The sequence below is a fragment of the Puma concolor genome, chromosome D4 (genome assembly GCF_028749965.1).
Source record: "Puma concolor isolate L17-30 chromosome D4, mPumCon1.1.hap2, whole genome shotgun sequence".
Classification (NCBI taxonomy): domain Eukaryota; kingdom Metazoa; phylum Chordata; class Mammalia; order Carnivora; family Felidae; genus Puma; species Puma concolor.
In genome coordinates, this window is record NC_141679.1 from 59,600,144 (window position 1) to 59,670,899 (window position 70,756).

General features: G+C 47.5%; 2 protein-coding genes and 1 long non-coding RNA gene across 5 annotated transcripts; 1 reads left to right on the plus strand and 2 right to left on the minus strand.

Moving 5' to 3' along the window:
* The first annotated feature begins 32,662 nt into the window (after positions 1 to 32,662).
* On the plus strand, positions 32,663 to 44,512 carry GRHPR (glyoxylate and hydroxypyruvate reductase). Its single transcript, XM_086683523.1, has 9 exons — positions 32,663 to 32,820; positions 34,396 to 34,526; positions 35,440 to 35,512; positions 36,057 to 36,173; positions 37,905 to 37,993; positions 39,075 to 39,179; positions 39,966 to 40,101; positions 41,718 to 41,848; positions 44,172 to 44,512. The coding sequence occupies exons 1-9, from the start codon at positions 32,738 to 32,740 to the stop codon at positions 44,291 to 44,293; spliced, it is 987 nt and encodes a 328-aa protein (XP_086539649.1). The 5' UTR covers positions 32,663 to 32,737; the 3' UTR covers positions 44,294 to 44,512.
* On the minus strand, positions 41,199 to 44,255 carry LOC147574916 (uncharacterized). Its single transcript, XR_015242844.1, has 2 exons — positions 44,147 to 44,255; positions 41,199 to 42,981 (listed from the first exon to the last, which is right to left on the minus strand). It is a non-coding gene; the product is annotated as an uncharacterized LOC147574916 (long non-coding RNA).
* Positions 44,513 to 45,411: 899 nt separating the features above from the next.
* Positions 45,412 to 59,826, minus strand: ZBTB5 (zinc finger and BTB domain containing 5). Of its 3 annotated transcripts, XR_015242842.1 has the most exons (3): positions 59,614 to 59,826; positions 47,669 to 49,834; positions 45,412 to 46,091 (listed from the first exon to the last, which is right to left on the minus strand). XR_015242842.1 is itself a non-coding variant. In XM_086683521.1 (2 exons), the coding sequence occupies exon 2, from the start codon at positions 49,828 to 49,830 to the stop codon at positions 47,797 to 47,799; it is 2,034 nt and encodes a 677-aa protein (XP_086539647.1). In that variant the 5' UTR covers positions 49,831 to 49,834; positions 59,614 to 59,826; the 3' UTR covers positions 45,412 to 47,796. The 3 variants fall into 3 exon arrangements, 2 of the variants coding, with proteins under 2 accessions (XP_086539647.1, XP_086539648.1); XM_086683521.1 differs by having other exon boundaries at positions 45,412 to 49,834; XM_086683522.1 differs by lacking the exon at positions 59,614 to 59,826 and adding an exon at positions 58,229 to 58,959 and having other exon boundaries at positions 45,412 to 49,834.
* Between the last annotated feature and the right edge of the window lie 10,930 nt (positions 59,827 to 70,756).

A 70,756-nucleotide genomic window follows, 5' to 3' on the forward strand; every position in this document is an offset into this window, starting at 1 on the left:
GTGTCTATTCTCAGAGCAAGTACTGGCTGTTGAAACCACTTGCAAGAGTCCTTTTCCATCCCTGGGCCCTGGTTTCCCATCTGTAAGACTAGAGGGTTGGACTAGAACAGTGTTTGGCAAATGATGTCACTCGGTCTAAAAACCAAAAAGGTATCAGTGAGATCCTTCTTACATGTACTTTTAAATAAACAAGAAATACACAAAGCACACCTGTATCATTCTTCCTGCCCTGCAGTGACCCACCTTTAAGAAATGGTATGTACTGAGCAGAGGGGGCAGCAAGAGAGGTGCCAGCTGGCAGGTGTGAGGGTGATGTTAGATGTGTGTATCCAGGCCGGGCAGCCATCACAGGGCTGCTGCTGATTGCTGGTCTCTGTTCAGTGTCTTGTCTTGTAATCTCAACATGTATCTGTGACCTTGCTCCATGTTCATTGTCTGTAAAATGCACTATAAAATTTAATTCCTGCGGTTTGTGGCTGAGCAGAGGAGCTTTTAAAAGAAAGGTATGTGCATTCTAGCTCATGAGCTCTTTGTTATCATTTTTAAAGACTTCATTTTCTTGGAGAAGTTTTAGATTCGTTTTACTTTTAGATTCCACTTAGCAAAATTGAGAGGAAGGTACAGAGAGTTCCCATATACTCCCTTTCCAACAAGATGAACAGCCTCTCTCAGTATCAATACCCTGCACCAGAATGATACATTTTTAACCAAGGATGAGCCTCCACTGACACATCATTATTACCTAAAGTCCACTGTTTGCATTAGGGTTCGTTCTTGGTGTTGCACATTCTGTGTGTTTGGACAAATGTATAATGACATGCATCTACCATTAGAGTATCATACAGAGTTATCTTCATTGCCTTAAAAATCCTCTGTGCTCCGCCTATTCATCCCTCCTGACCTGCCCCCCCACCCCCACAACCACTCATCTCTCTACTGCCTCCAGAGTTCTGCCTTTACCACAATGTCATATTGTTGGAATCATACACTGTGTAGCTTTTTCAGATTGGCTTCTTTCACTTAGTGATATGCACCAAACTTTCCTCCTTGTCTTGATAGCTAATTTCTTTTTAGTGCCGAACACTATACCATTGTCTGGATGCACCACAGTTTACTTATCCATTCACCCACTCAAGGACATCTGTCTGGCTTGCTGTCCGGTTTGGGCAATTCTGAACAAAGCTGCTATAGACATCCATGTGCAGCATTTTGTGTGGAGGTAGGTTTTCAACTCCTTTGGGTAAATACCAAGGAGCTCGAATGCAGGATTGTATGGTAAGAGTATGTTTAGATTTGCAAGCAACTGCCAAACTGTCTTCCAAAGGGCCTGCACCATTTTCCATTCCCGCCAGCAGTGTATGAGGCTTCCTGTTGCCACATCCTCACCAGCATTTGTTGTGGTCAGTGTTCCAGATTTGGGCCGTTTTAATAGGTGTGTGGTGGTATCTCGTTGTTGTTGTTGTTGTTGTTTAATTTTTTTTAACGTTTATTTATTTTTGAGACAGAGAGAGACAGAGCATGAATGGGAGAGGGTCAGGGAGAGAGGGAGACACAGAATCTGAAACGGGCTCCGGGCTCTGAGCTGTCAGCACAGAGCCCGACATGGGGCTCGAACTCACGGATCGTGAGATCATGACCTGAGCCGAAGTCGGACACTTAACCGACTGAGCCACCCAGGCTCCCCTCTTGTTGTTTTAACTTGCATTTCCCTGATGACCTATGATGTGGAGCATCTTTCCATATGCTTATTTGCCATCTGTCTGTCTTCTTTGTTGAGGCATCTGTGAAGGTCTTTGGGCCATTTTTTAATTGGATTGTTTTTTTTCTTATTGTTAAGTTTAAAGATTTTGAAGAGTTCTTTGTATATTTTGGATACAAGTCCTTTATCAGATATGTCTTTTGCAAATCGTTTCTCCCAGTCAGTGGCTGGTCTTGTCGTTTTAAAGAGCTCCATGGATCAAATAAGTGGACTCCAAGCACCCTTTGAGCTCTAATGGCCTAGAGAAGAGGTGGGGAAGGGCGTGCCTACTTTCTCTTCCCCAGCTGGGTTCAGAGGTCAAGAGTCCTTGCAAACTGGAATGGGCAGGTTTGGAATGGAATGGTACCTCAAAGGCCACTGCTGGTGATGGCCTCATTCATGCATTGCAGAGGCTTTGGGGATAGAACTGGCAATGTCCTAGTTACTGACTTCTCCTGTCTAGTCTCCTGGAAGAGGTCTTTCTGACTCTTTGTAGTGGATGTGTGATTTTGTTTGCAAGTTTGCTTGGGAGAACCACTCCTCCCCACCTCCATGAAGCTGTCAGTCATGATGGCTCCATCCTCCAACCCTGGCCCCCTGAGGCAGATGATCTCAAGATCACTCTGCTGTGACCTCAGCACAGTGATCAGTTCAGGAGTGGGCATGTGACCTCAAGTAACCAATTAGAATCCTTTCCTGGGATTGTTCTATAGTCCCTGGGACAAAGCAGGAGGGAGGCGGTGGGGTTCCTCCAAGAGACTGGGAGAGAGAGAGACAAGGCCCTGCACCACTGTCTGAACCCCCACATCAAGTCTTGCCTGGTTGCACACAGACTTCTACTTTTGGGAGCCAGTGAATTCCTTGATAGTCTTGAGTGAGTTAGACATCTCTCACTTTCAGGCAAGAGTCTTTGAAAACCCACTCAGGTTTGTACTGTGTAACTGAAGAACTGCGTTCTTCAGCTGAATGTAGTAATGATGCTCAGTCATCACCTCCTCTCGGAAGCCCTCCTTGATTTCCCCAGGCAGAGTCAGTCACTCCCTCTTTAATACTTCCCAAGTATCTTGTAAAAAAGATACACTGTGGAGCTGATCCCTCTATATTTTACATAATTTTACATAATATACATCTGCCTGTCTTCGGCATAGGGACTAGATCTGATTTATCTCTGTTGACTCAGTGACCAAACCAAGAAAGTGCTTAGGCATTTATTAAGTGAATTATATCCAAATCTCACTGTAACAAACAACTGGAATATCGCATCTAGTTAAGAGAAAATTCCCCTTGTAACTCTCACAGAAAAGTACTGTAGATTAGGAGTTGACAAACTTTTCTGCGTAAAGAGCCAAATTGTAAATATTTTAGGCTTTGCAGGCCACATAGTCTGTCACAACCACTCAACTCTGCTGTTGTAGCACAAAAGTGCCACAGACAGTGTGTAAATGAATGAACTTGACTCTGTTTCAATAAAACTGTGTCTATAGACACTGTCATTTTATATAACATTTGTGTGTCACAAAATATTCTTCTTCTTTTGATTTTTTCCAATCATTTCAAAATGTGAGAAACCATTCTTAGCCCGCAAGCCATACAGAAATAAGTAGCTGGCAGGGTTTGGCCCAAGGCCTCACTTTGCCGATTCCTGGCGTAGACCGTTCCTGGGCATCTCCATCCGCAGGGAACACTAGGAGAGAGCTGGCGTCTCCCTGACCATGCGTCCTAGAGCTGGAATCGTGGTCGCCTTCCCTCACTATGTAGACTGGAGATTTGGAGCAACCTCTGTGTGATTCCCAGGCTGGCAGCATGCCAGGGCAAGAGGGGCCTCGGGTGACCAGACGGCACCACCTCCTTACTATAAACCCAGGGAACGGAGCCCACTTAAGCCTGCCAACCGGCCCAAGGACAAACGCCCGTGTGGGTCTGGGTCCTGGAGGGCTAGGTCTGCTATCCTCTGGGAGGCTTCCCCAAACCACCCAGAAGGGGCAAGAGGAGCTTTATTTCTTAAAGCCATAATCCTCCCTGTACTGGTTTCACAGTCACACCCCCTCATGTGTGTGGCTCTCGGCTGCACCCGCCTCCCCTCATCCCAAATTCTGCCAAGCTGTGACAGTGTGACAGTGGCCCTCCCCACTCACCAGTGAGGCTCCGGCCTCTGCTGCCTGCTGTGGACTTCACACTCCAGGTCCTTCCCACAAGCCTTGCTCTTGGAGCCAAGAAGGCACCTTTGTACAGGGTCTGTTTCGGAGGCCCAGATGGCTCCAAACGTGTCTTCTACATCTGCAGAAGATAACAGACGTGCATTTAAAAAAAAAAAAAAAAAGAGGAATAAATACATATTTAATGATTTAGTTTAAGTAGCTGGGCAAATACTCATTTTCTTAAAATGTTAATACATAATTAACTGATAATAAAATTAATTGGGTAAAACATTCTAGAAATAATGCAGTACTTATTACATGAGGGAATATAACTCTGTCGAAAGAGGTTTAATTGTGCCAGAGACTGACAAGTCTGCAAAAGCAGAAGAAAGAAGGGGCTTTGTCCAGCCGCTGGAGGAGGCTCTGGGGGCAAGGCTCCCGGCCCCCCCCCCCCCCCCCCCCCCCCCCCCCCCGCTGCTGCAGGGGCTGAAAGTGAAGACTGCCTCCTGTAACGCAGCAACTTGACAGGGGATTCAGAGAGCACCCTGGTGTCCGCCCCAGCCTGGCCGGCATCCCTTTGCCACCACCAACTCCAAAACAAGAAAGAAAGAGAAGAAAAAACCCACCATATACATCTTTTTGTTAGATTATAGAAGAGAAAACTTGCAGAGACCTCATGAACTCATCCCTTCCACCGAAAAGTGCCAGACCCCGGACTGGAAAGGGAGGGGAGGCTGCCTGGCTGTTTCTCCTCTAGGAGGTCTGGGGTGTTTAGGGGAAGAAGATCTGGGCACAACATTCCGTGACCAGATGCAGAAAGAAGTGAGCTCGTGGGGTGGGTGGGAGGGGGAGGGCTAGCAGAGGAGGGTGGGTGGGGGGATCTTGGACTGGCTGGGACAAGTGGGCTTTCAGAGTGCTGGTAAGGGAGGAACGGGGCAAAGTCTACGAGGAAACAGCTAGGGTTTGGTCTGGCTGAAGCAGGACCCAGGAAGGGCATGGTGACAAGGGAGGCTGGGGGGCAGGCTGTGAGAGGGGGTCTCAGGTGCAGAAGAAAGCAGCCCGGCTCTGGCTACCATGCCCGGACAGCCTGCCGTGGCTCTGGATCCCACTGCAGGCCCTGCGTTTTATTATTCATCTCTCTTGTGAATTCAGGTGGGGAAAGGTCTGCTGAGAGTCATGCCAGAATTCACAGGAGAAAGATTCTGTAATTTCTTTTAGCTCTGTGACTCTGGACAAAGTATTCAGTATTAATGCAGTTGACCATGACGTCTTCTGTGTGCGCGACTGACAGACCAAATTACCTTTCCTTATCTCCTGGGGAGAAAAAAGGACCATTTATTTGACATATTTCATAATCATTTCACCTGCTTGCCCCCTACAGAGAGCGCCGGTGACCCGGCTCCCTCCCTCCCGCACAATGCAGGAAGCATGTCGGCTAATAAAGCCCAGTTTCTAAAGAATGTTTTTAATCTTGAAACAGTGAGCGTGATTTTCAATTGTATTTTTAATTCTCTATCTACTTTTTTAAAACCCACGTTTCCATTCTCTCTAATTCTCATCTTAGTTCATCAGAGTCGGGAAGAAACTTGGACATCACAGGACCCTATCTTCTTGGCATTTGCCACGTGGAGAAGGTCGTGGGGAGCAAGCTCAGGATTCAGGCACAAGGGCTCTGTGCCCTTGGTGCCCACTTGGACACAATTCTCTAGGCGGTGGCTTGGAAATCCCCAGTTTGGGCAACTAGAAGGCCCCAAACACATTTTTTTTTTTTAATTGTGGTGAAATACACATAACAGAAAATTTACCATCTTAACTATTTTTAGGTGTGTAGTTAGTTCAGTGGCGTTAAGTTACTTTCATAGTGTTGTACAACCATCACCACCATCCGTCTCCAGAACTCTTTCCATCTTGCAAAATTGAAACTCTGTACCCATTAAATAATAATTCTCCAATAACCCTCCTCCCACAGCCCTGGCAACTGCCATTCCATTTTCTGTGTTTATGAATTTACCTACTCTAGGGACTTCATATAACCGGAATCATATAGTATTTACCTTTTTGTGACTGGTTTATTTCACTTAGCATGTTCTCAAGGTCCATCCATGTTATATAGTTTGTGTCAGAATTTTTTTTAAGGCTTACTTTTTAAGGCTGAACAATATTCTTTGTGCGCATATACCACACTTAGTTTATCCATTCATCCATTGAGGAACGCTTGGGTTAAGTCCCTATTTTGGCTATTGTGAATAAAGTTGCTATGAATAGAAACATCTCTTGAAGTCCCTGCTTTCAACTCTTTGGGGTATATACTCAAGAAGTGGGATTGCTGAATCATGTGGTAATTCTGTTTTCAATTTTTTGAGCAGAAGCAATATTTACTCACCACCTCTCTGGCCTTCTTCCACTCTTCGGTCTGGAGGTCAAGGGAGGCAGCCCATGAAAGTTTGAGAAATCAGCCCTCACTCAGTTTCCTGGGCCCGCCAGGCACCTTAGGGCTTGTCCAACAGAAGGGAAAACCAACTGTGGGGTGGTTTGCACCCACTTGCCAGATTGTGTACATGGCCTCTCAAGGCTTCCTTTGTGGATTTTAAGTCAGTGTTTCCTAGGGCTACTGAGACCCTGGCTCTGGACCCTGCCTTGGGAGTTGGCAAAGGCTACATTCACACATCACATAGAATAATGAGCACCAGGGACCTTTCACGCAGGGTGCCATTTAATACTCACCTTAACCTTGGGGTGTAGTTATGATCATTATCCCATTTTACAGATGAGAGCACTGATAGGTTAAATAAGGGCCCAAGTCCCCAGTTAGAAAATGGCAAGGCTCACACTCAAGCCCAGCTCTGGCCACATTCTTTCCGCTCCCTCCAGCTGCCTCTAGTGGTGTTGAGGTGCATTAGTGAGAAGTACAAATTTCATGCTGTAGAAAGGGCAGGGATGGGGGGAGACTAAGTCTGTCCAAGGAACTTGGAGGCCACATTTTAGCAGGACCTTGAAGAGGAGGTTGATGTGGGAAGGTGGAGAAGGTGGAGAGAACTGTGGGGAGAATTCCTTGGATGGACACAAAGAAAAGTGATAGATCTTAAGTATGGTGGGGATTTATTTTTAATGCTAAGTGAATAGATTTTAAGGTTACATCAATGGATTTGAAAGGTTTACAAAATGGATAATTTTCTATGAAAGTAAATATTTACAAGATTGACTCAGAAAGAGGTAGAAAGCATAAAGATGCCATTGAAGAAACTGGAAAAGTTTCACTTTCTGCATTGTATATTTCTGTAATATTTGAACTATATAATGAAAATATGTTACTTTGGAACCTGAAAAATATATAAAAATTAAATAAATATACTATATTGGAAAATATGTATGATATATTATTAAGTACAGAAAGCAGATTGCAAATTGGTATATGTGGAGAATGGCCCCATTTATGTAAATAAATGTGAGAATGGGAGTGCATATTTGAAAGGATATACACCAAATTCTATCAATATTCATCCCTGGTAGAAGTAAAATTATGTAGGACTTTCTTTTTCTATTATTTACATTTTACCACTAAGGGAAAAATAATTAATTGGAAGAGGAAACCTAGATGACCTTGGATATTATGATACCTTTTTAGATACAACACCAAAAGCACAATCCATGAAAGAAAAAATTGACAAGCTGGACTTTATTAAAATCAAAAACTTCTGCTCTAGGGAAGACAATATCAAGAGACTTAGAGGACCAGCCACTGACTGGGGGAAACGATTTGCAAAAGACATATCTGATAAAGGACTTGTATCCAAAATATACAAAGAACTCTTCAAAATCTTTAAGCTTAACAATAAGAAAAAAACCAATCCAATTAAAAAATGGCCCAAAGACCTTCACAGATGCCTCAACAAAGAAGACAGATGACAAATAAGCATATGGAAAGATGCTCCACATCATAGGTCATCAGGGAAATGCAAGTTAAAACAACAAGAGGGGAGCCTGGGTGGCTCAGTCGGTTAAGTGTCCGACTTCGGCTCAGGTCATGATCTCACGATCCGTGAGTTCGAGCCCCATGTCGGGCTCTGTGCTGACAGCTCAGAGCCCAGAGCCCGTTTCAGATTCTGTGTCTCCCTCTCTCCCTGACCCTCCCCCATTCATGCTGTGTCTCTCTCTGTCTCAAAAATAAATAAACGTTAAAAAAAAATTAAAAAACAACAACAACAACAACAACAACAAGGAGATACCACCACACACCTATTAAAATGGCCCAAATCTGGAACACTGACCACAACAAATGCTGGTGAGGATGTGGCAACAGGAAGCCTCATACACTGCTGGCGGGAATGGAAAATGGTGCAGCCCCTTTGGAAGACAGTTTGGCAGTTGCTTGCAAATCTAAACATACTCTTACCATACAATCCTGCATTCGAGCTCCTTGGTATTTACCCAAAGGAGTTGAAAACCTACCTCCACACAAAATGCTGCACATGGATGTCTATAGCAGCTTTGTTCAGAATTGCCCAAACCGGACAGCAAGCCAGACAGATGTCCTTGAGTGGGTGAATGGATAAGTAAACTGTGGTGCATCCAGACAATGGTATAGTGTTCGGCACTAAAAAGAAATTAGCTATCAAGACAAGGAGGAAAGTTTGGTGCATATCACTAAGTGAAAGAAGCCAATCTGAAAAAGCTACACAGTGTATGATTCCAACAATATGACATTGTGGTAAAGGCAGAACTCTGGAGGCAGTAGAGAGATGAGTGGTTGTGGGGGTGGGGGGTGGAGGGTGGGTAGGGAGGGATGAACAGGCGGAGCTCAGAGGATTTTTAAGGCACTGAAGATAACTCTGTATGATACTCTAATGGTAGATGCATGTCATTATACATTTGTCCAAACGCACAGAATGTGCAACACCAAGAGCGAACCCTAATGTAAACTGTGGACTTTAGGTAATAATGATGTGTCAGTGGAGGCTCATCCTTGGTTGAAAGTGTACCATACTGGTGAATCATATAGATAATGAGGGAGGTTTGTATGTGTGGGGGCCAGAGGTATATGGGAACTCTCTACTGTCCTCTCAATTTTGTTGTAAACCTAAAACTTCAAAAAATAATAATAAGTCTTGGGGCGCCTGGGTGGCTCAGTCAGTTAAGCGTCCTACTTTTGATTTTGGCTCAGGTCATGATCTCGCCATTCTTGAGATCGAGCCCTGCATTGGGCTCTGCACTGACAGTGTGGAGCCTGCTTGAGATTCTCTCTCGTGCTCTCTCTCTCTCTCTCTCTCGTTTGCTCTCTCGCTCTCTCTCTCAAAATAAATAAACTTAAAGAAAAAAAAGGATTCTCAGGAACCTGGGTGGTTCAGTTGGTTTAGTGTCCAACTTAAGCTCAGGTCATGATCTCATGGTTAGTGAGTTTGAGCCCTGTATCGGGCTCTGCGTTGACAGTGCAGAGCCTGCTTCAGATCCTCTGTCTCCCTGTCTCTCTGCTCCTTCCCAGCTCACACTCTCTCTCTCTCAAAAATAAATAAACATTTATATATATATATATATATGATTCTCTCTCTGCCCCTCTCCCCCACTTGTGTTCTCTTTCTAAAATAAAAACTAATTTTTAAATAATAGCAATAAAGTCTTAAAAAATAATTTGAAAAAGGAGCAAAAGTAAAGCTTGTTAAAGCACTTCTCTTGCAAAAGGATGCAAGAAGTTCTCAGGATGAATCTTGTCAAAGTTTCATGTAACAGCTAATGCCTATGCTAGTTAACCTTTTCCAGAGCTCAGATAAAAACTAAAAGTTTTCCAATTAGTTTTACACACTTAGAATAACTCCAAACCAAGATTTGATTAAAAAAAAAAAAAAAGAACACAAGATAAAGTGCATTTATCTAAAATCAAGAATCAACATCATACTTACACTCAATGATAAACACTAAGCTCTAGTCTAAAGGGATTCAGATTCGAGTCAGAATTAAGACAAGGGTTGTCAGTTAGGAATCAGCAATACTAGCTGCTATAACAAACAAAAACCCAAATCTCAAAGGCTTAACACAATAACAGTTTATTACTAATTCACACAAAGACGATGAGGATTCCTGGTCAGCAGGCACCTCCCATGTTGCCTCCTGGGGACTGAAACTCTCTCTGCCTTCTGGCTCTGCCATTGCCTAACACCCCTGCTACAGCCTCTACTGGCAAACCAAAGAAAGACAGGAAAGAATCCTATGGAAGTTTGATGGGCCCAGCAGAGAAGCCCAATACATCACTTTCACCCACAATCCAATGGCTAGGACCCAGCCACGACACCCCTAACAGCAAGAAGGCCTGGGAGGTATAGTCTGCCCTGGAGAAAAAAGGAAACAGGTGATAAATACAGCTAAGAGTGCTTCATTCTTGCCTCCCCAATTTTTCTTTTTTTAATGCTTATTTAGTTTTGAGAGAGAGAGAGAGAGAGAACATGAGTGCACAAGGGAGCAGGGAAGGGGGAGAGAGAGAGAGAGAGAAAGAGAGAGAGAGAGAATCCCAAGCAACCACCCCACACTGTCAACACAGAGCCCGACATGGGGCTTGATCCCAAGAACCATGAGATCATGACCTAAGCTGAAATCAAGAATCAGATGCTTAATTGAATGAGCCACCCAGGTGCCCCTCCAAGACATTTTTTTTACAAGTCATGGGCACTTTCTGCACATTCTGATGTGTGACTACCACCTGAGCCCCAGTGATTATAAAGGCACCCCGATTTCAGAGATTTAAAATGTGAAAAACTTAGAAGTAATGAAATATATACTAGATGAAATTACAAGAAATGCTGTGTTTGTAATAGCTTATGGATGAGCACGGACTTTTCAGCAGTGACCCCAAAGGCAAAAAGCATAAAAGATAGGCTCAATTATATAAAAATGAAAAATCCCTCACATCAAAAAGAAAATTAAAAGCAGAAGGACCTACAGAGGGGTGGGGAGGGATATTTGTAATATGTGTGATAAAGAATTAGTAGGCTTACTATTTTAAGAGCCCTTACAAATCAATAGTGAAAAAGATGAACACTCCAAGATAAAAACGGACAAAGAACTGTAACAGGAAATTAAAGAAGAACTAAAAAATGGCTAAATATAAAACTATTCGGTAGTCAAAGAAATGCAAATCAAAATTCCAGTATGATGGCTTTTTTTTTAACCACCAAATGGGCAAAGATCTGAAAATTGATAATGGTGTTTGCAAGATAAAGGTGTTTCAGCACTGTGGCTGAGATCTTAAATCCACAATGCCTGCTGACCCAGCAGTGCCACTTCTGGAATCTATTGGGGGGGGGGAGGGGCTTGGCATGAAGAGATCTTAAAGATATACATATGTATGAGGCTGCAAATCATGGGTTTTGTTTTTTTTTTTAGTTAGTTTTGTTGAAAGTTATACGTGCACATAATTTTAAAATTTGAAGAATTCTACATGGTTTATTATGGAAATTAGCAATTCCCTGCAGCCCCACCCCACCCCCCACTGCCAGCGTTCCCCCATCTCTTTCCCAGTCCCAGAAATGCTGCTTTCAGTTCTTTTGTTATTTACATTATTTTCTCTAAATAACATTTGTTTGTTACTTCTTGATTTTTCAGGTTTGGGCATTACCTAATGATTTCTCATCATGGAAAGGGAGGATTTGGTCTCTCTCCAACCCCCTGCCCTTACACACACACCCCACAAAACATGCACATACCTCTTCCTGCGTCCATCGTCAGCCTCCCAATACAGTGATTTGTAATTCTGATCAGATCAGTATTAGTTATTTGCCTAAGTATGACTGTGAATCTATGGTCATTTAATGAGCTGTAAAGGATACTATGTTTTTTCCTCTGGAATTAATAACTAACTTGTTCTTGTCATTGACTTAGTTTGCTAATATATCTCACCAGTTTAACCACAAACTCTTTCTTTCAAAATGTTGGACAAATGTTGGACTCCATCGTGTTCTGGCTTCCACTGATGTTTTTTGAAAAATCCAATGCCGGGGCGCCTGGGTGGCGCAGTCGGTTGAGCGTCCGACTTCAGCCAGGTCACGATCTCGCGGTCCGTGAGTTCGAGCCCCGCGTCAGGCTCTGGGCTGATGGCTCAGAGCCTGGAGCCTGTTTCCGATTCTGTGTCTCCCTCTCTCTCTGCCCCTCCCCCGTTCATGCTCTGTCTCTCTCTGTCCCAAAAATAAATAAATGTTGAAAAAAAAAATTTAAAAAAAAAAAAAGAAAAATCCAATGCCATTTTGAGCCATAATCCTTTGCCTACAATCTACTTGTTCTCTGCAAACACATAGGATCTTTCCTCTGTCCCCCCACCCCCAATTAACCCCAGTTCCCAGCTCTGAGACAACTGGCATGCCTGGTTCCCGGGCCACTTCCTGGTCTGTGGTACAAATCAGCTTCTTTTTCAAGTTTGGGATTTGGTTTCTTGGGCCTGTTAAATCCATCTACTTTCCAACTTCCGAAGTGCTGTGGCTGATGATCCCTCTATTGTTCTCTTCCTCACGGGTTTTTTCCTTTTTAAATCATTCTACCAGAGTTTGGGGAAGAAAGAAGATTACGCCAAGGGTAGGCCTTTGGAGGCCTCCTTTGTGTGGAGGGTCCCCCATACACAGTGCCCTCAAGACCAGCTGTTGTTCAGCCAGAGGCAAATACCCTCAGAGCAAATTAATGACCTAAGTGTCCAACCTAAGAAACAATATAAGCAAGGAGATGCTAAAAAACAAAATGGAATCAACAAAATAAAAACCAAAAATGCAATAGAGACCAACAAAGGCAAGAGTCGATTCTCTGCATTGAGCAGACAGACACATCTTGGGAAAGACTGATCAAAGAAAAGAAACAGAAGTAACATCATAAATGAAAAGAATAACATGACTATAGTTAAAGAGGAGGTTTAAAAGATAAGATAAAGACAGCCAAATATCTGAAGATTTTGTCTTTTCATGTAGCTATATTCTCAAATAAGATTATAATTTTTTTTTAATTTTTTTAAGTTTATTTATTTTTGAGACAGAGACAGACAGACCATGAACGGGACAGAGAGAGAGGAAGACACAGACTCTGAAACAGGCTCCAGGCTCTGAGCTGTCAGCACAGAGCCCAACGCGGGGCTCGAACTCACGGACCGTGAGATCATGACCTGGGCTGAAGTCGGACACTTAACCGACTGAGCCACCCAGGCGTCCCTCAAATAAGATTATAATTAAATTAAAAAAGATAAAAGAATACTATCAAAGACTTTATGCCAACAAATTTGAAATCTTAGTAGAAATAAACTGCCACCAAAATTGGAAAAAAATATTCTCAATAGTCTTAAAACTATGAAAGAAATTGAAACGATAATTAAAAACTTCCCTGCAAAGAAAACTCAAGGCCCAGAAGGTTTTATAGGTGAATTCTACCAACACTTCAAGGAATAGATAATCCCAATCATATATGAATTCTTTCACAGAATAGAAAAATAAGGAATACTCCCAAATTTATTCTTTGAGGCCAGTATAATCTTCATACCAAAATTAGACAACTAAAGCATGAGAAAGGAAAATTACAGGCCAATGTAACTCATGAATGTAGATGTAGTAATCCTAAATAACATATTATTAAAATAAGGCAACTGTGTATAAAAAAGATAACATACCATAACCAAGTTGAGTTTATCCCAGGGATACAAAACTAGGTTAATATTAGAACATCTATAAAGGTAATGTACCTTTATAAATTATATAAATATATAAAGGTAATAGCTTAAAGAAGAAAAACCATACGACCATCTAAATAGATGCAGAAAGGTATTTGGTGAAAGTATATACAGGTATATTTGGGAGATATTGTGGATTTGGTTCCAGACCACCACAATAAAGCCAATATCACAATAAAATGAGTCAAATTAATTCTTTGGTTTTCCAGTGCATATAAAAGTTGTGCTTACACTACACTGTAGTCTACTAAGTATGCAGTAACATTACATCTAAAAAGATAATGCATATAACTTAATTTAAAAATACTTTATTTCTGGGGTGCCTGGGTGGCTCAGTCTGTTAAGTGTCTGACTTCGGCTCAGGTCATGATCTCTCAATTCATGGGTCCAAATCCCGCATTGGGCTTTGTGCTGATGCTTCGAAACCTGGAGCCTGCTTCAGATTCTGTCTCATCTCCACTTGCACACTGTCCCCCTCTCCCTCTCTCTCTCTCTCTCTCAAATACAAATAAATATTTTTTAAAATTTTTAAATAAAAATACTTTATTGCTAAAAATGCTAACCATCATCTGAACTTTCAGTAAGTCATTATCACTGATCACAGATCACTATAACAAATAAAATAGTAATAGAAAAGTTTGAAATATTGCAAGAATTACCAAAATGTGACACAAAGACACAAAGTGAGCAGATGCTGTTGGAAAATGGCACCAATAGACTTGCTTGACACAAGGTTGGGACAAACCTTCAATTTCTATGAAACACGGTATCTGTGAACTGCAATAAAGCTGTGTATTGCAATAGAGCAATGAAACAAGGTATGCCCGTACTGACTGATGATAAACCTCTAAGCAGATTTAAATAGAAGAAAATTTCCTTAATGTAAAAAAAAAAGTAAAGGAAATATTACTTGATATGTAAACAATAGAAACATTTCCTTTTTAAATATTTTATAATATTTTATTTCTAGGTAATCTCTACACCCAACGTGGGGCTCAAACCCGCAACCCTGAGATCAAGAGTCACATCCTCTACTGACTGAGCCAGTCAGGTACCCTGAAACATTTCCTTTAAAATCAGGAAAAGATAAGGATGCTCACTGTTACCTTTTTAATTCAACCTTGTATTTTTAAATTTATTTTTCTCAAATAAATTAATATATTTAATGGCAGAAGTTTTAAAATAAATTAATAAAATTTTAAAAATAAATCAATGGTATTATACATTTGAAAAGAAAGAGAGAAACTCATTATTTGTAAATGTTAGGATTGTCTATCTAGAAAACCCAAAGGAAGCTATAGACCAATTGCTAGCTAGCAACATCACCAGATATAAAATCAATGGGCAAAAGTCAGTGACATTCCATGTTATTGAAGAGAAACACAGATGGTAAGTAAACTTAGGAAAATATGTTCAACCTTCATAGCCATCTGGGAAATTCAGATTTAAACAAAAATACAGCATTTTGTACTTACCAGGTTAGCAAGTATTTTTAAAAATCTGACACCACCAAATAGTGGAGAAGAGATGGAGTAACCAGAACACCCACACATCGGTGGCGAGAGTCACTGGTATGACCACCGTGGGGAGCCAATGGCACCACCTGGCTAAGTTAAGTCAAAGATGCCCTGGATCCAGCGATTCTATACAAAGTACCTGTATTCTATGCCAGGTACATGCTCCCGAAGATCTTCCGAGTGCACACAAAGAGATATTTATAAGAATGCTTATGCCAATATTGTTTATAATGACAGAAAAAGAAATCTTAAATGTTTACTAACAAGAGAATAAATGAAATTGGTGCATTCATAAAAATGAAAACTGTAAGACTGAGTAAATAAGCAAGATATAGAAGGATATGATTCTACTGAAAATTGCAACATTCACCTCTCTGACTTTATTTTTCTCCTTTGCACCTCTGATCCTACCATATTATAGAATTCACCTATAATTCATAAATTTTGCTTACTGTTTGGGGTACCCCACGGGAATATACACACCATGAGAACAGTGATCTTGTCTGTTCTGTTGACTGATACTCCCAGGGCTTTGAGTGGTACCTAACATACAGCAGGTGCTCAATAAATATTTGTTGAGTGAACTTGTTGAATGGATGCTAGATGGTAGGAAACCACATATTCAAAGTTTAAAAGCATGCAAAACAATACAACTTAACATTTGTGGATAAACACTCAATTCTGGTTTGGTTTTCCTCGTGACAGAGGTGGGGCACTGGATCAGGAAAGGAGGAACCTTCAAGTGTCCCTGTGAGGTTTTATCTTCTAAGCTGGGCTATGGAGATGGGAGTGTTTGTTATATGATGAGCAACAGTTTTTGCATGATGGAAAAATTTCACATTACAACTTTTTTTTTTTTTTAGTAATAGGAACAACAAACACCTGCAGTGGGTATTAGAGTTTCTAAGGGTTTTCCCACATGATCTCATGGGTCAAGTATGTAGAAGGGGCTTCCTATAAGCCAGCTCAGAGCAGGCTGGGGCCTGGGACTGGGGGTCTTCCAGATCTGCCTGGGGGAAACCCCAGCCTGAGAGGGAGGAAGGGGCCGCCCAGCACCACCTCCCCTGCATGAGATGGGGAAGAGTGAGTGAGAACGGGGTGTTTTGTCTTGCACTGTCCTCACCTGGGAGCTGGGGACTGCCTCAGCAAAGGGGCTTTGCGTTCTCACCCCCGAGGCTGGAGGCTTGATGTGGGGTGTCTCTACGGGAGAAGAAATAACAGCCCTGTATTGTCTCCTTCAGCGCTGTTGTAAGGACCAAAAATCAAGCAAAGAAAACCGCCCTGACAGTTAGAGACCAGAATCTCTGTGCAGTTTCCCATTTTCTCCTTCAATATGAAACCTTTGAATGTAAACATCATCCTGTGGTCTTCAAAATGATCATTTTTATTGGCCGAAGGATCATGAAGGACTCAAGTGTATTTACTAGATCATCCCCCTACTGTTCTAAATTGAGTGTGTTTACCTTTTCTTGAACTACAAACAACCCTGTGAGTAGCACCCTTACGTGTTCAAATTTTGCTTTGCTTTTTAAGAATTATTTCATTAGGATAAATAACTAGTCAAAGTGCGTAAGGGGCCCTTATGGTTCTGGGTGTGTTTTGTCAAAGTGCTGTTTCCCAAATGGTTGGCCCTGGTGACACGTAGGTGCGTATAGAATCACTACGTCTTATGCCAAGAAGGGTCTACTCCGGCTACCGCATCGTTCGAAATGCACCAAATTTGAAAGACGGCGGAGCAGTTTGGGGGCAGCTGCCTGTGGCAGACGCAGAGATGCAGATCTTTGTGGAGACCCCGACGGGCAGGACCATGGCCCTCAAGGTTGAGCGCAGGGCCACCACTGAGGATGTCAAAGCCAACGTCCAAGGCAAAGAGGGCATCCCGCCTGACCAGCAGCATCTGATTTTTGTGGACAGACAACTGGAAGATGGCCGCGCTCTGGCAGACTGCGCTACCCACAAAGAGTCCACCCTGCGCTTGGCGCGCCTGTGGGGTGGCATCGTCTCCGTCGTCAACATCATCTCTGGCGTCACCGTCATCTCTGCCAGCTGGCCCAGAAATGCAACTGCGACAAGAGGATCTGTCACAGGTCTTATGCTCACCTGCACCCCCGCGCTATCTACTGCCTCAGGAAGTGCAGCCACACCCACAACCTGCCGGCCCCCACCTCCCAGAAGAAGGTCAAACTCCATCCTCTCTTCCTTGGCTGGCAAGGTGGTCTCCTGCATGAGTCCCAAGGCCCTGGCGCCTCAGTTTCCCTTTCGTTGAAAAACAACAGCAACAAATGCACCAAGTTCGAGGCTGGTCCTGACAAAAGATGAAAGGAGGCATGGATATTTGTTTGCCGGTTTAAAAAATGACCCACTTGGCAATATTGTAGATCTAGTTGACAGCTCGCTTAGCTGGACAGCTTCAAAATTATTTGTTTCTTGACGTACGTTTTGAAAGGTGGGAGAATTCAGACAAAATGAGCCTTTGTTTGTAGTCAACATTTCATAAGGTATTTGCTTTGCACATTTAAAATGCTTGCGTGGGGCACCTGGGTGGCTCCGTTGGTTAAGCGTCTAATTCTCGATGGCGGCTCAGGTCAGGATCTCACGGTTGTGAGATCGAGCCCCATGTCAGGTGCTGCCCTGACTGGGGAGACTGCTTGAGAGTCTCTCTCTCTCTGCGCACCCCCTTCCCTGCCCCACACACTCCCTCTTTCTCTAAAATTAAATGAAGATGCTTACAAAATGCTCCCACACTGTGCTAGTTTTGCCACATCATCTCCACCATTTGGGCACTTTTATTTTAATTGTTTCTCCCTGAAACAAATAAATGTTCTTCTAACTACCAAATCTGCAGCTCCGGGCCTGTCAGACCCGTTTGTAAGGCAGGGAAGGAAGAGGCAATGCAATGTACGTGCCCCTCCTGGAACCAGCTAATAGCCATATGCTCCACTTACTAAGAATTTGCTCTCTGCCAGGCACTTTCTTGTGTTATCTCAGTTAACCTTTGATTCTCTTAGATTGGTACAATTTCCCCACTTTACACATGAGGAAACAAAGACACAGTTCCTAGGGATATAGACATTATGGATGTAGCAGGTAGACTGAGAACAAGGATAGGACTGATGTTAAGAGGCAAGGGTCCTGCTCCCAGCTCTGTCCCCACCTCTAGCTTATCATTCAATCCTTCTGGACCTTGTCTCTGCCCAGGGGGAGGCTGAGGGCCAGGGATGGGCACTATCATTCGGGTTCTTCACATCCCATAGCTGGGTCCCCTGGACCCCTGGGAGGACAAGTACTGCCTTTTCTTTCTCCGAATGGCACACGAGGGCAGTCACGATCTCCAGGCTCAGCCAAGCATGGACAGGCCACCCCGATCAGCCCGCAGTGGGTTGGCACATGCTGTGTTTACAGGGTTTTCATTGCTCACTCAGGAACTCCAAAATTCAAGTTTGCCCTTTTCTTCATTCTCCAAACAGGTTTTGAACATGGACTGAACTCTGATGGCGCTGGCCTTGGGGCCAAGGAGCCCGCTGCACTCCGCCTTGTGACACCAGCGAGGGGCTTGGGTAGGTCACTTCTTCGGCCTCTGACCGCAGTTTCCTCATCTGTAAAATGACTGGCTCAGAGGGTTGTTGTGAGGCTTAAGTGAGGCGAAGGGTGTGACTGAGGCCCCGCAAGAGGCGCTCCGGGTGCTCTCTGGCTATGACTCATGTGCATGCTGGGGAGTTGGCCTGACACTGACACCCAAAACAGACCGGCGGGGGGGAAAAAGTGTTAGACAGGGAGGGGAGGGGGTAAACTTTCCCTGAGCGTCGTCGGGCGCGGTTCTGGAAGGTGCTGGAAGGGCTAGTGTTTGCACCAAAAGAAACTCAAGTTCTGTTGAGTGATCCAGCTGCTGTCTGCAGCCGGAACTTCCATTTAGAACCTGGACGGGAGACTTAGGGAGACTCCACACGCCCAGAGGGGATGCCCCCAGCACACCTTGGGGGACTCTGCCCACCCTCTCTGTCCAATGACAGACGCACTTCACTCATTCGTTTGATAAATATGTATCGTGCATCTGATATGTGCAGGCATTGCTCTTGGTACTAGGGATATGTCAGTGAACAAACAAATCCCATGCTCTCAGAGCTTACATGCTGGTGGAGAATAGAGGGAAACTGGACGATAAACAAAAACTAAAGATATCAGATTGGGGGTGAGTGCGAAGGGGATAAATAAGGCAGGATGAGGGGCATAGGAAATGGTTGGTGGGATACGGTCAGGGAAGTCTGCAAAGGGCTGATCTGAGAGTGCGATCTGTAGGAAGTGAGGGTGCAGACTTTGGGGATGGGGAAGAGAGTGCCAGGCAGGGGTCCAGCAGGAGCAGGAGCCCTCTTGACAGCGTATAAGGCATCAAGGACTCCAGGGAAGTGGGAGAAGTGAGGGAGTGCAGGCAGAGGCAATTGTGTGGGCTGTGTGGACTGGGGTGGGGCTCCGGTGTGACCCCCAGGGACACAGGAACCCTGGGCGGCTTCTCAGAGGAGTGCCACCATACTCCGGCTGCCTGTAAGAGGCCCCAGGCAGGGTCAGGTGGTCAGGAAGCCACCGCAGAGATGATGGAATTTGGACCAGGGTGGACGCAGTGGAGGCGATCCTACGTGGGCATAAAGGTAGAGCCAGAGTTTGTTGAGCCAGAATCTGCCCCCCAAACCCCTCCTGGGGATGCAAGTTCCCCAGTGGCCTCACCAACTACCACCCAGGAGTCTCCTCATTCCGCAGGTGATTGCAGAAATAAGACTCTAAAGACTTGCCCCCTCCCCTCCCAATAAAACTAAATGTAATCACTGGAAGAAAAGCTCCACCCCCCAGGGCGCTGCTCCCTCCGGTGGAGGCAGAAGATTAGACGAGATTTGCAGGACTGGGTTGACTTCCAGTTTAGACGCTTTCCATAAATTAATTACAGAGGCAAAGCGGAGAGGGAGGCCCTGGGGCAGCTCCTCTCTGCTTCCCAGACAGCTGGGCTGCTGCCTGCGGCTGGGAGCTGCTGGAACTCCTGATTTCAGGCCAAAGGTTCCTGCTGTCAGCCCTGCAGGTTAAGCATCTTAGTCTCCAGGAAGGACACAGAACACTGGGGCTTTGGTCTTTCTCCTGAGGGCAGTGGGGAGCCATGGAAGGTGGCAGGCAGAGAAGGGACAGGACCAGATTTGCTTTCCAGAGGATACCCTCTGGCAACTCCGAGAAATTTAAGTGGAGGAAGGAAGGCTGGAGACCAGGAGGTCCAGGTGGGACTCTGAGAGAGGCGGGGTGGGAAGGGAATGGGGGTCAACTAAAGGGGTAGGAGTTGCCACTAATACACATCCACCTTCCTGGGCTGTCCACAGTCAATCGTGGCTCTGCCCTTTGGGTGCCAACCTGACGCCCAGCTCGTCCAGGCCCTGGGCTCCTCTCAGGGTGTATGTAGCCTGCAGCCTCTTGGGCCCCAAGCCAGGCCAGTAACTCATTTCTGAACAGTTTTAACTGAATATGAGCATTCTACTTCTACTTCTCGTCCCAGATCAGGGTTTTCAGCCCAAACAGCAGCAGAGGAGATGGATTTCCAGAGGTGGTTTATGGGACTTCTGCTGAAATAGTTGAATGAACTCCACACACAGCCTGTAGGGAGCTGACTCATCCCTCCGAGCTCCATGTTCCTCCTCGTCATTTATTTATTTTTGAGACAGAGATAGAGAGCGAGCAGGGGAGGGGCAGAGAGAGAGGGGGACACAGAATCTGAAGCAGGCTCCAGGCTCTGAACTGTCAGCACAAAGCCTGATGTGGGGCTTGAACACATGAACCGCAAGATCATGACCTGAGCTGAAGTCAGACACTTAACCGACTGAGCTACCCAGGTGCCCCCCCCCCTTTTTTTAGATCTCCTTGGCCTGTCTTAAATCAGGGTTAGGGCCTTGGTGCCCATCCAGGTAGAACATGACAACCTTGGCCTTCCAGCAGTGTGCCTGAGCTCCTCCCTCAGGTCCTGCTCAAATCCTTTCCCTCAGCAGAATCTGCCTGTCCTGCTCTGCATCACAGAGCCGGGCCAGGCCAGGCCGCCCCCTCCTCCAGGAAGCTATACTCGGCCCAGATCTCCTTGGATGGTGCTGACTGACCGTGTGCAGGGAATAGAAGCCCAGCTCCCTTGCCTGGGGTTTCAACGACCCTGAGATGTAGCTTACACTCCAGAGACAAACTACCACCGGAGCCCTCCGCATTAGGACAGAAATGGCACCATTTACCTTCCTCCCCTCCTTTCTCCTGTGTCCCCCTCCTTTCCAGTCTCATTCTGGGAATACTTCCTGGATAAATCACTTGCACATGGTCCCATCCGCAGCTAAGAGCCTGCTTCTGGGGAACAGACGGAAAAAAGCCTCCACGCTTTTACTCCTGCTGTTTCCTTTTCTCAGACCATCCCCTCAGCAGCTGCTTCCTTACAAACTAGACCGATGCTGATGCTGGCCGGGTCCCACACAACCTCTCCTCCTGAAGGGAACCTTCCCAGTGGGGATGGCCCGGTTCTGAGGTCCCCAGGTGCCTGATGGCTAGCCCAGGCTCCTGGGAGGTGGCCCCCTCTCCATGCCTCCACCCCGCTGCGGCCACTGTCCCGCTGCATGTGGAATTGTGCTACCCCTAACCTCACAGCTTCCCTGGGCCTCTGTGGCTCCATCGGTTTGAAGGGGGCTCTGGCGTCTGGTCCTGTGTGAGCACTGCTGTTGTTCAGGTCCTGGAGCCCTGCTCTCCCCCTGCCCCCAACTCCTTGGCCAGAGCTGAGCTTGGCCATCAAGAAAGCTCATTTAAGAATGAACCGTCCTGGGGCGCCTGGGTGGCACAGTCGGTTAAGCGTCCGACTTCAGCCAGGTCACGATCTCGCGGTCCGGGAGTTCGAGCCCCACATCGGGCTCTGGGCTGATGGCTCAGAGCCTGGAGCCTGTTTCCGATTCTGTGTCTCCCTCTCTCTCTGCCCCTCCCCTGTTCATGCTCTGTCTCTCTCTGTCCCCCCAAAAAAATAAAGTAAATAAACGTTGAAAAAAAGAATGAACCGTCCTTCCCTGATCACAGAACCAAATACTCTGGCTGTTACAGCTCATTACGAAGTCCCAGCCATACCCTGAGAAGGATTAAGGAACTGGCTCTGGTAAAAAAAAAAAAAAAAAAAAAAAAAATCCCTAGCAGAAATAAGGCGCCCCCACCACAGGGAGCCCTAGAAATCAGACTACAGTAATCTTTGGTAACCTTCTCCTGTTCTGTTCCCACTAAAGCACATTCCTGGTGTCTGCACAGCAGCTGGCTTGGCCGACCTCTGGGTGACAGGCCGCCTGGCGGGCAGAGCAGTGGCCCGGGTGCTGGGCTGTGGACCCACAGGCAGCCGGGGGAGCCCTGTTAAGCTCAGGTCATCCTGTGGAGGGAACCTGAGTCTGGACAGCAAGAGGCCTGGGCAGGTCATTTCTCTGCCTGGAGATCGCGGGTGACCCAGGCAGGTCACTGTCCCCTGCTCACACTCAGTTTTCCCATGGGAGTGGTGTCTGTCCTCGCAGGGGTCCACTCACAGACAACACGTTTACTGAGTGGCCTCCCCAGCCGGGCGCTGGGCCTCACAAAGGCTTGGACCCCACCCTGTACTTGCCCTGGTGTAGCAGCTCCTGGTGCGTGGGGAAGATGCACAGGTAAGTGGTGAGGGTCAGAGGGAAAAGTGGGGTGTGTGTGGTGGGGGTGCTAACACAAAGCCAGAGGCTTGCAGCCAACATCCTGGGTCTTAGGGAGGGGGTCTAGGCAGAAGCAGAAGCTCCGAGAGATGCACAGAGGCCATGGATAAATCAATAGCTGGGGAAGTGACAGAAGGAGCCATTGGGGTTGGCCAGTGGGTTGGGTCAGGGCAGTCATGGGTGCTGTGGTCAAATGCTTTGGTGTCACTCTGTCCTGGGCTTGAGGCCCTGCTCAAACTTGGTGAACTTGGGTAAGTCCTTCTTTTCTCTGAGTCTCAGGGTTTTTTGGTTTTTGGTTTTCGGTTTTTGGTTTTTTTTTTTTTTTTTTTTTAGGAATAGTAACAGCGACCACTGTCAGGACTGTGTGGCAGAGACGATCCCATAGTGTGAAGCCTGACAGACCTGGGCTCAGTCCTGGGTGGAGGTGGCTCCCCCTTGCCCAAGTCTCCCAAGCCAGGGTGCCCTGCTTTCCAGAAGAGCCGGCCAAGGGGCTGAGAAAGGGAAACATGGCTTCCTGTGCCAGATGCAGGACTGCAGCAGAGCTGAAAGTCCAGAGGTGATCCAGGTCTGCTGGGACAACTGGGTGACCCCCCTACCCTTCCGTCTTCCCTGGTGAGTCTCCCAAAGGTCTTCTGAAAGCCTGTGGGGCAAGTCCTGCTAAACCTCCCTTCTTTCCTCAAACAGGCCCCAGCACTCTGCCTGCAGCTCAAACACTCACCCTATCCCTGGGGACATGCCTCACTGGGAAATAAAATTCAAACACATTTCCCAAAGGCCTGGGCTGGCCAAGGGGGACCAAGTAAACCCTCTGTTACCCTCTGTGGCTAGGGCTCAGGCCTGATGTTTGTAGCATCCATTTCCAGCAATCAGATGGGAGCCCAGGCAGGGGCCAGAATGAAAGCCACACTGAACCTAGCTTGGTGTGCATCATCACGGAAGTTCTTTTTCCTCTCTGAGTTTCAGGTTCCATATCTGTGTAATGGGTGAGTAAGAGATCTCTGAGCTTCTCTCCTAAGTCATTAAAACTATTGTGCTCTGTGGCCAGAGAGGTTCCAGGACCATGCAGCTGAACAGAGGGAGACTTCTGGGTCATGTGCTGTCAGGCCGCAAGAGAGTGGAGAGGAGCAAACATCTCTGGGTGTCTGGAACCCCAGCCCCTAGTTTCCTGCATGTGCTCCACCAACATGCCCCCCTCCAATCACAAATCAGGGAAAGGCATTCCCATCAGGGAGGAGATAATCAGATGATCTAAATTCAAATCCAGTTCTGCCCCTTACCCTTGAGCAAGTCACTTCTCTGATCTATGCCTCAGTTTCCTCATCTGTAAAATGGGGCATCCTAAAATCTACCTCATTGGCCTTTCCAGGGATTAAATGAACTTGTGTGTGGACCAAACATTCACTAAGTAACAGTTCCCTTTCCTTGGGGCCTCTTCCCCTCCTCCCATGTCATCATGTGGCCTCATCCTCCATTGCCTATGTCAGCGGCTTCTGCTTCTCTTCCCTTTTGCCACATGCCCATGCTTTCCAGCCTCCAGGCCTTTGCTCGTGGCATTTGTTCTATGAAAAGTGCCTTTTTTCCCTCTCTCTCTCTTCCACCATCCCAAATCTTCTTGCCTTCCTTGTTCAGCTCAAGTGCCATCTCCTCCAGGAAAGCTCTCCTCCTGTGCCAGCTGACTAGAACACAGATAGTATGGGCACCAGAAGGGGCAACTCCCTGCCCACAGTGGCCTCTACCTTCTCCTGGGTCGGAATCAAACGTGCAGAGCGTTGTTCTCCCCCACCCCGCAGTACACAAAAGTGACCACTAGGTGGTGATACTAGGACAGCGTCCCAGCGGGGATGAGCAGTGAGGGAGGCCACCCAGGCTCTGGGTGCATCATCTATTCATTTCCTCCACAAATATTTTCTGAGTACCTGGCATGAGCGAGACTGCAGGACAACAGCAGTAAACAAAGCAACCAGGTCCTTGCTCTCAAGAAGCTTATGTTCTAATGGCAGGAGGTAAGAGAAAAAACACAAAATAAGGAACTTTATAAAGCAAGAGAAACATGGGACAGAGGTGAAGGCTAAAGAGAACATGCTGGACCCCACTTGTGTTCAGGCCTCTGAGTGAGCTTTTCTTCACTGAATAGCAGGATCTGTAATCAGAGTGTCACTTAGGATCTCGGAGAGTGGCCAAGCTGGAAGCTGCCCCAGCCCCTTGCTAATCAAAGTGTGTTCCATGGAACAGCATCGGCATTATTTGGGCACTTGTAGGAAATGCATATCCTCAGGTCTCTCCCAAGTCTACTGAATTAGAATCTGCATTTTAACAAGATCCCGAGGTAACTTGTGCACATGTTAAAGTGAAAAGCTTTGCTCCAGTCCAGAGCTGTAGGGGTGACCCACAGCCATGGGCCAAATCTGGCCACCTACTCTCATACAAGAAGGGTCTTGTTAAAAAAAAAAAAAAATCCAAGAACACCTGGCTGGCTCAGAAGAGCGTGAAACTCTTGACCTTGGGTCCTGAGTTCAAGCCCCATGTGGATGTAGAGATTACTTAAATACATTTTTTAAAAATCTAAACAGTAATACTTTATGATGCATGAAAATTACATGTAATTCAAATTTAAATATCCATACATAGTTATTTTGTCTGTGGCTGTGTTCAGGCTATCATGGCAGAGCTAAGTAGAGCAGCAGAGACCATAGGGCCTACAAAGCCTAAAAGATATACTCTTGGGCTCTTTGCAGAAAAAGTTTCCCAATCCCTGCTCCAGTGCAACCTCCTCAAATGAGAAATCGGGGCTCAGAGACAGTATCTTGTCAAGGCCTCAGAGGAGCCCTGCTCATATTTCCACATGCCACTCGAGGCCCCGTTTGCACAGCATCTGGTTTGGGGAATTGAATTGCCCTCACCTTTTCTATGTTTGGAGTGATGGCCTGTTGGAAAGTTTTTTGTCTAAGATTTATGATGTACTCAAGACCTCGCAATGAGATTTCCATTTCAAATGAAGCCGGTATGGAGTCTAGAATGAGATGTGGGTACCCATAGGAGAACCGGGTGCCTTTTACTAGGGTGTGCATGACTGGTATTAGGCCTTTTCCTGAGAAAATGGGAACCCTAGGATCCTGAAAGGAGGAGAGGCTTTCAGGGGTCTCAGGGCAGGGAACAGGAAGCAGGCTTTCCTGCCCCTAGCCAACCGCCCCCCCCCCCCCCCCCGCCACTCCCGCCAAGTGAAGGATTCCTGTACCCTGTGGGGTGCTCTGAGGCTTTGAGCTGGATCGCAGCTGAGCACCTATATCGAGCGAGGGAGCGACCAAGTAGTTCCCTGCTATCTCCACCTGCTATTGGTGCTGGTAGGTGTGCAGGCCGTGAGAGGAGGCAGCAGAGAGCAGTGGTCAAGGCCTGGGCTATGTCTGGGGATGCAGTCCCAGTGGCTCTCCCCTGCTCAGCCCCAGCCATGGTTGCCACTGTCCTCAGGCTTGAGGGCAATCACAATACTTAGATTTAAATATCAGCTCAACCACTTACTCACTGTGATATCTTGGGCAGGTTTCTTAACCTTTCTGAGCCTCAGTTTCCTCATCTGCGAAGTGGGAGCGATAACAGCACCCACGACAGAAGTTGCTACGGAGATTAAAGGAGGTAAAACACAGGTAAGGGCCACAGACACACTGTTGCCCCACAGTGAATGTTAGCTCTAATAACATGTTGGAATAATATTACCCATCATTTGTTGAATGAACAGGGGGGCAGCACATAATTCCTAATCAGAGATTTAACCAGCATTTATGAGTACCTGCACTGTGCTCGGTACTCGTGGGCACTTTTCTTTTCTTTTTAATGTTTATTTATTTTTGAGAGAGAAACAGAGTGTGAGCAGGGGAGGGGCAGAGAGAGAGGGAGACACAGAACCCGAAACAGGCTCCCGGCTCTGAGCTGTCAGCACGGAGCCCGATGTGGGGCTCAAACTCACGAACCGTGAGATCCTGACTGAGCCAAAGTCAGATGCTTAACCAACTGAGCCACCCAGGCGCCCCTCGTGGGCACTTTTCTATAGGTTGCCTCTTGCAGCCCTTTACCACGGCCCAGGAGGCAGCCACACTCCCTGCCTCCCAGCAAGCAGCTGCTCCCCAGCTCTTCCATCTTCAGGTGTCTCTGGGTGCGTGCCCAGGCCGTCACTCTGTGCTTGAGTGGGGGAGGTGGAAGGGGCTAGGTGCAAGGCCAACCCTGGGGTGCTGCAGTGGGACCCCCCACCTGGCTGGACTCTAGCCAGGCCTGGGGGCAACAGAGGAGAAGAGAGTGAGGCAGGCCCCCAGGACAGTTGGTCAGGACTCAGGAGGGTTACTGGGTTGGCTCAGGTTCAAGGTTGAAGATTCCAGAAGGCAGGGTGGGGACAAGTCTTAGAGATGGGGTAGAAGCCAGATGGCCAGAAAAGATCCCAAGGGCCAAGCAGACCCATCAGCTAGGCTGACCTAATCCAGACCCCTGAGCCCCCTATACCTCCTGACCAAGGGCAGGAGGGGTCCAGGGCCCGGAGCAGGGGAGGGAGTTGTAGGGGACAAGTGCCATTGCTACGGGGGTGAAGCTGGAGAGGCAGCAGTGCCTGACACGGGCATGACTTGGGCCCATTTTCTTCCCCTAAGAGGTGAGGATCGAAGTCAACCCCATTCGGTCAACATTTCCTGCGTACTTCCCAGGCTCAGCCCTGGGCTTGGTGCATACCAACCGCCGTGACATCCAATGATCGGTCCCCCACTCTGGTTTGGAAACCAAGGACCAGACAGAAGTGCTTTGCCTGACACCGCCTGGCTAGTTTGTGGCCAAGGCGTATATTCCGAGCCAGCCCTGTTCTCAAAAAGCCTCAGAAATGAAACAGGGCACGAGCACCTAACTCTCTGCTTGTAAAGGGGCCCTGAGATGGCGTCCCCACTGTGTTATGCTACTCCTGCTTACAGTACACTGAAACAAATAACCGCACAACAGAGCCCCTTTACCGCCTTACGTGGACTGGTCACAGAAGACTAGCTAGAGAGCTGAACAGGACGGTTTAGAAACAGACTCCAATAGGCGCACATCCAGTATGTGATAGTGGGGGAAAGACGGATTGCTTCGTTAAGAGTGTCGAACAACCTCAGGGGCGCCTGGGTGGCCCAGTCAGTTAAGCATCCGACTTCGGCTCAGGTCGTGAGGTCGTGGGTTTGAGCATCCGGCTCTGCGCGGCCAGCTCAGAGCCCGGAGCCTGCTTCGGATTCTGTGTCTCCCTCTCTCTCTGCCCCTCCCCCACTCACGCCCTGTCTCTCTCTCAAAAATAAATAAAAACATTTAAAAAAATTAAAAGTGTTGAACAACGTGTCCAGTGTGCACGTTCAGCCCAGCAGCCTAGCTGAGGGCCCAGCCGACAGCCACCGTTGATGAGCCGACATATGAGCGACTCCAGCCCAACCACCATCTGACTCCATGAAAGAGCCTGAAATAAGAAACTCCAGCTGAGCCCAGCCAACGTCCAAAACCGTAAGAGATGATAATACGGTGACTGCTGTTGCTTTAAGCCACTGTTTGGAAATAATTCATGACGCAGCAATAGAAACCCAATACGCCACGTGTGACCAAATGTAGAAGCCATAGGAATAAAGAATTTGTGCATTAAAAATAATCAATAAAATCAGGGGCACCTGGGTGGCTCAGTCGGTTAAGTGTCCAGCTCTTGATCTCTGCTCAAGTCACGATCTCACGTTTTGTAAGATCGAGCCCCGCATCGGGCTCTGTGCCGACAGTGCAAAGTCCGCTTGGGATTCTTTCTTTCTCCCTCTCTTTCTGCCTCTCCCCTGCTCTTTCTCTCAGTCTCTCTCTCTCTCTCTCTCTCTCAAAATAAATAAATAAACTTAATAATAATAATAATAATAATAATAACAATTAACAAAATCAAAAGACTAACACAAACTGGGACAAAGACCGTATTTGCAACTCATATTCAGACAGAGGGCTAATTTCCTTATTGGACAATACAGTGCCTGTAAATCACTAAGGGAAAGATGCCCAGCTTATCTGCATAGGCAAAGGATACAAATAGTTTATAGAAAAGGAAATGACTTCAAATGTGTGGGAAAGTATCATTTTAAAAAATAACACCCTGGAGAGATAGGTGCTTTCATACATTGCTGGTAGGAGGATACATTGAACAACTGTGAAAAGCATTTTATTAGAATCTGTCAAAAGTTATAGTGCATCTGTTTTCTGACCCAGCAGTTTTGCTTCTAGGGGTTTATCCTACAGCTGGATTTATACATCCACAAGATGACATCTGCCAAAGGTTGTGCCTTGTGGCATTGTGACAGCGAAAGGTGGGAAACAACCCAACTGTCCTTTAATAGGGGATTCTTCATTGTTTATGGTTCACTCCCGCAGTGCAGTACTCTGCATCAATAAAAAGAATGAGGCTTGACGTGTGCTGATGTGGAATGATCACCAAGCTCCACTGTTTGGTAAAAAAACAGGTGATGCAAAGTGTTTGCACGTGCGACCATTTCTGTGAAAGCATACGCGTGTTCTCGTAAACATTAAACACCTCTGGAAAGATGTGACTGCTTCTGGGGAGAGGAGAGACAGCTCCGCCTTATACCTTTGTGTGCCTTTGGGAATTTGCATCTTGTGCATTTGTGATCTATTCCAAAATTAAAGAAAACATTCATTTAAAAATAGTGCTTGAGTAACTGGTTAACCATCTGAGGACATTCAGGTGAGCCCCTCCTCAGACCATATGCAAATGTTCCAGCACATTCCAAAGGGATTCAAGAGTTTTTTTAATGTTTATTTATTTTTGAGAGAGAGACAGAGTGCGAGCAGCAGAGGGGCCGGGAGAGAGGGAGACACAGAATCCAAAGCAGGCTCTGAGCTGTCAACACAGAGCCTGAACACAAGGGCTCGAACCCACAAACCAGGAGACATGACCCGAGCCGAAGTCAGACGCTTAACCGACTGAGCCACCCGGGTTCCCCCAAATGGATTCAAGATTTAAATGTAAAAGTGAAATCATAAAAGCCCTACAAAAACTCCTTTTCTTACTATCATTTTGAACTTCGGTGTGCTCTAAATCTCAGTCTCCCTGACAGAACTGTGGCCCTGCCTCTCTGTTGCCCAGGTGTCCCCTAGTCTACCAATCCCATGCTGGTGACTCTGAAACTATGGCTCCAGCCCCCACCTCTCCCTGACCTTCAGACTCCACCTCCCTCCTGGGCTCTTCCAAGGGAGCTCTCCTGAATGTAGCTACCTCTCTCTCCTCTCCCCAACCCTTACACCTCCTCCTGGATATCCATCAAAGTGACAGCCATCTCCAAGAGTCCCCCTAAGCCAATACCTTAGATGTAGCTCCCCACTTGCCCCCTTTACCTTCTGTTAGAGACTGAATGTTTGTGTCCCTCCACCCCCATTTATATTTTGAAATCCTCATGCTCAATGTGATGGTATTAGGAGGTGAGGCCTTTGGGAGGATTAGGCCATGAGAGTGGAGCCCTCATGAATGGGATCAGTGCCCTTTTAAGAAAGACCCCAGACAGCTCCATTGCCTCTCCCACCGAGTGAGGACGCGGCAAGAAGATGGCCATCTATGAATTAAGAAGCCCTCACCAGACAGTAAACCTGCCTGTGCCTTGACCTTGAGCTTCCAGCCTCTAGAACTGTATGAAATAAATGCCGATTAGGCCACCCAGTATATGGCATTTTGTTACAGCAGACCTAACAGATTAAGACACCCTCGCTACTCCCATCAGGCTGGCACAGTGGTTAAGAGCCTGGGTCTGGAGTTGGGATGCTGGGTCTTGAATCCAAGCCCGGCCTCCTAGTAGCTATATGACATTAAGCCAATGATTTCACCGTTCTTGCCTTCGGCTTCCTCATCTGTGAAGTGGGGAGAGTGACGGTATGCCGCACAGGGTGTTGCAACGTTTAAATTAGTGAGCTACCATGTCCAGTGACCGGAACTTAATAAGAACCCCACCGATATTAGCTACTTGTTACACAATTAGTTTTCCCCAGTGAAACCCTCTCCTGCTCAGATCCTTGCTCTCTCTGCCACTTCACTGGTTCCCCCCTCGGGGACCTTCAGCGGCTCTGTGTTCCGGCTCACACCCACCACCCACTAACACTGACTGTCAGCTGGGTGCTCTCCCTCGGGGGAGGGGGCCCGTTCAGGTGTCACGCCCCCTCCTTCCCCTGGTGCGCAGGCAGTGTCCCCGCCCGTCCTGGTGTGGAGGAGGAGCTGGGCTCAGGTGCCATCATTGATTAACAGGCTGTGCTGTCGCCCAGAGGGCCTGGTCTGCAGACAGAAAAACACCTTGTTGTGTCAATGTTTGAAGTGTTTTAGAAATTGTCCTTGGGGTGGCCTAGCAGTGCAGATAATGGTCTCTGGGGTAAGACATTCATTAATGTGTTACTTAGGGAGATGGTCAGGGATCCAGATGACGCAGGGGGCCAACTCTGGCCTTTCTGGTGATTTGCTGTGTGACCCCAAACTGGACATGTGACCTCTCTGTGCCTGTCTCTGTTTCCTATCTGGGCCCTGAGGAGGCAGAAATGGATTCAGGTAAAACTGGCGGGGAAGAGACTGCCAGGCGGGGCTTTTGTCCTCTGGGTGCTCCTAAGCCCGGCGCCCCCCTCCACTTGTCCTAAGTCTGGCTTCTGCAGCTACAGTTCTGACTAACTAACTACCAGCCTCAGGGCACCAGGGTGTGGGTTTCCCTGGACGTGTTACTATTTGTCAGGCACCCGCCACATGTGTTACATGCTGTGGTAACATTGGCACACGTGGTTCATCTCTTCCACGAGCCATGAGGTAGCACGACTATTAACCCCATCTCACAGACGAGGAAGCTGAAGCACACAGAAGTTTAATGACTTGTGGCTAGTGGGTGGCAGAGCTGGGATTTAAGCCTGGGCTTCAGAGCCTGAGCTCCTCACCTCTCCCCTCCACAGCCTCAGTACGCGATGGACGCCTAACACGGCCCAGGCGCCATGCAAACGGTGCTTGTTTAATGGTCACAGTAACCCTCAAAGGTAAGTGCTTGTTACCCCATTTTGTAGCTGAAGAAACTGAGGCTTAGAAAGATGATGTGAGCTGACCAAGAGGACTCAGCTTGCCAGTCAGCAGTTGTCCGGCCTGCCAGGTGGCCCATGACCAATTAAACTCCCCCTCACAACTGTGGATTTCCTATGGGGAAATGCACCAGGTTTTAAAGAGGCCATGCCTGGACTCACACTGCCCTGGTCCAGCCTCCTGGGTATAGAAGACACAGGCCTGGATCAGAGCTCACCTGTGACCAAAGCCCTTTGCCTGGAACAGTGTGACCATAATGGAAGAGACCTAGCAAGGACAGTCAGGCTCTGGGAATCAGGATGGTCCCTGACTGCATCTCCCTCTCCGGACAGACACACTCCGACAGCTATAGGCATCCTGACAGACATCCACACACACTCACACAGGACTCTCCCCTGGATGCCCCTTTACCCACCCCAACTCCCAACTCCAGACACACCTTCCAGTCCCTGGACCTCCGCCGCAGTGAATGCTCAGAGGGAGGCCCTGGGGACCAAGAACAAAGGCCCGCCAGAACAAGTCCCAGTTCCACCAGGGCTTGGTCACGCGCACACAGCTTCACGAGGCTCATACTTGGGGGCCCCACAGCTACACCCCATAAAAAGTCACACTGTCACTGCCACTCCCAGAACACGCACAGCCCCCACTGGCGGCCCACCGGGTCCCTTCCCCCACCCCTGCTCGCTGTGCAATCTCCCCCACCTCACCCCTCCTGAGTCCTTTACCCCCACTCCTCCTACCTCCCTGTATCTCCCTCCCCCTCCCGCCCAGCCCCCGCCCCGCCCCCTCCGAGGCCCCGCCCCGTCTCTCGTCAAGTCCCGCTTCCGTCCGGCGGTCCGGCGGTCCCGGTCAGCGTCGCGCGGCTGCTAAGTGGATGAAGCCAGTGAGACTCATGAAGGTGTTCGTCACCCGCAGGATCCCCCCCGAGGGCTGGGCCGCTCTCGCCCGCGCCGCAGAGTAAGAACCCCGCGCCCCCGCGTCACGCCGAGTCCCCGGGGCCGGGGCTGGGGGTGGTGTCTGGGAAGGGGCTGCGGAGCCCGGGACCACCCCCCCCCCCCCCCCGGATCTCCAGCACCCCGCACCCAGGGTGACTCAGCGTCTCTAGGCGCGCCCGGGCGGGCTTGGGGCGGCCTCCTGACCCCCCACTTGTATTTGGTGCGGAGGACCTGGGGTGGGGGGAGCAGGGGCCAGGGGGAGCTAGGACCCTGCGCTTGCCGGACTTCCCAAGCTGTGCCGGGCGAGGCCGGTCGTGGAGTTTGGGGAGGCTTAAAGAAAGTTCTCTACGGCCTAGCCTTGTCTGAGCCTGTTGCAGTGACGCTAGACCCTGCAATTCCCATGCACGTGCAGTGCGGGTGAAGGGAAAGGCCTGGGGAGAGGGGAGGCCGCCTGTGACGCAAGATACAGGCTGTTGAAACTTTACCCTACCAGGGTCAGGGACCTTAGCAGTCACTGGCCTGGTCTCTTTGGACAGTTGGCAGGGGCCTTTCCTGACCCTTAAATTGAAGATTGCATGCCAGTTTTTCAGGTGTTTCCTATGCATAAACTCAATCCTTGCACCACTGTGGAGTTGGTACTGTAATTCCTGTTTTACAGATAAGAAAACTGGGAGAGATAAGTGCCTCACCCAAGGTCACACTGCTCTGGTGCGGTGAGCTGGGATTTGAACTCAGCTCTGCCTTACTGTACTCCATCATACAGGTCTGCCCTGCCAGTGTCAGGCAGGGAGAAGGTGGGACCCAGTGACATGCGAAAATGAGATTTATTTATTTTGTTCAGTGCAACAAAAGCTTTGCTGGGGACCTGTCAAGGACCCAGCACTGAGCAGGAAGGGGGGAGGCAGAAGCAACAATGGTGGTAATGGCCGTAGACCGCACAGCTCAGCACTGGGTGCCATGCCCATGGAGAGGAGGGTGAAAGGTGGGCTATGCCGGGGCTTGGCCTGGCAGCAGGGTGTTCTGGGAGGTGCCAGCAGCCCTCCCGTGTCTTGCCATACTTGATGGCTGCACCGAATTAAATGGCAAGGACTGGGAGGCTGGGTAGCACCACTGGGAACACATCCACGGCCCACGAGCTGCCGTGGGAGTGTGCCCTAAAACCCCTCCGCGCTGCATCGCTTTGCTCTTGTCCTTCCTGGCAGAGTACAAGTAGGAGACTTTTCCGCTGCATGGATTCCCAGGACAGGACGTTCAAGCCTCACGTGGTGCAGGCCCACCCCACCCCCGCCTCGCCAAGAGGCCGGTGAGGGTGATAAAGCTCTTCCCTGCTTTGAGCTGAGAGCTGTCCCCGTGACTTTCTCCTTTCAGTCTAGGCTCTTGTCAGCCCTTGGTGGCCTCTACTCTGTGACAGCCCTTTACCCTCAGCCACCCTTTGGAGACAGTTCTGAGGGCGCCACGCACCTGACCCTGACTCTCCTCGGCCAGCCCCAGGCAGCCCGAGGCCAGAGCGAGCAGAAGGCTCTTTGAAAGGGAGCCGCAGCCCTGGGAGGCCTCTGGGGGCTCCCCTGCTTCTGAGAGGCCTTTTTTTGGTCTTCAGCTGCCAGGTGGAGCACTGGGACTCGGATGAGCCAATCCCCGACAAGGAGCTGGAGCGAGGTGTGGCCGGGGCCCACGGCCTACTCTGTCTCCTCACTGACCGCGTGGACAAGAGGCTCCTGGATGCCGCAGGTGTGTGCACTCTGGGGAGGATTCCAAGGGTGTGTTGGCCCCGCAGGGCACCCGATCTGCTGCGGCTGGCTTCCCACACAGGTCTGCAGCCACCTCTCTGAGTTCTGAAGGCATTCGCTGCTGTGCTAGGCCAGAGGGAACCGTTGTGTGTGGCTCCCTCTGGCCCAGGCATTGCTCCTCTCCTGGCTGGGACTCAGGGCCCTCATCCAGCCCTGCCACAGCCTTGCTTTACGCTCTCGAGAAAGGCCCTGTCCCTTCTGGGCTCATTTGTATCCTGTGGGAGGTACCGTCTCAGTGCCAAGCTCCAGCAGGTGCCCAGGATGTGTTAACCCCAGACACAGGTCTCAGCCCTGGGCCAGGTAAATGTCAGCCTATGTAGTTGTTTTGAGGAAAGGTTCAGACTCAGAGGCTGTTGGATGGGAGGAGGCCCTCACGAATCAGTGCTGAGTCAGTCCGTGCCCCAGCCTTTCCCTGCAGCTCTCTGGTGCCCTGCCCTGTGGAGAGGGTGTGAGAGGGTCACACCGCAGCCACTTCTCAGTGGATGCCTCAGAAGTGTCCACAGCAGGGCCCAGGTGTGGTCAGTGGAGACTGGAGGATTCATTGGAGGAACAGTCCAGTGGGTAAGAGTGGAGGCCTTCGTGTCAGAAGCCCCTGGGTAAACCCCGGCTCTGCCACGTGGCAGCTTGTGCCTGGGGCAGGCCGCTTCATGTCCCTGAGCCACCACTGAGCAGTCAAGGAGGATTGTCAAATTTGTTGGTAAGATTGTTCAGAATTTTAAGTAAGGAACCGAGATGTCAGCCTTTCCTCTTATCCTAAGAAAATAATAATAAGCAGATGGCCCTGTGATATCTCCAGTGTTGTGGCTTTGAATCCCGTGAGGAAAGATACAGATGATGCTTTTTCTGCACAACAGGAGCCAATCTCAAAGTCATCAGCACAATGTCCGTGGGCGTTGACCACCTGGCTTTGGATGAAATCAAGAAGCGGTAAACGCAGCTTGCACATTTGGCGGGGGCCGGGGTGAGGGCTGACCCCCAGAGCCGGAAGGGGAGCAGAATATTTATTTGCTCATATCCCTCCAACCCTTCGGTGGGGATATGAGGTGGCCGACGATAAAATCTGTGCACGGGAGCACGGGTCAGTTACAATAAGCCCGAATGGTCAGGAACAGCAGGTAACATCCGCGAGGTAGCACCCTTTCTTACTCAGCGTGGTTTTTGACCCTCACAACAACCCCTTGCAGTAGAAGAGGCTGGTATTCTTCCTTCTCTCTTGAGACGAGGAGATTCGGAAAGGCCAAGTAGTTATCTGCCCCAGACTCCGGGCCCTGATCTTCCATCTTCGTGTCCCTCCCCCAAGTGGGAGACCAGGGGAAGGAGGGCTGACCGTTCCTGAGGGCCCGTTTACAACTCAGAGCTTCCCGGTGGGCAGCACAGAAAGGGAGCAGAGCATCAATTTGGAGATGCCCCAGAGGTAGAAACTGGTGAAGGTGCTTGAGGCCTGTGTTGCCACCAGATCTTTGCTTCATAGTGGCATCCGTGTGGGCTACACCCCAGATGTCCTGACAGACGCCACGGCAGAACTCGCCGTCTCCCTGCTGCTCACCACCTGTCGCCGCTTGCCAGAAGCCATCGAGGAAGTGAGGAAGTGAGTGAACCCCTAAGGGGAAAGTTGGCTCTGCTCAGGAGCTGGTTCCTAAGCACCCAGTGTCACCCAGGCCCCGATGTGGTCCCCGCCCCCAGCCGTGTCCCATCTACCGGGGGGGAACAGACTCAGCCAACACCCTGAAGTACAGGGCCGAGCTGAAGAGAAATGTGGGGGAATCGTGGCACGGAAGGGAAATCGTGAGAGGGGCGGATAAGGGACGGACAGATCAGCTCTGCCTGGTTGGCGAGGAATAGGGGCAGGGGTGTGGATCAGAGGCTTCACCCAAGAAGTGGCATCCTCTTGAGCACTTAGAGGGACAGGTCCACCATCCTTGCTCGTGATGCAGGACTCCCAAAAGCTCTGAAGCTGGAGGTTATTTCATAAGCCTTTTGGTAGCAAAACCTGACTGGACATGACAGGAGGCTGTTAATGATTTTTATTTTTCTCACTCAGTGTAAACATTCATGTTTTTATTTTTTTTTTAATTTTTTTTAAGTTTATTTATTTTGAGAGAGAGAGAGCACAAGCAGTGGAGGGGCAGAGAGAGAGAGAGAAAATCCTAAGCAGGCTCCACACTGTCAGCGCAGGGCCGGACGCAGGGCTTGATCTCACGAACCATGAGATCACGACCTGAGCTGAAATCCAGGGTCAGACGCTTAACCGACTGAGCCACCCAGGCGCCACAACACTCATTTTGTTTTGCTGCAGATACACCGATGTGTTTGATCGTGAGCTGAGGGTGTTGTGTAGAATGTTGCACATGCACCAGACAGCCTTTCTGAAAACTGAAAGTTCAAAACCCTGGCCTGAAGGTTTCGGGTCAGGGACTTGTGTCTGCGTGTCCAGAGTTGGGGCAGGCATTCCAGCTGCAGGGAGGCCAGCAGGCATGCAGATGCAGGGCCCCAGGGGTGCAGCTGGGGCGGGGGCATCAGGGGGCTGAGGAGACACAGTGCTGCACGTCCCGCTCACATCCCGCTCACATCCTGCTCACCCTTCTATCCAGGGAGTCGGCATCTTATCAGAAGTGGCTCAAGGCAGGCGCCATCCCCCTGTCCACCCAGGGCAAGGGCAGGGAGCGGCTATGGCTTTACTTTGTGTTGCTTCCCTGGGGTGCTGAGAATTCTGGTTTTGGAATCCCAGCTCCCGAGTTTGCAACCTGCTGCTCCTACCTCTGCCCTGGCTGGATGACCTTGGGGTACCCTTTCTGGTCTCAGTTTCTCCACCTGAAAAATGGGACAAGGACTTCTAAGACCCCTTCCAGGCCTTGGATTCTGTGTCCCCAATGGCTTTATCTTTTTAAAAAATTTTTAATGTTTATTTATTTAGTTTTGAGAGAGAGAGCATGCACGCACACAAGTACACAAACAGGGGAGGGGCAGAGGGAGGGGAAGACACAGAATTGGAAGCAGGCTCCAGGCTCTGGGCTGTCAGCATAGAGCCCGATGTGGGGCTCGAACCCACGAACTGTGAGATCATGACCTGAGCTGAAGCTGGACGCTTAACCGACTGAGCCACCCAGGTGCCCCACCCCCAGTGGCTTTAAAGAAAGAGTCTTTTAGGCTGCTTATCCAAAGTGCTGAGTGGCTATGGGTGTAATTCATGCTACTGTGTGTCCTTTGACCTGGAGAGAAGGATCTTCTCCCCCTGGGGGTTCTGGGTCTGTGAGTTCGCAGTGAGCCCTCATCTTTGCCCAAGGCGGGGTCCTCTTACCCACCCCTCCTCTCCTCACAGCGGTGGCTGGACCTCGTGGAAGCCCCTGTGGATGTGTGGCTATGGACTCACGCAGAGCACTGTCGGCATCATCGGGCTGGGGCGCATAGGTGAGGTTCCCACCTACCCACTTGTCCACCCCAGCAACCTTGGCTTGGTTTCAGTCTTTGGCGCCCTGTGTCTAGAAGTTGACAGTTCTTTGGAAAGGGTGGCCATAACTGGCTGTTCCCAGTGCACTTTGCATTCAGAAGGAACATCTAATGAACAGACACAGCTTTGTAAAACACAGGCAAAAACAGAAAACAGAAGAAACAAAAACAGGAGTTTGTTAAGAACTCGCTAGGTGATAGAAGCAAGCTGTAAGCGTCAGGCTTCTGTACAATGACAGCTCCATGCAGAACAGATGAAGGTGACAATGACGACGACGGTGGGGTTGGGGCCTCTAGGAGGGTTTCTTGTGGGGCAGCTCGCGCTCCCCCAGGCCTGTCTGGAAGGCATTTGACTCATAAAGCTTTAACTCAGGAACCAGACGGTCCAGTGGGCCGAGCTTTACCTGTGAGTCTGCAGACGCGACAGAGCTGTTTTCTTCCAGTGGCTCCTGCTTGGAGAAATCAGGCATGAAGGCTTGTGCTCAGCCAGACAGGCAGCTGTCACTGGTTCTCTGGCATCTGCCTGGCACAGAGGTGAGGGTGAGGATGGAGTTGGAAGAACCCACCAACTTTGGGGCACTTTCTGATTCTGAAAATCCAGCAGCCCAAGTAGCAGCTCATGTAAAGATGTCTTAAAGATTTGGGGCGATTTGGCAGTTGGGCGGTGCCACCGAGAAGTCATAAGAGGTCTTGGGCTATGTTAACAGAAGCAGGGGTCCAGAGGAAGGGAGGGGACCGCTCAGTCAGGCCACTCCTGGGATGCCAGGTCCAGTGTTCAGGGAAGGTTAGCAGGGGACCAGGACCATGTGAGGATAGCATAAGCCAGCCACAGCCTCAGAGGAGCTGTGGGGCTGCCTCCAGATCTCTGTCCCCCTGGGGGCAGTGTGGGCTGGCTGGCGGCTGGTTCACGGGGTAGGACCAGTTCATGTGGGGAGCTGATGAAAGGGCCAACCTCCCAGGGGCTCCCTGGCCCTGGAGCTGCTGGGTGCTGCTCCTGTCCTCTCAGGGGTTGGGGACAAGCCAGGACACTCTTTGCCTCCAGGTCAGGCCATCGCTCGACGTCTGAAGCCATTTGGCATCCAGAAATTTCTATACACAGGGCGCCAGCCCAGGCCTCAGGAAGCAGCAGAATTCCAGGCCGAGTTTGGTAAGTATAGCCTTGATTTCCATAGGAGCCCTATCTGCACCCATCCGGGGTGGGGGGGGTGGGGGGTCTCTCTGTTCCTGTAGTGGCAGCATTTTGGGGGCAGAGTGTGGGAGCTCCAGGTGTGCCTAGGGCCTGCGGTGTCCCTCAGGTGCTATCTGATCTGCTTGCCTCTGGACACAGGCCCGGTGAGAGAGCACAGGGACTTATCCGGGCCACACAGTGAATTCTCTTCATGCCAGGATTCTCCAGGAACACTTTCAGAGTTCCTTGTCACCACTGGCCATGTCTGGGCCGAGCAGCAGGATGGTGACAGATGTAAGGAATTGCTGGGACTCTCACTCACAGTTTCATAATAAACTGGTGAGCCCCATCCCCCAGCCTGTGTGCGGTGGATGCAGCCCCTTGGCAGGTACATAGCTCAGTGAACAGAGGGCAGTTGGATTTTAGCCATTCCTCACCCCCCTTGGCACACTGGGCCCTGAAGGTGGTGAAAGCCAGAGGCATCCAGGTCCCACTGTGTGACCTTGACAAGCTCCTGCCCCTCTCTGGCCTCAGTTTCCCCATCTTTGAGACCAGGGGCTGGATGAATGCTGTAATACACCAGGATCCCACCAGTGGCTATCGACACTATACAGTTATCAGAGGTGTTCAGGTAGAGACGCCTTCAGGAAGCTTCTTGGGAGTTTCCAATTCTGGAGAAGGAAGCGAGGACCAGTTCTGGTCTCCCACCCTTCTGCCGTCTCCACCCTGGGACCCGGCATCTGATGGAGCCCTGCTCTCCCCCAGTGTCCACCCCCAAGCTGGCCGCCGAGTCTGATTTCATCATTGTGGCCTGCTCCTTAACGCCTGCAACCAAGGGACTCTGCAACAAGGACTTCTTCCAGCAGATGAAAAAGACAGCTGTGCTTGTCAACATCAGCAGGTATGCCGGGGCCGTCTAACCTCCCTGGGGCGCCGAGCGAGCCTGGAGAGGGGCTGCCCCTGCTGCTGTGATCCAAGGTTTTCCTCCCCGTAGGCTGTCGATGAGACCACAGGTGCGGCTTGCCACTCCATGAACCAACCCACCAGCCACTCAGAAGTAAGTAAAGGCCACAAGAGAGTGCCCCAGGCTGGGAGGAAGAACAGCATGCTGGTCGGAGCAGGCCTGGCATGCCTGGTTCCCAGCAGTACCCCGAGCCTTGCTCAGGGCTGGGCACAGGTGGTGTTGGTTCAGAGAGTGGAGGCCTGATAACGGCGAGGAACTAGGTACCCTTGGGCAGCCCGTGTTCTCTACCACAGAGAGTTGGACGTAACGATCTTAACAGCCCTTCAGAGGCTGATCGCCCACAACACGGAGCCTAGGTCTGCCCGTCTGAGGCAGTGACGGTTTGAACCTTTGTGCTTGGGAACGTAGACCCAGACCCAGTTTATCGTGGTTCGTCACGGTGTCCCCAGGGTGCCTTCAGGCCACTGGGCATGTGGGGGCAGACCTTCCCTCTCTGTCACTCCATCCCCTTCCCAGATGGTGCCCTTTGAACCTGCTTAAGTCAGGGGCGCCTGGGTGGCTCGGTCGGTCAAGCATCCGACTTCGGTTCAGGTCATGATCTCACAGTCCGTGAGTTTGAACCCCGCGTCGGGCTCTGTGCTGACCGCCTGGAGCCTGTTTCAGATTCCGTGTCTCCCTCTCTCTCTCTGCCCCTCCCCCGTTCATGCTCTGTCTCTCTCTGTCTCAAAAATAAATAAACGTTAAAAAAAAAAAAATTTTTTTTAAATGAACCCGCTTAAGTCAGTTTGGAGGCAGATAAAGGCAAAGGGAGGGCTTTCATGAGGCCCCCCTCAGGGCTCCCCACTCCAGAGGCCCCTGTAATTCTTAACGTTCAGCCACAAAGGAGGTGACCTGGAGGGGAGCGGGACCTGCAGGAACACAGGGCTCATGCTGATGGCTGACAGCGTCCCAGCTTCCATTCACTGAGCACCTGCACGTACCCAATACCACGCGGGAGGCTGCGTTCTTTCTTACTGCACGGACACTGCTTCGTGTGCAGTCTAAGCGTCTAGTCCACAATTTCTTTACTTCGGTGGCCCGGTCACGGGGGGAAGGCTGCCCGCAGGGGTGGACGTAGTGAGGAGTATCCTTGCATCTCTGCCCGCAGTAGGCATGTGCCCACCAGCATACTGCAGTGGTTCTCAGCGGGCGCTCCGGGGGCCAGCCAGATCACAAACACCTGGACGGGGCCCCGCAGGAACGCTGATACCGGGCCCTGTGCCTGCAGCGGTGGGTCAGCACGCACACCTGGGGATGGCTGGGCTCTCCCTGTCTTCTAGAGGAGTGTGACACGCTTGCCCGAGGTCACACGGCTGCAAAGTGATAGGCCTGGGCCTCTCAGTAGTACTGCAGAGACTTACTGTAAGGAAGTGTCTTGTCAGGCTTCCTCCTTTAAATGTCGGTGCCCACTGTGCCTGGTCAGTGGGAAAATGTGTCCTGCGGGTGGTTCTGCCATAAAGGAGGCCTGGGTGGAGGAAGCTCCGGGGCACCCACGTCACCACTGTCATTCGCAGGGGAGACGTGGTGAACCAGGACGACCTGTATCAGGCCTTGGCTGGCGGGCAGATTGCCGCTGCTGGACTGGATGTGACGACCCCAGAACCGCTGCCAACAAACCACCCTCTCCTGACTCTGAAGAACTGTGGTGAGAACGGCGATTTCCCGATGCGAAGTCACGTAGGACCCCAGGAGAGATAGGGGTGGTCTGGAGGTGCTGGGTGCAAAGCCGCCGTGAGCAGTACCGAGCGCAGAGGGACCCGCCGCGGACCACGTGTTTATGCTGCTGGTGACACTGGCACATAGTGACGAGGGGAGGGCTTCTTGGGCATGTGCATCTAGGTCTCTGTCCCTAAAGGAGTGAGTCTAGGTGGTGGGGTGGGGGGTGGACTCGTTGAAAAGAAGGGTGTGACTGCGTGTCTTCCATCCATAGCTTGCGTGGGTAAGACCCGTTACTATACACTGCCGTGACCAGTGCAAGGGTGAGAAACTGAAAGCGTAATTGCAATTCTGATATTTATAACTCGTGCCAGTCTCTCGGCTCCAAACCTACCCTTGGATATTCCACTTTCGTGATGCGGCGGCTGGGACGCCGCACACCCCGTTTCTGCTGGGCCCGCCAGCCGGGAGGTGGCAGGACCTGGCTTCCTCCTGCCTTCCCGCGTGTCTGTCTCTGCTAGCAGCACGTGGCAACGCTTCCTGGCCAGCGGCAGCCATCCTCGCGGTGGCCAGCGAATCTGGCTTGCAGTCTTCCCAGCATCGGCTTAGCCGCTGCGCTGCCTCAGAGACACAGGCCACAGAGGTTGAGTCGCAGGGCTAGAGGGGCCCTTCCTTCAGCGTCCTAAGTTTTACACACAGTCCCACCCTCTCCCTGTCACCCAGCCCAGGGAGGTCAAGGCTTCTGCAGGTTGCCGTCTGGGATACCTTAGTGCGGTGGTTCTTAAATCTCTACATTCCTCAGTTACCTGAAGGGACTGACCGAGCACAGGGTGCTGGGCCAAGGGCTTCTGCTCCAGGAGGTCTGGGGTGGGGCCTGAAAATACGCGCTTCTCATGTGCTCCCACACCAGTGCTGCTTTGAATGGAGGCTCAAAAGAGGAGTTAAGGATTTTTAAAAGTTACATTGCACGCACATCTAAAATGTGAAAGACACATGTGTGCGTTTTGATAAAAGTCCATCTTCTGGTTGTCCTTCATCTTAGTCAACTAGTGCATAAGCTCAGCCCGTGCAACATTCCTTTCCGAGCCTTTGAAAACTCGACAGGAGTCGGTGCAATGATCTCTAGAAACATAAAAGAGAAGATTTCAGCTGGGCTTTCTCCATGTCCGTCTCCTTGATTTTTGCTGACCATAGGGTTTTCTACACGTTCCATGATCTCTCCAGTCCTCTTGAAAAATCTGATCTCCACTTACATTAGCTTGAGTTAGATTCTGCTTTCTAAGAACCAAAATAATCCAATCCTGCATACCCGCTGAAGTCTTTAGAGATCTCATGTTACTTTTGTTCCTTAGCCTTGATTCTTCACCCTTCCCCATCTTGCTGCTTGTTTCTGTGTATCAGTATCTTTAGTTGTGGGTGTATATTAAAAAAAAAATGGGAACCACACTTTGAGAACTGCTGCCTCAGTGTTCTCTTTTTAGCCTCTCCAGTTCCCTTATACCTGGTTAACGTTCTTTATAGTAGGTTCTGTCCAGGTAGCTGGCGTGGATTCTGTCTCCAGACTAATACAGAACCGTGGGGTCTAAGCCAGTCCCTGTCCTTTATTTACATTCTGGAATGGGAACCCAAAGAGAAGGTTCTTAGCTGCTTCCCCACAGGGAATGCTCTCATTATCGTAGCCCTTGGAAACCTGGCCCCAGCATCCACTCCAGGCTAAAAGGAGAAACGTTGGCTGTCATATCTGGGCTGTTGCCCACAGCTGAGACTGTCCCATCCCCGCAAGGCCCGGGAGTTCAGTTCAGTGCCCTGGGTGCTGCTTTTGAAAGGCATTCTTTGAGAACAAGTGACCTCACTTGCTCTGCAGTGGGTGGGGCCAGAGGGAGCCAGTCTGTCCACCGTTTCCTCTTCTGGTTAGTTGTGTAGATGAGAAACCGTGTGGCACCACGTTCAGGGGCACGGGTGTGGATGGCCAGTGCTGAAACCCCCAAGCTGAATTGGCACCTCGTTTCACCATCTGATATCTGAAGGGCTGGGTCTGGATAGGCTCCAAGACCCCTTCTGGGTTCAAAATCCTCAAATTTAGGATACACATCTCTTGCCACCCTCGCATCTGGGTTTCTGTAGCCTCGAGTCCCTATACCGTTACTCCGACAGCCCCACGGGAGTGCAGCACGTGAGAGTAGGCAAATCAAAGACCACTAAGGCAGGTCCTCTCTATTCTTCTTACTGGCAACCTCTGTTAGGGAAAGCAGAGCCCGCTTTAAGGCTCTTGAATCACCCTTCTTACCTCCCTCTCCTCCGCTCCTTTCCAGTGATCCTACCCCACATTGGCAGTGCCACCTACGGAACCCGAAACACCATGTCCCTGTTGGCAGCTAACAACTTGCTGGCTGGACTGAGAGGGGAGCCGATGCCCAGTGAACTCAAGCTGTAGCCAGACAGGAGTCCCGGAGGGTCAGGAGGCCAGCGGTGCCCTTGGAGTCTGTCAGTGGGCGTAGGCTTCATTTGGGCCCACAGGACGGGAGCCAAGGGAGAGTCTGATCTGTTCCGATCCTGTGGAATGAAGACCAGGGCTGACACACGGGCTTGCCACTTTCGTGATTGGAATCGTCTGAGCCAAAAGTATGTGATCCTATTAAATGATGGTCTGAGACACTGTGTGGTCCTGTAACTGGGAGAAGCTAACCAGAGCACCTGCTTCCCTTTCTAAAATCAGGACATCTAGTGACCTGTGGGTTCTGCCCCGCCCCCAGCCCTCACCCCGCCCCCCGCCCCCCACCACCACATGTGAGTTATTAGAACCTCTCCACAACACCTTACCCCTCATCTCCTGCTCAGCTCCTTCGCTTGTCCCTCATTGAGGGTGGGACAGCCAGAGCCCAGCGGTGATCATGGCACTTCAGGCCGATACCTAGACCATCAAAGCCAATATACATGGCAAGGAGAACTGGGTGAGGTCACAGCACTCTAAATTTAGGGTCAAGAATAATTGGAGGTAGATGCATTTAATTTTTATTTTAAAATTAGTGTCAGCACCTTCACACTTTACTCCCTTTGTCCATCTCCCCCGCCATCCCCACCCCCAGGTGGATGCCCTTTTTCTGATCACCACCTTGCTTATTCCTCCTGAGGCCAGGCGCCCTGCATGGCCACAGCCCCGCTCCTGCTGAAGGAATCAGGTTCTGGCTCTTCCCCGCCAAGCCAAACTGGCACACGGAGCTTTCACCCTGGGAGGCAGGTAAGGGAGCGGCAGAAAGCACAGGATTAAGCAGGCTGTCTAAGAGGAGGACAGGGTGTGCGGAGAACAAAGCCTCACGCATGTCCTCGCCTCCAAGACGGACAGAGTGCAGGGAGCGCAGAGGGACTGAACTGAGGGGAGTGACCCATAATTGTGAGTGACCACGTGAGGAGTGTTTGGTAGGAGGTTTGGGTTTTTTATTTAAAAAGTACCGGTCAAGGCAGCGTTAGCAGAGAAAGCCATACTACTTCCCTGTCTTGTTTCAACCTTAATAACCTAAGTGAAGAAAAAGAACACGTTTAGTTAGAGGCATGTATGTGACAAATTTTTTATTTCAAAATCTCAAATTTTGACCAGCATAGCACCATTGACAGGGGTGCCCTGAAAGAACTTTATGATTTGATCACCAGAAATGATTACGCCAGGCTGTAATTAAGGCTAACCAATCAAAATCCAGGTACCCAATACCAGTTATAATTCAGGTAGAAACTTCGGATCATAGGAACCCTGAGACTGGTTTTACAGGGAACCTCTGAATTATTTTCTAAGTTCTACAGCATGTATGAGGACACTGGCCCAAAAGCTTGCTTCTCACACATAGAAACCGACTAAGAGGTAGATGAGAGATTCCAGATTCCATCTAGCAGTGGAGAGACAGGGCTCCAGCCGCTGTGTCAGAGACAGGCCCTAAAGCAAAGTCCACTTAAGCCTGAGCTGAGGTGAGGGTGCAGCCTCCTGGCACCTCCTCCTCAAGCTGGAAGGGAAAGGAGGCTGGCACTGCTCTCCCCATTGCTACCGGTTCCTCTCCCTGGGCCTAGGCAGGGCCTCTCTTGTGCTCCACCTTGACCTACCTGCCTCCCAAGGTTAATGTCCTCACAAGACACTGGTCCCCACGTCAAGTAGAGGGGTAGATGTAGAGCCTCCTCACATCAAGACCGCTGACAAAAGCCACACACACGTGATCCCCTATCCTCCGACGGTCTCTTTCCCACATCTGGAAAGGAGAGGAATCACAGAAGTTTCTCTTTTGGCTTTTCTCCCTGGGGCTCAGTTCACAGGTCGATGCTGAGCCCGACTCTGAACGTTAGGATTTTATCCACAGACAGGTGTGTAACTGCACACGCTAGATTCAGGGGAGAAAACCCATGCTGATTGTTTCAGGTTACACGTACTTAGCTTGCTAAACAAAGGAAGGATTTCTCTCGATTATGCACAATGGTTTGGTGTCTCTAAATGAGCTGTGTAAAAACTGAACTCCTGTTCGTGCATGAATTACACTGACTTCATGAGCTCTACAGAGGCACGTCCCCCTCGAGGCACAGAAGCCAGGGCTCGACCTAACACAGGTGCCAGCAGCAGCCCTGACAGCGCAGGAGGGGCTGGGAAAGCGAGGCCCTGGGGCCCAGAGAGGCCCCGGGCAGTGGCCCAGATGTCTCCTCAGTGTCTGGTGCTGCCTGGTGACTGCCATGCTCTGGGCTGCCCAGCTCTCTTACAGAGTCTGGAAAAGAGTTATCTGGGAACACTGCTACGTTTGGATTTTAAACATTCAGTATTGGGTGGGGGAAACAACAGTAAAAGCTCAGGTCTACACTTTAAAACTACAGTATATAAAAGTAATAAAACCCACGGTGGAGGGGGTTAACATCATTTTTGGTTAGTCTGCAACAAAAACAGTAACGTAGGCCTGGGAAAGATGCCACACGGGGCAAGAGAGTGTGAAGAAGCGAAGCAGAGAATGGGCTTGTCGCTGGGTGAGATGTGTCAGGCTGGCCCGGCCCCCGAAGCCTGGATGGAGCGCAGGGTAAATGCGCCATGAAAGATCCCACAAAACAGGACTCCACACCATTAAAACAAAGACAAACACCAGCTCTTTTCTGACTTCCAAACATGGAGCTGTAACATATGTGACACAAGTTGGTTAAGACCCCACTAAAACAGCACATACAGAAACAATACCTCACTTGTCACTCCCTACAAGTACATACTCCATTTACAGCTCTGCTTTGAAAAGCAGGAAAAATTGTTCAAACATCTATCCAGCAGTGATGTTTTCAAAAGTATGTACACCTAACGGTCCGGAGAACGCTCGCTCTGGACCCAGTGTCAGCACCATCAAAGTGCAGTGTCTGTGACTGCAAATGAGACGGAAATTTAAAATACAGTACTTTCTGAGGCCTAGGACTAGCTCATGATACACTTTAAAGCATTCGTGGCGGACAGGCGTGTCCTCAAGGGCCTTCCTTTCAGACAGGCACGAGATCGCCACTGGTTACACGTAAGTGCATTTTGCATCACCGTACAGATATATAATATTCCCCTCAGAGGATATAGGAAATTTAATTAAATGCTTCACAGAGTTTTACAAAAATTGCTAAAAAAATTTTTTTGCACTTCAATTCTTAATTTTTAAATGTGCCACTTTTCACACCATCAATTACAAACTACTTTCTGACTGAATTACTCAACCCTAAGGAAGAACTTGGTTTCAGGGACCACGTCCCTCTCCAAAAGTGTGCATTTCGCTCGGAAATGCAGCAGCATACGTGCTACACGTACTTGCTCCCCACGTACCAGCCACAGGAATCTGCGGAGCCACTGGGCGGCCTGAAGCCTCCGCCCCGACGGCGTGAACCACCAACCAGAGGAGATGATGGCCTCGGTCCCGCGGCTGGCGTCGGCGTGATCTCAGGAGGTCGGGGTTAGAGCAAAGTGCTGGGCAGGTTGCTGCTCTGCCAGCGCAGGCAGGTGGTCTTTGAATGTTTATACAGGTGGCTGGACTGACTGAACCTCTTGCCGCACTTGAGGCAGGCGTAGGGTTTTTCACCTGTGTGAACACGGATGTGCTTCTTGCAATCTGTCAAGGTCAGAAAAGTCTTGCAGCAGATTTTGCAGGCGTACTTGCGAGCCCCCTCTACGACCAAGACGTTGTGCTCTGACAAGGCCTTCTTGCACTTTGACAGAACGTCAGCAGATGCCCTGGTCAGCTGCGGAGGGCCAGGCTGCGAAGGATGGCCGTTCTCAAACGAGGACGTGGCCGCATTCATCATTAGCTGGGAACCGGCAGAGTTTTCTGGGATCTGGGAACTCCTGACAGAAGTTACAACCGGCATTTTGGGAGCTATGCGTCGGTAGTACGGAAAGTTACTGGCTCCTCCTCTTGGGGAGCCCATCATGACCCTGGAGAAGGAGGAGTGGAGGCCCAAACCGGACCTGGAAAAATCCATCCCAAACTGTTCTCCTCCTTGGTAGCCTGAAGTCTGCACACAGGGCAGGCCCATCACTTCCTGCATAGGCCTGACAAAGTGGGAGTCCGCAGGCTCACTGAATGGGTTCTCCACGTGAGAGCCAGGGGCCGAGGAGGGCCCGCCAGCAGGCCCAGCCTCTGGACTCAACAAATAAGGGGCCTCGCCCTCCAACCTGCAGTCACTGGTGGTGTTTGGGATGTTATCATCATTGTTCTGATTTGCACTAAAGTTACTTCCTCTGCTCTTGTTAAGAAAATTCGAGATGCTAAAAGTCGATTTATGTTCTAGGTTATTTGTGACTTCCAAAATATGGATGTCACCTACCCTGTCAGTGCTAGACTGGGGATCCGAGAAACTCCGATCACTACTTTCAGGGCTGAGGTCTATCTTCTCGGCACTGACCACAACCCCTTCCACTTCCACAGACTCGCTGCCTTCTGCTTGTGAGGTCACATCACTCACTTCATCCTGAGGCTCAGGAGAGCTCAGGGGCTCAGATTTAACCACCACTCTCATGTGTTCCTTGTCACCAAGGCCAACCTCAGGATTTTCACACTGAAAACCACTTTTCTCGGTCACGGCTTCCTGCTCAAAACTGGTCTCCACCTGAGTTGCACGAGAGGCCATGGACAACTGGGCCATGTTGCTGGCACTGTTGTCAGACTGGCTGGGCACCTGGGCATCTTCTTGAGCACCGAAAGACTGGTCAAACATGATGGCACTATCTTCCTGGTTGTCGGTCATTCCATCAGCCTTAGGGTTATCCACCATTTTCAGGGAGTCTGGTGAGAAGAACTCCTCCCGAGAATGGACCCCTGACGGCCCGTTCTCTGGCGTAACGTCAGCAATGGCAGCCTCCTCCATGGTGGGTCGGAGGCGCTGTCTGGCCCGCTCCTCTGCAGACTGCTTGCGTTTATGAAGGCGTCTTATGGGGAAGGGTGTCCGCTGGTCCAGGTTGCTGCGCATCGACGAGCTCAGGGGGGCTGGCTGCTCCTCGCCACTCTGGCTGGAATTGAGGGCCGAGCTCACGATGCTCAGCCCCAGCTGCTGCAGCATAAAGGAGCGCTGCATGCGGGCACTCTGCTCCTGGACGCGCTCACTGGGGGGAGACATGGGCAGCGTCCTTGTCGTTAAGTAATGTTTACATGCCTTAACGACAGAGTTCAAATGCAGGTGAGAGGCTGCCAATAAGACATCCATAACGTTGCTCTCCCCCAGCATGAGGGTGGAGGTGTACATCATGTCAATCAGTGCAGCAAAGGCCTCCGCTGTCACTACCTCGCTATCCAGCTGGATCATGTTCATGGTCTGATCTCCCTCTGCCACGGAGAACAGGGCTCGGAAATGCGTGCTGCATGCTGCCAGTACAGATCGGTGGGCTTTAAAATGTCTATTCCCCACTACAATGACACAGTCACAGAGCTGACCGTGAAGTCTCTGGTAGTTCAGTTGCTGGAAGATCTGTTCAAAGTGTCCAGGAAAATCCATGATCCTACAGAAAAAAAAAGAAAGAAAGAGTTAAGACTTAGAAAAGCTGAAATCAAAGAGCACAGAGGGTGTGATGAAAAGAGATGTGGATGGCCCAGCTTGGGCCTTTTAAAGCTTTTAATATTTCTGATCATGGGCACACAGACTAAAAACCTGTCCAATGAGGAGCAAATGCCCATTCAGCTAACGGTCCTGGACACATGTACACATGGGACCAGCTACTGGCTATTTACAGGCTCCCCTTCACTCTTCATAGGACTGACCCTTGTAACACTTAGGACCCAGTGTGTAAGTGACGGAATATCTATCCCGCAGAAGTTAATTCGAATTCTGCATTCCCTAAGGACAAAGAATAAGCTCCCAATAAATTCCAGTCTTTCAGCAATGTTAAGGAAGTCAAGGGGCAAATGGGTATGAGTGGGTAAGATTTCCAGCTATAGACAGTGATAGATCGCTCGCACACATGCATTTACCCCCACTCACTGCTGAAACCCCATTAAACGGACACTAAAGTTTTTGGATTTGCTGTTTAAATTTTTTTTTTTTAATTTTTGTTTATTCTTGAAAGAGACCGAGACAGAGAACAGGGGAGAGGCAGAGAGAGGGGGGAACACAGAATCTAAAGCAGGCCCCAGGCTCTGAGCTGTCAGCACAGAGCCCGACGCAGGGCTCAGATGCTTAACCAACTGAGCCACCCAGGCACCCCGGGATTTGCTGTTTAAAATGTATAAACCCACAAGGACAAGAAGAATGGGAAAGAAGTATCAGTGGCATTTTAGAAGCTGGTAAGCAGAAAAATGAATGAGTGCTGACTCAACAAGCCCAGAGAGCTAAATCCTAAACTAGCAATGGACAAAACAACCTGACTTCTATATAAGCCCCCTACCTCCCCAAAGGCTCAGGAACTGGCTTCACGAGTGCCAGTGGAAGCAGACTGAAGGTGATGCCAAGACAGGAGGACTGGCTGGAAGTCTAGTCAATAAAAAAAATCATACACTGGAAGTTCTAGGGAGAACTTTTAGATGCTGAGCTTAGGGACCCACCCACCTCCTACCCTTGACTGTGCCAGGGAAGCAAAGAGGAAGGGTCTTTCTGTTTTTTACTTCTATAGCGACAGGCTGGTTGCTGATTTTTCCACCAAACATGACTATACATAAAGCGGGTTGAGATCATTTAAAAATAGGAAATGAGAGTGGAAAGAAAGCCAGAGCGCTCCTTAGTGATACTACAGGTACACTGGGCAACAAAGTGAGCCTGTCAACATAAGGGCACCCCAAGCCTATTTTATACTTCATGTTGTTTATAAAAACTAGTCACTTTAAGTAAGGCAATGTATAAAACAGATTGTATTTTCCAAGATGGCTGGCCACATGAAGCTCTCCCATCTTGCATGCTTTCTTACAATGTGACACTGACCCTCCTCTCATCAAGAGGTGGGGTCTGTGTTCACTCCCGAAGCCAGGCAAGTCTATGACTATGGCAGAAATTACACTGTGTGACTTGTGAGCTGAGTCACAAAAGGCAACATAGCTTTCCCCTGTTCTTTCTGGCTTGCTCTTGGAACCCAGCCGCCATGCTGCGAAGAAGCCTAGCTAAAGTCTAGCTGGCGGTTGGCACCTGCTCCCACAGTGAGGATGCCTTCAAAGTGACTTCAGCCCCAGAGCTGAGCCCAGCCAATCTCTAGAACTGTCAGAGATAATAAAATGATTTTTGTTGTTTCAAGCCAGTGAGTTTGCAGAGTGATTTGTTACATGGCAACAAATAACTGGAACCATGTGAAACTTGTTAACATCTCACAAATCAACATGCAAATCCTAGCTCAAGAAACTTTTTTTTTTTTGTCTGCCTACTTTGGGGCAAATCACTTTTTCATTCATTCTTAGTGCATATGGTGCAGATCAGACTGCCCTAAACCTCTGAGTTCCAAGAGTGGACAGATAATCCAGGGAGATCTGGCCACTCCCCATGACTTGCAGGTATGTGACTCAAGCCATGCCAATTAGAGTCTGCCCTGGCATTCTCTGAACTCAGCTTGCAAGTCATAAGGTAGATGTAAGTCTAGCACTGATGGTGGCCATTTTTGCCTGTCTGAGAAGGAAGCCAACACCAAAAACAATGTCCTGATCACATTAAGACCCTGGGAACCAGCCGTGACTGTAGGGGGCATCACCCTAGGGCTTCCTACTTCGTAAGCCAATGAATTCCCCTTCTATCTTAACCTAGTTTACGTTGGATCTGTCACATAGTTAAACATGAGGTTTAAATCATAATTTCGAAAAACCTAAATAACATGGCTATCTGAAAACATTTTTGGATCTAGAAGGGGTATTTTAAAAATTCAGTCTGGGAGACATAAAAGTTGTTACTCTCAGCTCTGATAGAAGAGAATCATGAATCAAGATCATGGTTATTCAAAGCTCTCAAGCAGCTCTAGCAAACTCAAGAGGCCCAGTGTAAAAGTGATAAAAAGAGCTCATGCTGAGAAGGTAAGTGTTTTAGCAAAAGCTGACTGTCTGAAGCCTTGAAACCAAGGAAAACAGCTTCAGGTCTCTAAAAGATTTTAAAATGTGACAATATGAGTCTATATAGTTGGAGGAGATACAGCAAGTGATCTACCAATTTGTAACTGACTCAGAGCAAGTGTACAGCACGGTATTTGTTATCTGCAGGAACAGATTTTTAGTAATTTCCAAACTAAATATCATTAAGAAAATACACTTACACCACTGCTTGTTACATTAACATGAATAGTCAAGAGCTGACTGTTTTCTCAATAGATTTACTTTCCTAATAATGCTTTACTTAGACTAATAAAAAAGTTCATTTGTGTTCTAGGAGAACAAACCCATTAATAGCACATTTTAAACTATCTGACTTCTGTATTGACCTACCTGCATGCTTTTCAATAATATACTTAGTTCATAAAGCAAAGTACACCCACACTCAGACATCATCTGCCACCCTATCAAGGGACCTGCTGCCTGTGCGCCAGGCAGGACCTGCACACAAGTTGCCACCTGCAGGAAGTGTCTTGACATTCTAAGGAATTCTTAACCGTTCAATATCCCTAATCTGGAAAAATAACGAAACAGAACTTGTCCTCCACTTTTAAAGACGATACAGACAAAAATAAATGTAAGAGAATAAAACTAGGCAAGGTCCCAGACAAGCGGTCTAGGATTTTTGACAGGGCTCCAAGTCCTGGCGTCCTAGAACATTCAGCCCGCTTCTACTTGATTTGACTAAGTGGAAGTAGGGAAAGGCTAGGGACCAGGTGGGCACACAGGTGCCCAGGGTTAACCCCAGAACCCAATCTGTCATCAGGACTGATTTCATAATCTGTTTCTGCTCTTTCGGGGCTGGCTTGGGAAATGGACAGGTCAGGTCTATTAAAAAGAGAATCTATCAATGACCAAAAGTGAGCATGACTGGGGAACTCAAGCTAAAGCCAGAGCCCTCACCATCTTACCCTACCCCCCAGCTCTCCCTGCTCTGCCACCTTGTTTTCCAGTTCACAGTTCCTGGGGATTAGCTGACCTAGAACTTCATGATTCCGTTTGAGTAAGAAAAGGTATTCATGCCCTACCTACATGCCTAGCACAAACTCAAAATGCTTTCTACTAAGACAGCTTTTTGAGGGCAGGGACTGCATTTTCTCCCTCCCAAAGTGCCTGATGTACAGCACCATAAATTATCTTTTGAATGAGCTCTGACTGTATATAGATAAAATATAACACTGTATTACCCAACAGCCATTTTCCTGAGTCTGGTCTCTAAAATCAGCCAAAAACCAGAAAGTCTCAGAATCTCCAAAATAAAGATCAAAGCCTGTGTATGAAAGATTTCCTCATAGGAAAGTCCCTCAAGAGCTCACATACATAGTCTTTTGTTTTAAATAAGCAAAATTCAAGTTTTTCTAGTTTCCTGATGATTGAAGACGAGCAACAGCAATTCTAGAATGAGGGCAAGCAGCGGCTGCACATTGACAGCTGCAAAAAAAGACAGCTGACCCACTAAGGGACAAAAGAGGTCCGGCAACTTGGAGACATGTCCTCGAGGGGCTATACAACCTGAGATCACAATAGCCCGTGAAGGCACTTGTGTATTTGGTATACAGATTCATTCATCCAGTGTTTTGAAGTGCTTGCTTCGTTCAAGGTTAAGTGCTGTGGAGATCTGTATGGCACTGTCCTAACTGTCAAAGGTGCTTGGTGGAAACAAGACATATACAAATAACCATATAACAAAGTGGAAAGCATTAAGTGCCACCAGAGAGATAACTGTGCTTGGTAATTCAGAGAAGGCAAAGGTTATTTCCAGCTTCTTGGTGGCCCTGACAACAGAGCTAGGCACAGGTCTGCATTTGGATAAAATGAGATGTAAAATGCATTCCAGATGGAGGTAAAAGTGGGAGGTTTGAGGTGGGGGGAAGCAGGGTATCTATTCTGGCTGGAGAGTAAGTAGGTAAGGCTAGTATGGCAGGTATTAGATCGTGAATGCTCAAAACTGATGTTAATGATCACCACACATGGTCCGAAAAGTTAAAAAAGAGGCATACAATTTTGAACCAAAGACTATCATCACTTTTCAGGTGACTTCTATAAAAAATATTTTGTTTGTTTGTTTTGAGAAAGAGAGAAAGAGCATGCTGGCATGCAAGAGTGCAGGGAGGGGCAGAGGGAGAGAAGTTTTTTTCTTTTCTTTCTTCTTCTTTTTTTTTTTTTTTTTTTTTTTTTTTTTTGAGAGAGAGAATCTTAAGCAGGCTCCATGCCCAGAGAGGAGCCCAGACATGGACGGGCTCCATCTCATGACCCTGAGATCATGACCTGAGCTGAAATCAAGAGTCAGATGCTCAACTGAGCCAGCCAGGCACCCAAAAATATTTTGTTTTTTAAAGCTTGAGCACAGTACCAGTCAGGGTTCTTGGTTGTAGCAACAGAAACTGTTTCTAGCTAACCTAAGCATAAAAGTAAGCTGCTGAAAGAGTTGATGGGAAGGCTGGACACCTGAGCTGGAACTGGGCAGCAGGAACAATCTGGCCAGAATGCTGTGTGTGCGCTGAACGCAGCCACTACTACAAAATGCAGGCTCTACAGGGGACTGGATCTCCCCTTGCCTTCATTATTGTTAGTTTCAATTCTTGAACACACGTCTTTTTAAATATTATGTGAGATGAAATGAAAAGTACACTTGAAGTCATTGTGCTGCGTACTGCCACGCAATGTTGTCCCAAGGAAAAATACTCGTGCAACTTTCGAATTGTAAGCTGAACTAATTGCTTTTTTTTTTTTTTAATTTTTTTTTCAACGTTTATTTATTTTTGGGACAGAGAGAGACAGAGCATGAACGGGGGAGGGGCAGAGAGAGAGGGAGACACAGAATCGGAAACAGGCTCCAGGCTCTGAGCCATCAGCCCAGAGCCTGACGCGGGGCTCGAACTCACGGACCGCGAGATCGTGACCTGGCTGAAGTCGGACGCTTAACCGACTGCGCCACCCAGGCGCCCCTGAACTAATTGCTTTTTTAATGGAACACCATTATAACTTGGGAGAACAATGACTGACAAACTATGGTTCTCAGACTTGAGTATTTGCCACTGATTCTCTTGAAAATGAATGAAATGAGCCTGTCATTTCAAGGAAATCAGTATTTATTGCCTATGATAAAATTTGAGCTTTCAGGTAAAAATTAGAATTTTGGAAAATTTGTATTGGTCACCATGAGTTTGACAGCTTCTCAGTGCTCAAACCCAATGAGATCATTGGTGATACTAATGGAATGTGATTTTTTTAATATTGTATACTAAATGTAACAATATTTGGAAGATCTGCATAACTCAGTGAATCAGTGTTTCCCAAATGACCAATGTTATAAAACTGTGATGTTAAAAAATAAGGTATGGATAAAGAAATGGTTCACAGTGCAAGACACAAACTAATGTATTTCAGTGTAACAGAATATGAAGTTTGTTGATACAGTTTCAGATGACACATTGCAACTAACCAACCACTTAAGAAAATACCATTTGCTCAGTTTTGTTATAGTATCAGAAAAGACTATCCAAAGTTATCTGAAAAAGCTACTAAAATACTCCTCCCTTTTCCAAATACATATCTGTGACGCTGGATTTTTCTTGGTATACTTTAATCAAGATGATATCACAACAGGGGTGCCTGGGTGGCTCAGTCAGTTAAACATCTGACTTTGGCTCAGGTCATGATTGCATGGTTCGTGAGTTCGAGCACCGCGTCGGGCTCTGTGCTGACAGCTCAGAGCCTGGAGCCTGCTTCAGATTCTGTGTCTCCCTCTCTTTCTGCCCCTCCCCCACTCATGTTCTGTCTCTCTCTCTCTCTCTCTCTCTCAAAAATAAACAAACACTAAAACATTAAAAAAAATTTTTTTTTAATGTTTTCATTTATTTTTGAGACAAGGAGAGACAGAGCATGAGCAGGGGAGGAGTAGAGAGAGAGGGAGACACAGAATCTGAAGCAGGCTCCAGGCTCTGAGCTGTCAGCACAGAACCCGACGCGGGGCTCGAACTCATGGAGTGTGAGATCATGACCTGAGCTGAAGTCAGACGCTCAACTGACTAAGCCACCCAGGTGCCCCAAAATTTTTTTTAAAAAAGATTGTATCATAACAAATTGAATACAAAAGCAGGAATGAGAATACACCTGTGTTAAAGTAGACATTAAAAGGATTACAAAAAAATATATATCAATACCACCCTGGTGCCCACAACTTGGTTTCAAATACCATTTTCTAGGGGCACCTGGGTAGCTCAGTCAGTTGAATGTCCAGCTTTGGCCCAGGTCATGATCTCGCAGCTCGTGAGTTCGAGCCCCACGTCAGGCTCTGTGCTGAGAGCTCGGAGCCTGGAGCCTGCTTCAGATTCTGTGTCTCCCTCTCTCTCTGCCCTTCCCCTGCTCATGGTCTGTCTCTCTCTCTCTCTCTCTCTCTCTCTCTCTCACACACACACACACACACACACACACACACACACACACACACACAAATAAACATTTAAAAAAAATTCAAATACCATCTTCTAACAAAAGGAACTAGTGCTCTTTGGAGAAATGGCTGATTCTAGGACTGAGGCAGAAAATACACAAGCCTGCAGTATCTTACAGTGTCAGAAAGTAAGGAAATGCTTCAAACAAACAAACACGATAATGTATGTGAATGGGACGCAGGACCAACAGGAGAAAGAACTCCCAAAGGCCAAAGGTGGAACAATTTAGCAAAAAGATAAAACGGTACTGGACTATACCCCAAATGTATACAATAAATATCCATAGGTCCATACTGATATACACAAACACATAAACACTGGGGAGAGAAGAGTCAAATCTCCTGTGCAGAAGAATTCCAAGTAGTTTATGTAAATTCTCGATCCTCAAAGAGATGGAGGGGTGGAGCCCCTTGATGTGAGCTGTGCACGGTGACTTCCTTCCAGGGCACAGGACAGCATGCCTATTTTATTACAATGAAGTCAGTACTCCCACACAATTCCTAATATGTTTGAGCTGCCCGAAAGATAAATCAAAGCCTTTAGCAAATATCTGTATAACTAATCAAATGAAAGGCACCCCCCACAACTGGACCCTGAGATCAAACGTCACTGCTCAGTGATGAAAATGCTGTAAACAACTCTAAGGGCAGCAGTTTGCTCAAACAGCTGGTCTTCTGGCATATGAGAAGTTCGCTTCATACTTAGACAAAAGGTGCAGTGTCATGTCCCATTCCGTCCCACCTGCTACACTAGCAAAATCTGGCTCTGGTAGACAATGTCCATATTTGAGAAATGGTAAGTACAGCAAAAGAAAAACCTACGCTTCAAACTGACAGAGGAGAACAGTATTGACTCAAATATCTTAAACTTATCTTTTCCCTTTCTAAAGAAAAGATGAGGTAGATTCAAGATTCTGTGTCAGCCCTACAGCAAACTTTGTCATGTCTCACTGTATAGAAGATATTTTTAAGTCTTACCCACACTGAAGAACTCCAGTATAATTCATACTCAGTACTTTTAATATTAAAACATTTGCATGCATTTTGTATCAAAGTGGTTTTTAAAAGTGACTTCAACTTCTCGTGACAGTCTTACAACAAAGTCTCTTTTGAGAGCACTGACCTCTAAAGTTAGGAAACACCCTACTCTAAGATGTTTTTCTTCCAAATCTTATCACGTTCAGAATTTTGCTAGAAATACCTCAATTAACCAGAATAGAGCTTGCCAGCATCCCCAGCTAACTATGTCTTAACACAATTTTTAGGAGAAAAAAGGCAAATCAAAAAAAAAACAAGTTGATTTCAGAACTCTTAAAAAAGTCCTGGTTCATTTATTCAGCAAAACGCACGGGCCCAGAATAGGTCCCCAACCAGTTAGTCTTACCTGGCAGGTCACCAAGCTGTCAGTGGTGGCCAGGCCAGTCTTCCCAAGTTTGCTAAGATTTCCAGTGAGGGTTAGAGCAACAGTGGGAAGCCTTCCTTTGGTTTAGTGGCTGTTCTTAACATTCTTTCCTCTTTCTCCACCTGGTCTCTTCCCTCCACCTCTGCTCTTTTAGCTTGAGGCCAACCACCCTCTCTGTGGAAATCTTAAGACTTTGGCAAATGACGAGCAAATTCTCCAGAAGACTACTAGGCGTCCAGCACACCTTTTTAATTATCTAAGGCACAACAGCCCATACAAGGATAACAAATCATCAATGATTAAGGCACAGCATCCTCTACAGATCCCAATGTAAGTAACATCTTCTACTTACTATAACTGAAAAGTATATTAACATATTTTGCAAGAAGTTTTGTTTCAATTCTCGAAGGTGAGGGGTTTCTTCTATTCATTCAAATTACCCAGAACCCGAGCCTTTTACTTAGTAATCAAGGCTTTACTGTTTTTTTCCCTAAAAAATTTCCTCCGAATAAATATTTAGGATTTGTCTCCTATAAAGGACTTAGCTTCTTACAGTACCCTCCACCAGGCCAGAATGCGGGCTTTTTTTTTTCTTTTTGTAAGGTAAAAACCTAACTCTCCACCCCTCCTTAATTCACTGCCTGATATTAGTTAGCATTTATGTACGAAGCTGTCCTCCAAACAAGGGGAAGAGGGGCAACAGCAGTTCTTACCACTGCACCGCCCCCCCCACCCCCACCCCCACCCCCACAGCTCCCAACATGAAGCCTGGAAGTAATGGGTATTCAGTAAATGCCCATAATGAGTTTAGTCCTTCGATAACCAGCGGGGACATTCCAAAAGACTAGCTCCACCCCTCCAGGGTCAACCGCCGGTCCCCGATTCCAGAACGCCTTGGCCTTGCTCTGGTGAAAGGAAACCTCGACGCTCACAGACCCAGGAAGGGGGCATCGAAGCCACCCGACCCCAACCCGTAGGGCGGCAGATCCTCTGCTAACCCGCCAGGCTATAGGTCCTAGGCCTTTCCCACCCCATCCCAGGAACCAACGTCGCCTGCCCGCATAGTCGTGGGGGCAAGAGCCCCCGCCCCACCCGGCAGACAGACAGCCTGGCGTCGGGACCTGGGGGACGCCTGCGCAGAAGGACCCGCCTCCCACCCGCCTGGCCCCTCCGCTCCGGAGGGTAACAATACCCCTTCAGAAAGACCGGCAGGGTAGGCGGGGGTCACCGGTACGCGTCTGCGCGCACCCCGACGCCTAGGCTCGAGCGGACTCGCGCCGACAGCCTAGCCCTCCAGGAGCTCAACGGTCTCCACGTGAGCGCGCCCGCGAGCCCCACCACCGCTGGTGCTGACAGGGTCGCCTCACCTGAGCCGGGCTCCGCCCCCCTGCTCGCTGGAGGAGGCGGTGACCCTTCTCCGATCCGACCTGACAGTGTCGGAGGAGGCGGGAACGTCCAGCCCGGCGTCTCCGCGATGGGATTTCCTCCCCCTTCCGCCCACCCCGCCTCTCGTCCCCCAGCTCCTTCAGTCCTTTCGCCGCCGCACTCTGAGAACACCACGGCAGCGGTGGACAGTAAACGGAAGTGACGCCCGCGAGGGAGCCTACTCTGCTCCATTCCTCCTCCCTCCGACCGAGCTTCAGCCAATCAGAATGGGAGGGGGCGGGGCCGGAGCAGAAGTGCAGCCAGCCGGCGCGCGGAATCCGAAGGAATTTACTCGGCCCCCCCGGAACACCGACCAATCGACGGCCCCAGGAGCTCGCTGTGTTTACTACCGACTGAATCCGTGAGCTCTGGTGACCAATCACCATTTTCCTTACAACACGTAAAACTGTTATCAAACGCCTTTTAAGGCGGGATTTAGCACTAAGCGGCTCTAGGTTTGGACTGTAGAAAAGAGACTTTGTGCTGCAGCCAATCGAGAGCCGCTGTGGTGGAGGTGAGCGGGTTTTCCGCCTAATTGTGCCAATCACAGTCACGGCTCTCTGAGGTCTGCGCGAGCTACGGGGCGAGCCCGCCGGGACGGTGTCCCACCATTGGCTGGACCCAAAGAATTTCTCCGCTCTCGCGGCGGCGCGCCCTTCCGTGACCTCCGGATCTCTCTCCGCAGTGAGTGCTCTTCCCGGAGCTCACACACACACACGCAGCGGTCCGGAGGTTGATTTCCCATCTTGTAGACTTGGGGAAAAATAAAATAACATTCCAAGAGTCTGTGTGGGTTGAATGAAGCCAAATCCAGGCTAAAAACGCTGCATACCAAAAATACTGTCTGTCCGACAGCAGTTGGGTGCGGTGCGGTCCCACGTCCAGTCCCGGCGGCGGCGTCTCCTAGTGCGGGCGCCCGAGGAGTCCGGTAGGGGTCCCGGGCCGACTCGCCCTTCGCGCTGCCGTATCAGTGCTCTAGGTCGCATCAGCCTGCCGCCGCCAGAACCCACGTGGAAGGCTCGCGGGTGTACGTGAGACGCTGTCAGAAAAGAGCAGGCTCCGGGGCGGATCCCGAGCTCCCAGGTGCACGTTCGGATGGAGAACCGAGCAGCCTCCCGGAGGCACCGGGCCCTGGGCTGGAAGGAAGCCTTCCTTCTCGGGTGAAGAGGAGACCAGCGAGCCCGTGAGGGGCCTTCCGGCGGGAGCTGTCCAGGAGCTCTGCGTGGCTCCGGAGACCAAGGCAGGCAGGGGATCGCCGCTGGGTTTTTTGGGGTGGGGGTAGGGAGAGATCTAAAATGGAACACCCCACTTCTTCAGAACTTAATACCCAAATATCATTACAGCCGATCCATCCATTCCGACGTTACAGGTTGGAAAAGTTGCCCTTTGGATTTATTTCTTTAAGGCCTCAATGAAATCTGATGGTAAATTCTGTTCAGATTACCTGACATTTTATAGCCCTTACACATATTTAACTGCAGATTCGGCGGTAAAACTGTATATATGGAATTCTGACGATAATCTAGGCAATGTGAGAGTTCCTTTCATATACATGATCCTTACAAAAATGTTGTGAGCTAGGTATCTTACATTTACAAACTGGGAAAAAGTTTAAAAGATTTATATATTCATTACTTACGAAAGTGTGAAAAGGCCCCTTCCTATATTGTTGGTGGGAATATCATTGATGCTCTCTTTGAAGATAACTCAGTAGTATCTCTCAAAATTTTAAATATGCATTCATTCCCTTTTAGCTGGCACTTCTTTCTAGAAATGATTCTGAAATACACAAAGTTGGAAATATATATGAGGTTTTTGATTACAAATTTGTTAGTAGAAGAAAAAAAGGAAACAATCTGAATGTGCATCTACAGAGAATTACAAAAAATTAGTGTGTATATATTACTGTTCCTTTATCTCTGATCCCAATACATATAAAACAAAATTAATAAAAACCTGCATGTGGAGGTACAGGAAAGCTTGTAAATGTATGGCTAAGTATCAAAGGATACTATGAAACTGTTCACAGTAGTTACTTAAGTAAATGGAGTAGGTGATAAGGAAATGTTTTAAGAGGGCCTTCTTGATTTTTAGTCTATATATACTTATGTGTTAATTTAACTATTATGATAAGCTTTATTATTTTAATAGCACTTATGAAAACCAGGAGTTTTAGTTATGGTTTTTAAATCATTGACAACATTCTTCCTAAATTAAGATGTAAATTTCCCAATAAAAGTATCAATAAGATTCCTTTTGAAACTAGACATTTGATTCTAAGACTCGCAAGGGAAGATAATATTGCAAGATTAGCCAGGAAAACTCTGGAAAACAATTACAAGGCAGCCATAGCCCTAACAATTACTAATGTATTTCATAATGCTTTATTGTGTAAGAAAAAAATTTGGAGAGAGGATTTGGGGAAGATGCAGAGAAGGGAGCACCAAGAATCTGTCTTCTCACCCAGACAATAATTGCACTGGCAAAATCTGACTGGTGCAACTGTTTTGGAACTAAAGTCTATTGAAGGCTTGCAACCTCTAGAGGAAGGCTTGGATCGTAAATTGCAGTAAATTTTGGTCAGTTTTAGCTCTTAGGACAGTAGAAGCTACCCATCCCTCACTCCTCAGCCACGTGGCAGGCAGCTGTGCACTGGTTCCTGGAGCCCCTTCTACCAGCTTATGGGGGCCAGGATGGGCAAAAATGGACTCTGTCCTCCAAATATATTTGGGATTGCTGACTGCTGCTTTTGATTACATAGGTGCAGATGAAGAGACAGGCAGCTGTTGTTGCCCCATAACCCCCCCCCTTCCCCCATTGTTGCAAGTCTTTTCTCCTCCAGCAGAAGCAACTTACTGAGGATTTGAAGCAAAAACTGACAGAATTGGAGGGAGAAACAGTTTTACCATAGTAGTTGGAGACTACAATATCCCATTCTCAATAATGGAGAGAACAACCAGACAGAAGTCAAGAAATAGAGGAATTAACACAATGAACCAACCAGATCTAATAGACATGTCCAGAACATTGTACTCAACAAAAACAGCACACATTCTTCTCAAGTGCACTTGGGACATTTTCCAGCGTAGACTGTATGTTAGACCAGATAAGTCTCAGTAAATTTTAAAAGATATATATTATACAAAGTATCTTCTCTGACCACAATGAGATGATGTTAGAAATCAATAACAAGTAAAACTGGAAAATTTTAAATTTTGTGGAAATTAAACAATGTACTCTTAAGTAACCAATGGATCAAATTAGAAATTGCAAAGGAAATTAGAAAATACTTAAACGTGAATGAAAATGAAAACAGATCAAAACCTTTGCGACACAGGAAAAACAGTGCTAAGAGGAAAATTTATAGCTAAAAATGCTTACATTAAAAAACAAGGGGCACCTGGGTGGCTCAGTCGGTTAAGCATCCGACTTCGGCTCAGGTCATGATCTCACAGTCTGTGGGTTCGAGCCCCATGTCAGGCTCTGTGCTGACAGCTCAGAGCCTGTAGCCTGCTTCAGATTCTGTGTCTCCCCCTCTCTCTGCTCCTCCCCTGCTCATGCTCTGTCTCTCTGTCTCTCAAAAAATAAACGTTTAAAAAAACAAAGATTTCAAATTAACAAACTAACTTTAGAACTTAATAACTAGAAAGAATAAATTCACAACTGCTGAAGGAAAAAACTAATAAAAGGGTAGAGCAGAGATAAATGAAACAGAGAATAGAAAAAATAGGGAAATTAACAAAACCAAAAATTGGTTCTTTGAAAAGATCAACAAAATTGACCAACTTTCAGCTACGTGAATTAACAAAAAAGTTAAGACTAAAATTGCTGAAATCAGAAATGAAAATGACATCACATTACTAATTCTGCAGAAATAATAAGGATTATAAGAGACTACTGTGAACAATTCTATGCCAACAAATTAGGTAACCTAGATGAAATGAACAAATTCCTGGAGATACAAAACCTACACTAAATCACAAAGAAACACTAAATCACAAAGAAATAGAAAAATCTGAAGAGACCTTTAACTAGCAAGAAGATTAAATCAGTAATCAGAAATCTCCTGCCAAATAAAATCCCGGACCTGATGACTTCACTGGCGAATTCTACCAAACATTTAAAGATTTAAATCTTTCTCAATCTTGCCCAAAAAATTAGAGAAGAGGAAATACTTCCTAACTTCCTAACAATTCCTACACTTCATTCTTCATTCTTCTTTTCTTTCTGTATCATTTTGCTGATACCAAAGACAGACAAAGGAACTATAGGAAAAGAGAACTACAGATCCATATCCCTTATGAAGATTGATGAAAATATTCTTAACAAAATACTAGCAAGGGGCACCTGAGTGGCTTAGTTGGTTAAGCATTCGACTTTGGCTCAGGTCATGATCTCACGGTTCATGACTTCAAGCTGGGCTCTGTGCTGACAGTGTAGAGCCTGCTTTGGATCATTGTCTGTCTCTCTCTCTCTCTCTCTCTCTCTCTCTCTGTCTCTCTGCCCTTCCCTTGTGTGCCCATGCATTCTCTCTCTCTCTCTCTCAAAAATAAATAAACATTTAATAAGAAAAAAACTTAAAATACTAGCAAACTGCATTCAGCAGCATATCAAAAGGATTATATGCCATGACAAGTAGGATTTATTCCTGGAAGCAAGTATAGTTCAATATACAAAAATAAATCTATATAATACACCACTTTGAAAGGAAGGGAAAAAACCCACCTGGTCATTTCAACTGATGCAGACAAAATATTTGACAAAATTCAACACGCTTTCAAAAACACCAAAAAAACTAGGAATAGAAGGAAACTACCTCAACATAATGAAAAACCCACAGCAAACACACTCAATAGTGAAAGACTTACTCTTTCCTCTTAAGATCAGGAATAAGATAAGGATACCCACTTTCACAACTTCTACTCTTATTTTTGTTTAATTTTTTAAATTTTTATTTAATTTTTGAGAGGGAGACAGAGCAGGAGGGGGGGAGGGGCAGAGAGAAGGGAGACACAGAATCTGAAGCGGGCTCCAGGCTCTGAGCTGCAAGCATAGAGCTGGATGTGGGGCTCAAACCCACAAACTGCAGGATCATGACCTGAGCCAAAACTGGCTGCTCAATCAACTGAGCCACCCAGGTGCCCCTCACAACTTCTTTCCAAGATAATAGTAGAATTTCCAGCTAGAGCAATTAGGAAAGAAAAGAAAGAAAGGAAGGAAGGAAGGGAGGGAGGGAGGGAGGGAGGGAGGAAAGGAAGGAAGGAAGGAAGGAAGGAAGGAAGGAAGGAAGGAAGGAAGGAAGGAAGGAAGGAAGGAGAGAGAGAGAAAGAAAGAAAGAAAGAAAGAAAGAAGGAAGGAAGGAAGGAAGGAAGGAAGGAAGGAAGGAAGGAAAGAAAGAAAGAAAGAAAGAAAGAAAGAAAGAAAGAAAGAAAGAAAGAAAGAAAGAGAAAGAAAGAAAGAAAGAAAGAAAGAAAGAAAAAGAAAGAAAGAAAGAAAGAAAGAAAGAAAGAAAAGGCATCCAAATTGGAAAGGAAGAGGTATTATCTCTCCATTCCCACATGATAGGATCTTATATGCAAAAAATTCTAAGTATTCCACACAAACAAAAAAACCTGTTAGAGCTAATAAATGAATTCAGCAAAGTACCAGGGTACAAAGTCAGCATGCAAAAATCAGTTGCATTTTTGTACATTAACAATGAACAATCTCCAAAGGAAATTATGAAAACAACTCCATTTACAATTATATCTAAAGATTAAATACTTTCAAATTAACCAAGGAATGGAACGACTTGTACAATGAAAATGACAAAACATTACTAAAAAGAAATTAAAGAAGACATAAATAGAAACCATTCCATGTTCATGGATTGGAAGACAATATTGATAAGATGTCAACACCACCCACAGCAATGCACAGATTCGATGAAAGCACTATCAGAATTCCTAATGATATTGTTTTGCAGAAATAGAAAAATCCATCCTAAAAATAATATGGAATCTCAAGGGACCCCACACAGCCAAACTATCTTGTAAAAGAAGAACAAAGATGGAGAACTCACGTTTCCTGATTTTAAAATTTACCATAAAGCCACAGTAATCAAAACAGTGTGGTACTAGCATAAAGACAAATGTGTAGACCAACGGAATGGAATAGAAAGCCCAGAAAAACCCCATACATATATGGTCAAATGATTTTTAACAAGAATCTCAAGAGCATTCAATGGGGAAAGGACAGTCTTTTCAATAAATGGTGCTTGGAAAACTGAATATCCATATGCCAAATAATGATTTGGGCCCTTACTTAGCACCATATACAAAAATTAACTCAAAATTGATCAAAGACCTAAATGTAACACCTAAAACTACAAAACTATTAATAGAAAACATAGGAATAGGACAAAATCTTCATGACATTGGATTTGGCAACAATAAAAGGAAAAATAGACAAACTGGACTTGGAGAGAATTAAGAAATGTTCATCAGACACAATATCAACAGAATAAACCGGCAGCCCACAGAATAGGAGAAAATATTTGCAAATCAGATATCTGATAAAGGACTAATATCCAGAATATAAAGAACTAAAACTCAACAACCAGGGTGCCTGGGTGGTTCAGTTGGTTAAGCATCCAGCTTCAGCTCAGGTAATGATCTCACAGTTCATGTGTTTGAGACCCATGTCTGGCTCTGTGCTGACAGCTCAGAGCCTGGAGCCTGCTTCAGATTCTGTGTCTCCCTCTCTCTCTGCCTCCCCAGTTCATGCTCTCTCTCTCTCTCTCTCTCTCTCTCTCTCAAAAATAAATAAACACTAAAATTTTTTTTAAAAATAATCTATAAAAGAAGAAAACATGGAACGTGTCTATAAAAAAAAAAACCTGTTATAAAGACACAAATAGGTTAAGAATAAAAAGGATAGAAAAAACTAAATCCTGCAAACACCTCTCATAAGAAAGCTGGAGTGACTATGGGAATGCAAGCTGGTACAGCCACTCTGGAAAACAGTATGGAGGTTCCTCAAAAAACTAAAAATAGAACTACCCTACGACCCGGCAATTGCACTACTGGCATTTACCCACGGGATACAGGTGTGCTGTTTTGAAGGGACACATGCACCCCCATGTTTATAGCAGCACTATCGACAATAGCCAAAGTATGGAAAGAGCCCAAATGTCCATCAACGGATGAATGGATAAAGAAGATGTGATATATATACACACACACACACACACACACACACACACATATACAATGGAGTGTTACTCGGCAATCAAAAACAATGAAATCTTGCCATTTGCAACTACGTGGATGGAACTGGAGGCTATTATGCTAAGTGAAATTAGTCAGAGAAAGACAAAAATCATATGACTTCACTCATATGAAGACTTTAAGAGACAAAACAGATGAACATAAGGGAAGGGAAGCAAAAATAATATAAAAACAGGGAGGGGGTCAAAACGGAAGAGACTCATAAATATGGAGAACAAACTGAGGGTTATGGGAGGGGTTGTGGGAGGGGGGATGGGCTAAATGGGTAAGGGGCACTAAGGAATCTACTCCTGAAATCGTTGCACTATATGCTAACTAATTTGGATGTAAATTTTAAAAAATAAAATTTTAAAAAAAAGAAAGGTGGAGTGACTATATTAATGTCAGCTGAAGTGGACTTCGGGACAAGATATCAAATAAAGAAGGACAATTTGAATGATAAAAGGGTTAACACATCAAGAAGTAACAAGACTGAATGAATATGATCCTAGTAACAAAGCTGCATAACGAAGGCAATATGACAGAACTAAAAAAAGAAGTTCCAAAGACTTTTAACAGTATCCACCCTTGAGTTGCTTTTCTTTCCATTTTTGTGTTCCTCCTAGGAAGTTAAGTCCTAAGGGCAAGGATCATATATTTTCATTGTTCTCTCCCAAAGTGCCTTGGGAGTATTAGAAGACAGAATGAAGATTTTAAAAGATCTGAAACATGTTTGGAGCAAAATTTGACCGTGTGTATTAAGAATCTTTTAGGGGGGAGTCTGAATGGCTCAGTCAGTTGAGTTAACAACTTTGACTCAGGTCATGATCTCACGGTTTATGAAGTAGAGCCCCGCGTTGAGGCCTGTGCTGACAGCTCAGAGCCTGGAGCCTGCTTCGGATTCTGTGCCTCCCTAGCTCTCTTCCCCTCCCCTACTCATGCTCTGCCTCTCTCTCAAAAATAAATAAATTTTTAATTTTTAAATTTTTAATTTTTTTCCAATGCTCATGTTTTTGGATCAATTAATTCAAATCCTATGACTCCATCCAAAGGAAGTCATCCAAAAAGCAGATAATTTTTTGCTTTAAAGGTTCAACACCTGAAATTAACATAACATTTTATGTCAACTATACTTCAATTAAGACAATTTAAAAAGAAAAAAATTTTTAAATGAAAATTTAAACCCCATGGGAATTGAAAATAATGTTTATTCTTTGTTCATTACATGCAAAGCCATAATAAAGCTTCTTTACCATAGTAAAAAAAAATTAAAAGTTCACTGAAATGAAATGGGAATTGTGTAAATGTTCAACTAGAGGTAAACTCTGTGACAGCATTCAATGGATTATCATGTGTTTTTGAGAAAATACATCCAAGATAATGTTACAAAAATTTTTAAAGGAGGATACAGAATTGAATACAATACCAATCATATATGTATACATATACACAAAGAAAAATCTAGAAAGAAATAAATCAGAATGTTAATAATGCTTGCCTTTATGTGGGGAAGGGATGGTGAGTTACTATAATTGCATTCTTCGTATCCCCCCCCCAATATCATACATCACATATGTATTAGTTTAATAATTTAAAAAATATATAATATGTTGAGAAAATTTGAAATAACTGAACAGACTGATTTTAACACGATTAAATTTAACAAGCCTTCATACAAAGCTCTGAATTGCTGTTTTTTAAAAATTGCAGGTTTGGGGGCGCCTGGGTAGTTCAGTCAGTTGAGCATCCAACTCTTGATTTTGGCTTAGGTCATGATCCCAGGATTCTGGGATCGAGCTCCGTGTTGGGCTCTGCACTGAGCGTGGAGCCTGCTTGAGATTCTTTCTCTTTCTTCCTCTGTCTCCCCAACTTTCATGCATGCTCTCTCTCTCTCTCTAAAATAAAATAAAATATTAAAAAAATTGCAGGTATGATGGGACTTAGCAGAAGCAAAGTCAAGAATTTTTGGTTTATTTTTAACTCCAAATAAGTTTACTGAACAGTTTAAGATGCTTAGAGTCTTTTTTTTTTAATGCTTATTTATTTTCAAGAGAGAGCGAGAGTGTGTGAGTGGGGGAGTGCAGAGAGAGAGGGAGATAGAGAATCTGAAGCAGGCTCCAGGCTCTAAGCTGCCAGCACAGAGGCTAACGCAGGGCTCAAACTCATGGAGTGTGTTATCGTGACCTGAGCTGAAGTCGAACGCCTAACTGACTGAGCTACCTGGGCTCCCCGAAGATGCTTAGAATAAATGCACATATTGGTTTCATTAGGAGAGGCATGGCATGTATCCTAAGGGAAGTGATGGATCCTTTCTGTGCTACCCAGCCCAGAACTGGACTATTCATCCATGTGGGGTCCCACAGTGTATGAGGGATCCGGATGTATTGGCATGTGTCCAGCAGTGGCTACTAGAAGCTTTCGGTGTGACATAGCTGAGGGGCTGGAGGGAATTGCTGAGAAAAAAAAAAGCAGATAAATGGAAAACGTGGTCAGAGTATTCAAGCGTCTGAAGGGCTCAGGGCAGAGAAGTTTGTCGTGTTCTGTGTTGCCCGAGAGCAGATATAGAATAACGGGGGGAGCTACAGAAGTTAGATTCAGCTTCATGTGAGGAAAAACCTGTCCTAGGTGAATTCTGCCTCGTAAGGAATGAGTGATCCACGTCTACAGAATACAAAGTCTGCATCAGGGATATAATGGAAGGGAAAGGAAGTACAGAATGGTGAACAGGAGAGTGAGACTTACAGAAAAAGAGAGAAAGGAAGGAAAAAGAGAGGCAGAGGTGGAAGGAAGGAAGAGAAAAGGTGAGGCAGAAGAGACCATTTGGGGAGTAGGTGGTGAGTTGCCGCAAGCATTCTTTCAGGTCTTCATTAGCCATATCCCAGACCGCCAGCAGATGGAGACGTTACTCAAGGAAAAGAGGACTCTAACTCCTTCCAACACCAACCCCTAACCCTATCCTTTCCTTATTCTCTAAATATGCATTCCCTCTCCTGAAAAATGATGTGAAGAGAGAATTCCAGAAGTCTCTGAATTTCCAAACTAAGCTTGTAGACAAGCATTTTATGGTAAATGTAGCCTATGATTCTAATTTAGAAGAGGCCTTTGTAGCTTTTTGCATTTTGGTCAGTGCCTGAGTAGGGCTCCCTCCATCTTGCCTGATCCAAGTTATGTGCATATATATTATGTACATATATATTTGTACATATATGGTGCACACGTGTTTTGAATTCATTGTTAAATAATTAAACAACATAGGGGTATACTACAGCCCCCTTCCAATCACCCTTCCATTGGCACTTTGTGTCCCCAAATAGAACTCTGTCGCTTTGAATTCTTAACTGTGGTAATTCTGGGAGTCTTTGCTCTCAATCCATGTGTGCTTTCTTCATTCATCCAGCTAGAAAGCAGTCAATTCAGAGGACTTTCGCAGACTTGGTCTCACTAGTAAAGATGTACCTAGAAGGGAAACAGGTTTTTTCAACAGTGCTTCCCAACTTTGAAGTGCACACTAATTACCCAGGGATCTTGTTAAAGTGCAGATTCTGATTCAGAAGATTTTTTTTAAGAGATTTTTTTTAATGTTTATTTATTATTGAGAGACAGAGAGACACAGAGCGCGAGCAGGGGAGGGGGAGAGAGAGGGGGAGACACAGACTCCGAAGCAGGCTCCAGGCTCTGAGCTGTCAGCACAGAGCCCGATGCAGGGCTCGAACTCACGAACTGTGAGATCATGACCTGAGCCAAAGTCAGTCGTTCAACCAACTGAGCCAACCAGGTGCCCCTGATTCAGATCTGGTAGGGCTAGAGATTCTGCACTGCTAATGAGGTCCCAGATAAC

Bases quoted from the DNA above. Each gene is read 5' to 3' on its own strand.
- GRHPR (XM_086683523.1), top strand. From the start codon at position 32,738: ATGAAGCCAGTGAGACTCATGAAGGTGTTCGTCACCCGCAGGATCCCC. The intron at 32,821-34,395 runs GTAAGAACCCCG...TTTGGTCTTCAG, and splicing joins GCTCTCGCCCGCGCCGCAGA to CTGCCAGGTGGAGCACTGGG. The intron at 35,513-36,056 runs GTAAACGCAGCT...TTTGCTTCATAG, and splicing joins TTGGATGAAATCAAGAAGCG to TGGCATCCGTGTGGGCTACA.
- ZBTB5 (XM_086683521.1), bottom strand. From the start codon at position 49,830: ATGGATTTTCCTGGACACTTTGAACAGATCTTCCAGCAACTGAACTAC.